Below are 64280 nucleotides of genomic sequence, written 5' to 3'. Positions count from 1 at the left end.
ATGCATAGGAGGCAAATTATCCTTAGATCTTAAGAGTCTGAAAATGCTCTTATTCCACCTTCAGACTTGTCTAACAGTTGGGGAATAAATTTTAGGCTGGGAATTGTCCATTGTCTTGCTCTTTACCATGTTACTATCGAGAAATTTGAAAACATTCTGATTTATGTCCTCAGCAAGTGGACAGAATCTTTTCTCTTTATTCCTAGTGTTTGGAAAGTTAGCAGTGGTTTTACTGGGTGTTTGGTGGACACTTTCAATCTGGAAACTCATTTTGAGTTCAGTTCTGGGAAAGTTCATTTAATAAATATTGAGTGCCCCATGCTAAGCACTCTTTTTGGGAACACATTAGTGAAGAAAGTCAAAATTCCATGTTCATCAAAATATGAAAAATGGCATTGTAAAATGTCACAATGATAAGGGCTATGGAGAAAATAGGGAACAGGTGGGAATAGGTGCTCATGGTTTTATTTGGAGTAGCCAAGGTAGACCTCATCAAGAAGGAAATGTTTGAGTCAAAAATGAGAGGAAGTGAGGGGCATCTGGGTGGCTCAGGTAAGTGTCTGACTTTAGCTCAGGTCGTGATCTCATGGGTTCAGGAGTTTGAGCCCCGTGTTGGGCTCTGTGCTGACAGCTCCAGGGCCTGGGGCCTGCTTTGAATTCTGTGTCTCCCTCTCTCTGCCTGTCCCCCCGCCCTCTCTCTCTCTCTCTCTGTCTCTGTCTCTCTCAAAATAAAAAATAGGGAGAGGAAGTGATTATGCCATTCATGTATGTGGGAGATCATTCCAGGCAAAGGGAACAGCAAGTACAATGGCCCTGAGGAAGAAAGATGTCTAGGAGGCTCAGTGCCAGTAAAAAGGTCAGTCTGATTAGAGGAGAGGAAAGGAAGTAGTTGAAGTTGAGAAAAGAAAGACGATGTGGGTTTGGACAGGTGGAACCTTTTTGGTCATGGGAAAGACTGGCTTTTACTCAAGGTTTCTAGCAAAGGAGTGTTACAATGGGACTTAAATTTTGTAAGGATCACCTCTGCTGCATTGATGAGGAAAGGCAGGGCAAAGCGAGGAGAGTGGAAATCAGAATTTGCAGTAATCTAGTGGAGATGATGGTGGATGATTGCTGGTGGTGAACATGGTAAGTGGTTTGATAAGGAATATATGTGAAGGGAGAGTCTGCATTTTTCTCATCTCCATTTTCTCTGGTGTGTCGGGAACTTCACCCTCTTGAACTGGTCCCTGTCTCTGTCTTCCCTCATTTCCCGTCCTTTTGTCTTTTTGCTCTACCTTCTGGGATATTCCTCTATTTTCATCCCTTCATTTTTACCATCATCATGTTTTAAATTTCCAAGAGCTCACTTTCAATGTTCCCTTTTTGTTTGGAGTAGCCTGTGTTTACTTGCTGACTCATTTGTTTGATGACTGCTTTCTCTCTAAAGGATATTAAATTTGTTTTTAATTTTCTCCCTATGTATTCTCTCCTTCCATTTTTTTTTTTTTTTTTTTCTGTTTGTTTTGGTCTCAATATTTCAGACTGGAAGCTCTGAGCCTGTGGTGGGAGTGGACTCTGATCCCTGCTGAGCCATGGAAATTCTGAAAGTCTGTGTACTTAAGCTCTTCTTGGACTGTTTAGGGCCCCTGAGAAACTCTTCTTTTCTCCTGCTGAGTATGTAAAGGTCTGGCTCCCCGTGTTCTCAGTGCCATGTAGGCAATCCTTGCACAGCAATCTGTGTGCCTATGTCCCCTTGATCTCTGAATATGAAACAGTAGCCAGGCCTCCAACTCAATCCGGGTCTAGTTCAGAATTCTCCAGTCGCCTGGAATAGGAGAGCATACCCACCACTGCCCAAGCCTTTGAGACACCTGCCACATAGATCAGGTGGGTTTTTGGCTTTCCCTACTGAGATCTGCCAAGTCAGTTACCACTTGCCTGCCGTCTTCCCAACCTCTAATGTTATGGCACCATTATCACTTGTTCTCTCCATATCAAGGGTTGATGGCTTTTAAAGATTCCTTTCCATGGTTCTTTGTGGGGTGAGGGTGCTTGAGAGAAAAAAATTAGGTGTGGGTTCAGTCCATCATCTTTATGGATATTTAGGATATTTAATTTAAAATTAATGAAAATACTTACAGCTCGCAGCCACAGGAAACAATTCCAACTCAAGACCTGAGGAGGCAAGGGAAGGGAGCTGAGAGGAAACCCTGAGACTGCCTTCTGATGAGGATTGTGACTGTAAATAGAAGTGGAAGAGCTCAGGAGCTACTGTACCTCTTGGCAGATACAGGGTAGCAAAGGGTCGCCTGGGTAGTTCAGTCAGTTAAGCATCCAACTTAACCTCAGGCCATGATCTCACAGTTTGCAGATTTGAGCCCAGCATCAAGCTCTGTGCTGACAGCTCGGAGCCTGGAACCTGCTTCAGATTTTGTGTCTCCCTCTTTCTCTGTCCCTCCCATGCTCACACACACACACTCTCTCTCTCTCAAAAATAAATAAACATTAAAAAAAATTTAAGGGGCGCCTGGGTGGCTCAGTTGGTGAAATGTCCGACTTTCGCTCAGGTCATGATCTCATGGTTCATGGTTTCAAGCCCTGCATCCGGCTCTGTGCTGACAGCTCAGAGCCTGGAGACTCCTTTGGATTCTGTGTCTCCCTCTCTCTGCCCCTTCCCTGCTCATGCTCTGTCTCTCTCTCAAAAATAAAATTTTTTAAAGAATTTTTTTAAAAATGAAATAGGAGAGCAAAATTTGGGGAAAGGAAATGAATAGCCTGACCTGTCTCCTGCCCTCTCTGATCTGTTGCTGTTGCCTCCCATTGGCAGAACCTACCCAAAGCTTCCCTGATTGAAAAGGAGCATAAGAAGGGTGGAAAGTGGATTTAAAGGAACAAGTGGTGAATACCTAGAATAGGTCTCTGAGGCAGAGGTACAACTACTGTATTTTAGAAGAAAATTCTGCATTACTGTATACCTTGAGAACCAGAGAGAATAGTCTGAAAAACTAATAGTCCAAGAAAATGGTTGGATGTTAATACATGAAAATTAATAGGTTCGGGACTACTAATTATAGACAGAAAATATACCAAGAAAAATATCCCATTCTCAGTAACAGCCGGGGAATAGACCATAGTCTCTGAGGAGCAGGACCAGTGTGAAGAAACTGCCATACTATCGTGACATAAAACTCCAACTAAAGGAAAGGCAAGTCATATTCCTTCACATAATTTTATTATAAACATAACTTGTAAACATTACTTAAACTTGTTTTTATATTCCCATCGTGCTTCATGTTTAGAATGTGATCAGTACATACTTGTTGAATAATAAAATGAGTGAATAAGTAAACTTCAACAAGCGATTTACATAGATGTCTTCAAACAGAAGTCTGTCTTTGATACTTCTGTCCACCAGGAGTCAGGCTTCAGCCGTGACCGATGAGGCAATGCTTAAGTATCTCATCAGAGAGCCCACCTGACACAGGTGGCCACACTCAGCCAAGACTGGGTTCACTATTTGAGATTAGCCTCATACAAGAATAAACAGTTTTTAAAAGAATTTACTTGATTACAAAAGCGTGTGATCATTGCCAAAAAACAGGAAAGGGTACGGCAAAGCAAACAAACATGCACACACAGAAAAATAATAAAAATCACCTTTGATATTTCTTCTCAATGATGTCTACTGTTAACATTTTAGTATATGTCCTTCGGGTATTTTTCCAATGGGTGTGCGCACACGAGCGTGTGTGTGTGTGTGTGTGTGTGTGTGTGTGTGTGTGAAAATTGGAAGCATATGTCATCTGCTTTATAGCTTGCTTTTTCTCACCTCACCACATGATTTTTCACATCCTGAAATTAGTCTGTTAGCAATATGACATTTAATAGCTGCATACAGAGCCACCAGGGGGCCACCCATTTTGTGTGTTGCACAACACCAGCTGGGCCATCCACATAAGGTATGACACGGTGGGCACTGAAGAACTGGATTTGGTAACCATCAGAGAAACAGAGAAGAAATATTCTATGGGTCTTGGGCCACTTCCTTCTCCTTTGCCTGCCGTCTGGACTTGCTGCCCTCTTTTCTTTCCTGACCTTGGCACACTCCTTCCCCCCGCCCTCCAGTCTGCACAGTACAGCCGGGGAGGAAGGAGACCTGTCTGATCTCCTACCATCAGCCCTTTCTACCTGCTGCTTAAAATCCTTACATGGTGTTTCTCTGCTCTCGGTATAAAAACAAGCCCACGATCTGACTCCTACCACCTCCCCAGCCTCACTTCACCCCACACTCCTGCCCTCTAGCACCTCAGCCCCTGGGTCTTTCAGCTCCTCCACCAATTTATGTAGAGTGAAGAGCATGGGCCCAGGGATCTGTCTGCTTGGGTTCAAATTCTATCTGTGCCACATCTGTACTATGTGACCTTGGTCAAGGTTATCACCTTTTTCACTTTCTTCATCTGTAGGATAGGGATCAAAATAGTGTCTAATCAGAACAGGGATTACCTGATTTAAAATACATATTGTTGAAAGTAATGCCAGGCACATAGTAAGGGTTCATCAAGAGTTAGGTATGACTGTCACTCATTCTGACCTCAGCTGAAACATCACTTTCTTAGGAAAGCCTTTTCAGACCCATCAGGCCAACGGTGCTTTTGCTCACAGCTCTGTGAGCACCTGTGGTTTTCCAGGGCTGCAGCGTGTTGGCTGGCTATTGCTCTGTTCCTCTGGACTGTGCAATATGAGAGGCTAGTGCCTGACCACATCCTCTTTCATTTCCTTCCCTGAGTGGCCACACTGAACCGGGGAGGCCAGCCGGGGGAGGTGGAGGGTTGCAGTCTTCCCAGGGACACTTGACACTTAATTTTGGCTGGTGTCAATAGTTGCAAACGTGTGTGTACTGACTGCTACGTGTTGGGCACTATTCAAAGTGTTTTACATTTCTGATCTCAATTTCCAAAATAACTATCTGAGCTAGTATTGTTATTACGTCTATTTTAAATATAGAAGGGGACTTTGGGTCTTAGGGAGGTTTAAGTGACTGCCCCAGGATGACAGAACCAGGCTTGAAACCCATGTGGTCTGGCCTGCCAGGCCATTTTCCCAGGGATTCTCAACTCTCATGTGCCTCAGAAGCACCTGAAGTTCTTGTATAAACCCCAGAATTTCTGTCAGTCTGTGATGGGCCCTAAGAATTTGTGTTTCTAGTAAGTTCCCAGGTGTTGCTGTTACTGCTGGTCCATGCAGATCACACTTTGAGAATCACTGCACTATGCTATGCTACCCGACATCAGTGCTCTAGAAAGAGGTTTCTCAGTGGCAAACAGACTCTTTTCAGACCAAGGGTAACATTGCTAACCCGTATACTCATTTATCTTTTCTTTATTGCTATAGTCAGGGACTTATGAAGCCATGAGGAGACCTGTCCAAAGTCTTCATGCCAAGTGGACCTGTCTCCCTTCTCTCCCCACTTTTCCCTCAGCCCCTTCAAATAGTTGCTGCTAGTTTTATCCGAGTGCAACTGGTTTAAGCCATCCGCACTTGAAATTGGTACGTGAGTGGGGACACAGAGCTGCCAAGCATGTACCAGCCAGGTGGGCCCAGGGGCAGGCCAGCTGAAACCCAGAGGAAAGGGCCTCTGTTTCCCATTCTCATGGAGGCACCGCATGGACTGGTGGGCCCTGAGGGAAGATAGATTTGGGGGCAAGATGATTTCGGTGTGTCTTGACTATCCTGATGAACTTTTAGCTTCTACTGAACACACAGCTTTTCCCTGACTTGGCTCCTTACTGAGGAATGAGATATATGGACCTTATCTTGCAGCCAGTGAATTCTCTGACTGGCCACCTCCTCACTATTACAATGAGAAGAAACAGGTATCGTGATCACAGTCTCTCTCAGTGGGCCGAGAGCATGGAGAAAGTCAGACCTGACCATGGATATGGGAAGCTTGAATCACAAGTGCACACACAAAGAAGGTTCCTTGTTCCTCAGGAGGAGCTGTGCCCCGGTTAAAACCAGCTTTGAGGAAGCCAGAGTCCACACAGCCATCTCCTTGGGCAATCTTCAGAATTATAGTTCTGGTATTTCTTTACCATGAGTGGGAGTTACATAACCGGCAGCCTTATGACACACACATATTTTCTGAAGCAGAAAGTATTTCTTCCATTATCAATTTTTTGAAATCTTGCCTCAAAATCCAACAAAAATGTGAAGTCTTCCCTAAACCAACCAGTTGGAATTAATTGCTTCCTTCCTCTGCTTACATCACACCGAGCAGCCAGCATTGAATACAATTGTGTCTTTTGGGATACGGATGATACCAATAATCCGAAGGCAGTGATAGCAATAATCATATTAACTTCACAAGGCCTGTCTCATACTAGGTTTTCAGCAAGCATGTGTTTAGTTGACATTACTTGCTAGAGAAGATAGTGATATTCAAGAGTAGATATCTTCCTTATCTCAGTTGGTGCAAGTGTGAGACTTCCCTGACTCAGGTCAATGGGCCAGTCACATCCTGAGCTGGTTTTCCCTGTCTGGCTTGCTGGACTCATGTAGAATGACTGAGAATAATAGTGTGGTTTAGAATAAGGCATGAATTTTCTACTTCTGCACTAAAATAAGTAAATAAATAAATAATCAATCAATCACAGGATCCACCTCCTTTTTGCGATATATATACTTAAGAAATAACCTGTATTGTAATGCCAGTGTTTCTTTACCTTTCCATGCTGTTTTAATGGAGTACAATAAAAACTATATAATTAACATGATTAAGGTGGTAAGTCATGAAACAGATTCAGACAACTTCTGGGATCACAGAATACTAATTAGTCTCCTCTAAACCTCTGCCTCCTTATCTCTTAAAGGAGGGTAGATTATAATCATCCCTAAAAACTCATGCAGTTTGAAGATGCATGCTTGTTATTCACATCATAAAACCTCTTAAAGGAAAGTCCCCCTTTCGATGATGAGTCATTCAATTAAAGTGCACATTGTAGATCCTTCTAGCATTCTTCAGTGTTGGGAAAATAAGATTTTGAGACAAAGCCATTATCCAATCTCTGGAAAGTCACATAAATTCCTTGGGCCTCAGTCCTCTCAGCTTTACAGCGAGGATAACAGTGGCTGTCGGGCTCACTTTCACTTTGGAAGTTTCTTACGAAAGTCAAGTAAGGTAACACAGGTAGCAGGTACTTTATCAACTGTCAGCATAATCTAAAAATAAGGGACTGTTAAATTTTTTTTTGGCCCTTTATAGGTGAGAGTGTTAAGAAATATTAGCAAGTATCAGAGGTCTAACACCATGGAAGTCAGATTTTTCTCATCAGGTTGCTTGATGGTCACACAGGGATGGAAGGCACTCCAGAACACTGCTAAATACGGCCTCCACTCCTGTCTCCCTGTCTCTGCATCACCCTGCGGTCTTAACCACTTCCTCCACTAATGGCCCTGAGCAGCCACAGACTGGAATGAATTTCTGCTCTTTGCCCTCCTTGGTGGTGTTAGCCGAAACTTTCATTGCCTATTTGCCTCCACCTTACCATTCTCAGAATAGGAACTTGGTGATGGTGTGGAAATCATGAAAGATCAAAGGAGAGGAGACCTCAGGCCAGTTCACATCAGGAACTTCTTTTCTAGTTTCTATTGTCATATGGGTGTCACAGCGGCACAGAGGACAGAACAGGGAAGACACCAGAGAAGATGTTACAACACTGAGGTTTAGGAAGTCTTTGCAAATGTTTTCCCAAGTCATGCTTGAACTGGGAGTGTCATTTGACTCCAGTGTGAACAATAAATCTTGTGGGATTCTGCAGCACAGCCAGCTCTGTCTTCTCAGTCAACATTACTCAAAGTGGGGCTGCCCACCCAGCAGTAGCCTTGAAGCCTGTGAGGAACGCAGGGTGTAAGGCTAAGAGACTTTTTAACAAAGTCTCAAGTGATTTCTGTGCCCGCTAAATTTTAAGAAACAATGTTCTAAGTTCTTCTAGGACATAGTGGTCCCATAATACTAGGGAAAGGGATTGTGGTTCCGTAACAGTCACATAATATCAAATAGCGAATCAGGTTCTCCAGATTCTTCTCGATCTTCTCAGGAGTCTCACTGGGACTTCCCTTTCCATCTACCTAGAATGCAGAGATCTTGCTCATCTTCCCACAGTCCCAGGAAGTTTGCAGGGAAGCTCTGGAGGTCCTAAAGTACAGGGAGGAGGAGAGAACAGACGGCTCCATCACCCACCCAATCACCCAACTCCAATCACCAGCTAGAAACCTGGTGCCCATCTCCTCTCTTCTTTTCCTCAACTCCAAATCTCCTCCTAGAAAGAAATGTCCAGGTCACACCAAGGCTGGACGTCCCTCAGTAGTGAAAACTCTTACTCAGATGTTGGTATGTCCACAGCCCACGCTATTACTTACTATAGTAACCCATTCCTTCTGGATTTGGGGGAAAGATACTAGGGGGCCCTGGGAATGAGAGGAACTATGCGGGACAGCCCCCATGCTGGGCCACACAGCACTGACACACAGCTGGTTGTGTCTGTAGGACCCAGCACACAGAGAGGGTGGAGTCTGAGCCATTAATGGTATTTGCAAATTGACAAAGCAGGCCCTCAGAGGAAAATAAAGGAGATGAAAGGAAGTGAGCCAAGTTTGACTCTGAGGTTCTAAGGCCTGGAAGCCCAAAGTTAAACCCATTCCTGCAGCTCTGCAGAATTCACCCTGGTTTCACCCTGGCCCCCTCATCCATGAGTTCAGACTCTAGGTGACAGAAGCCTCTGAGACTCTGCATGCTGATTAGGGTGGGAGAGAGGGAATGGCCCCCAGTGACAGGAATGAGCCAAAACGTGTCCCTGCAAGCTTATGCTAGGTCCAAAATGGAATGTGTCCTCGGTTCTTCCCTTCCATCCTCTGCACTCTGCCCACCCCACCCCAAGCAGCCCACAGGCTGGGGCAGAGCAGGGTTCCCAGGAGCAACCCCTCTGCCCTCAGTCCCCAGTGTGCATGGGAGGTCTCCAGGGGACAATACACCCACTGGAGGGAGCAAGGGTGGATTCACTCAGATTTATACAAAGAAGCCATCAACCTGAAGGCAGGGCACACGTTTCAGTCATCACCTGGATTCACCAAAGGTGGGGTGTTGTCTTCTAGTCCTTCCCCAAGTTGCTTGAGGCGATTCTGGGAGGAGACGCAGAGGGAGCCATTTTCCACTTTAAAATCAGATTCCACTGTGACTGCAAGCTTTGAGTTCCACTTTATTCAAATGCTTCCCTCCTCTGCATCCGAATTTGTTTAAAGGCCACAGTCAACTTCCTTCAGCATCAAAATACTTTTAAGTAAAATATTTATTAAGATTTAAAGATACATTTATGAGACAGTGAATAAGTAAATATTATTTTCAGCATAAAATTCATGTAAAATCCTCTGTTGGATTTTAATCCTTGAGTATAACGTGTCACAATATGGATAGCTACTGAATGAATTTCCATGTGTCCTCCTCTCTGGCAGTGGCCCAGAATGCACTTACAGAGATTTTCTTGGGCAGTGATGGTGGACACCTAGAATTTTGTGAACACAGACCAACCATTCCTCTCTTCAAGGACATTATGCTCCTCTGCTCTGAGCATGTAATTTGAAGGGAAATTGTGCCTTCTGTATGCCCAGCAAGCCCCGGCCCCAGCCCAGGGAGCCAAGTTCCATGCACTCGGCTTTGTTGGGTGCCTGATCTTCAGGCCCTGATCCCTTGGCCCCAGTTCTTCCCAGACCAGAGAGGCAAGGCCCAGATCTTCCTTGGTCATGATACTTGGATGCGAAAATGGGTTTCCTGCTTTATGAAGAAAGCTCATATGAGGAAATAAGGCTGACACAGGGAAAGACATAAGCAGAGAGAAGCCTGGGAGCATTGGAGGCTTCAGTGAAGATGCTCCGAGGGCAGGCACACCCCTGCCATTTCTGTGGTAGCTTTAAGTTTCCAGTAATCTCCCCCTTTGTTTTTAATCCAGTTCATCATATTGGGCTTCTGTAACCTGTTGACTAATGAACAGCATGAGCTCAAGAGCTGGGATGGGGAGGATGTAGCAAGAAGTGGAGGCCATTACTCAGCTGTGACTCAGGCACTGTCAGAATGCAGTGGATAACCGACAGGTCGAGGGCGGCTCTCAAAACCTCACACCCAGTTTTACTGGTAACTTGGTATTTCAAATTTCCTATTTAAAAAGCTCCAATTTTGTTTTGAAATGGAGACAAAAGAGAAGGTCTTTGTCTCCGAGAACTACAAAAGTCTAGTAGAAGCATCTTTCTCCCCTATAATTTTTTGAGTTCAAAAGCAGCCAGGGTCATCTGTTGCTCCTCTCTCCCTCTTACAGCTGTCCCTCTTCCCTCCAGGCCTATCCATCTGTCCCTAGCACATTCCCTGATACCACAGTTGCTCACCAAGAGGTGCAGAGGAGTGGTGAGGAGAGCATGGGGTTTGGAGTCAAATGTGGATCAATTCATGGCTCATTAGAGCTACACTCTGTACCTCGGTCTCTTCACTGGTGTAATTGAGCTAATGACACCTACTTACAGGGCCAGAGAGAAGTGGAAATAATGACTATAAAATGCTTAGCATATAGAAGGTGTTCTGTTATCAATCTTGAAAGACCCCTATGTAATAACCTTTTCTGAAAGTAAAGGTTTGTTTTCTGATTCTGGGTATTTTCAAAAGTGGGCAATATGGTTTCCGTGTGCTGGGACTGTCCAGATATGATTTTCCCTTCAACTTGTAAAGTCAGGTGTGCTAGACATTCCTTCTGTGATTTACTTCTGAGGATCCTTTCCCTTGTGTTGTTAAAACAAACAGAGCTGGCTGGTGGTCTCTGTTTTAGCCTTAAGAATAAATTCCTTATAGATAATCAATGCTGCCTCAAATAGCATCATAGGACTGTAAAGGAACTTCTGAGTCATTTAATCCAGGCCCTACAGTATCACCCACTGCCCATGTGACAGACATTTGACTATGGTAGTAAAAGAAAAGATCAAAATCACAGTTACTTTGACAGATCATTTGTTCAGTCATAACTTTTCCATTAGTAGACCTAGTGAACACCATTCCATAGTTAATCATCTTGATAACAGTCGTGCCTGCAAAGAAAATATAGCACATTAAAAAAATAATAAGAGTAGGCTTTTACTAGAGACCTTTTACTTGAGAGGGTTTTACTTGAGACCTGATTCCTCTCAGTGAGTATGTGATTAACAAGCAAAGTTAACTCCCCTACTGGCTCTGTGCACTTAAGCAAATGCCCATGACCTAATGTAGTTCATTCAGTGGCTGGGTGTGCTGTAGAATGGTCTAGAAAGGTTTCCTTTAAAATGAATGTAAAAGCAAGAAGTAGGAGATCAGCATGCCATTTCAGAATCATCTCCACCTGACATGACAGCACAGCATCTCAATTTATTTTATTTTATTTTTTGAGAGAGAGACGGAGCATGTGCATGTGAGCTGGGGAGAGGGACAGAGGTGGGGAGAGAGAGAGAAAGAGAGAGAGAGAGAATTCCAAGAAGGCTCTATGCTCATGTGGAGCTCAATGCTGGACTTGATCCCATGACCCTGGGATCACAACCTGAGTTGAAATCAAGTGTCAGACACTTAACCTACTGAGCCACCCAGGTGCCCCTCAATTTAAATCCCTATCTGGTCATTGGACATGGTTACCCAATTGTATTCATGCATTCATTCATTCATTCACTCATTCATTTCCTTCCTTGCTCCTTTGATGAAGATTCCATGTTGGGAATATAAAAATCAGCAAGAAAACTTCCAAGATAAGATGGCAGAATAAATATACACACAACTAAATTACTTTCAAATATCATTGTAAAAGAGTTGGAACTTTGTGTCAGATAGTAAATTTGCTAGTAACAGGCAGGTTTGGTTTGATGCCATCTCCTGAAAGCCTCTCAATCAGAATTCATTTTTCTCTTCTTTACACTCGAACAAGACTGGTACAGCATCTTTGATACAATAGTACTTTCCATGGTCTGTTTCCTCTTTTAAATTACTATGATATGAAGAAGTTATAAAAAATAAATAAGTAAGATGTGGGTCTTTGCTCTCAAGGAGTTTACAGTCTATTAGCAGCTTTAAGACGGACACCAGTGATCATTTAAAGAAGTATCTGGTAAGTGTTAAAGGAGGTCACACAAAGAGCAACAGAGGGCCAAGGATGCAAGCAAGAATACTGCCACACCAGGAAGAGATTCAGGTGGAAGAGGTGGAGGTGACAGGGGTCTTGAAGGTTAAGTAGTATTTTGACAGTTACAGAGGGTACAAATCAGCATCCCACAAAGAGGAAAGGGCACACCCAGTTCTGCTTTAGTGTAGAAAAGGATTTCTCAACCGCACTGCTATTGACATTTGGGATCAGATAACTCTTCATTGTGGGGAGAGTCCTGGGCATTATGGGATGTTTAGCAGCCTCCCTGGCCTCCACCTACTAGATGCCAGAAGCACCTCCCCCCAGTCACCACAACCAAGAATGTGTCCAGATATTACCACACATCCCTGGGATTGGGGGGCAAAATTGCCTCAGTTGAGAACCCTGGTATAGAATATATACACACACACAAATGCCTACATGCATACATACATACACACACAGTTTTTGTCCTGTGCTGCTGTTTGAACTAGGTCATGTCCTTCAACTTGTCTGAAAGTGGGAATGAAGGTAATAATGCTTAAAAGATTATAGTATACATTAAATAATGTATGTAAAGTCTTTGGCACATAGAGTTATTATTGTTCCTTTGGTTGGTGGATCTTGGGACTTCTTGAAGATTTTGGAGCAGGGATTGGTGTGTTCTTAGCTGGATTCTTTTTAATCTTTTGGCATCAAAGAATGGGTTGATTGGGGACTATTAAGCAGGGAAAACTCTAATGGTGTAAAGGTGTAACTGTAGAGCAGACAACATATAAAAAGGGCCTGAACATAGATGGTGTCAGTGGGGATGGAAAAGAAGGAATGGCTGTGGGAGAGGGATTTTAAGCAGCTTTATTGAGCTATATTGACATACAATAAACTGCACATGTTTAAAGCATATAATTTGCTGAGTTTGACATACATATAAACCCAGAAATCCCTATCACCATCCAGATAGTGAATGTATTCATTAGCCCCCCAAATTTCCTCATTCTCTTTTGCAATCTCTCTCTCCCTACCCCCAGTCCCATCTTTGTGTCCCCACACAACCACTGATCTGCTTCTTGTCACCTTAGATCAGTTTACAATTACTAGAATGCTATATAAATGGAATCATGCAGTATGTACTTTTATTTTGGTCTGGCTACTTTAATTAAATGTAATCATTTTGAGACTCATCCATGTTTTGAGTATATCAATAATTTGGTATTTTTTTGCTGAGTAATATTCCACCATACGCCACAACTTGTTTATTCCTTCACCTATTGATTTACATTTGGGCTGTTTTCAGTTATTACAAACAAAACTGTTATGAACTTTTGCATATAAGTCTTTGTGGGGACATGTGCTCTCTTTTCTGGTAAATACCTAGAAGTGGAGTGGCTGGGTCTTATGTTAGGTGCTTATTTAGCCATTAAAGAAATTTTTTTCCAAAATGGTGTTGTAGTTTACATAACCCTTCTAGTGAGCAAGCATCTCACTGTGGCTTTAATTTGCATTTCCCTAATGACCAATGATGTTGAGCATCTTTTCAGGTGCTTATTTACCATCCACAGATCTTCTTGGCACAGTAACTATATACATCTTTTGCTTATTTTTAAAAATTGAGTTTTTGTCTTGTTATTATATCTTAAGTATTCTTTTTTTTAATGTTTATTTAGTTATTTTTGAGAGAGAGAGAGAGAGAGCACGAGGGAGGGGCAGAGAGAGAGGGAGAGAGAGAGTCCCAAACACGCTCTGCCTTGTCAGTGCAGAGCCCAACATTGAGCTTGCTATCAAAAACTATGACGTCATGACCTGGACTGAAACCAGAGTTAGACGCTCAGCTGACTGAGCCACCCAGGTGCCCCGTAAGTATTCTTTATATATTCTATATAATGCCTTTTGTCAAGCATGTGTCTTACAAATATTTTCTCCTGATCTATGGTTTGCTTTTAAAAGGCAAAGTTTCCTGTTTTGTTTTGATTAGATCCAATATACCGTGTTTTTTTTATAGTTTGATCTTTTTACGTTTTTTTTTTTAAGGTACCTTTACCAAACCCAATGTCACTAAGATTTTCTTTTATGTTTTATTCTAAATGTTATGTTATTTTAAGTTCTTACATTTGGGTCTGTGTTTTTGTAGTTAATTTTTGCATATTAAAATTATATATGAGAAGAATGACATCAGCATCATGGCAGCATAGGCCAACCCTCATTTTGTCCCACTCTCAACAACAAAAAAGTCAGCATTTATACACAAATAAAAGTGGCTTTGGAATCCAGGGCCACACTCAAGGGACCCAGGAACAGTCCCACCCACCTGTTAGTTAAGTAACAGGCAGCAAGACCTTGGTTTCTATTGTGGACCCTGAAGTGGCCCATGAACCAGCTCCAGCCCCTCTTGGCCATGGTCCAGGAGCCCCTGGAAAACACTATCTTAGACAATCACCCACAGATGAGACCAGATGTTTTCACTGGTGAATTCTACCAAATATTTAAAAAATTAATGTCTATCCATCTCAAACTCTTCCAAAAAATTGAAGAGGAGGGAAACACTCCCAAACTGATTTTATGAAGCAAGTATTACCTTAATACCAAAGCCCAATAAGAACATTATAAAAAAAACTACAGACCAATATCTCTGGTGAACATAGATGTGAATATTCCCAACAAAATATTTAATAGCATATTTAAAGGATTTTACACTATGATCAAGAGGGTTTTATCTCTGGGATGAAAGGAGGGATCAATATATGCAAATCAATGAATATGATACACCACATTAATAGAATTAAAGGTAAAAGTCATATAATTATCTCAATAGATGCAGAAAAGCATTTGACAAACTACAACATCCTTTCAAGATAAGGACACTCAATAAATTGGGTATAGAAGAAACATACTTCAGCATAATAAAGACCACATATGACAAGCCCACAGCTAACATCACACTCAATGGTGAAAGGTGGAAATATCTTCCTCTAAGATCAGTAACAAGACAAGGGTGCCCACTCTCAGTATTCCTATTCAACATATTACTGGAAGTCCTAGACAGAGCAATCAGACAAGAAAAGAAAAGTCATCCATGTCAGAAAGGAAAAAGTAAAATTGCAAACAAAATGACTTTGTTTTCAAGTGATATGATCTTACACAAAAACTATTAGAACTAATCAATGAATTCAGTAAAGTTACAGGATAAAAAAATTAACATACAGAAACCAGTTATGTTTCTGTACATTAACAACAAAATATTGAAAAAGAAATAAAGAAAATAAAGTGATTCAATGAAACATAATAAATTAATGTAATAAGAAATAAAGAAATAAATATAATAAGAAATAAAGAAAATAAATAAATAAATGTAATAAGAAATATAGAAAACAATCCCATTCACAATAGTATCAAGAACAATAAAATACTTAGGAATAAATTTAACCAAGTAGGAGAAAGATCTATACACTGAAAACTATAGGACTTTGATGCAAAAAAACTGAAGAAGACAAAACCAAATGGAAAGATATCCATGTTCATGGGTAAGAAGAATTTATATTGGCAAATGGTCACACTAGCCAACGCCATTGATAGATCAATCAAAATTCAAAATTCCAACGGCATATTTCACAAAAATTGAAAAAACAAAAATTTGTATGGAACCACAAAAGACTCTGAATAGCAAAAGCAATCCTGGCAAATAAGAACAAAGCTGGAGACATCACACTTCCTGAGTTCAAAATATATTACAAAGCTGTAATAATCAAAACAGTGTGGTATTGGCATAAAAATAGAAACCCAGACCAAGCAGAATCAAGGGCCCAGAAACAAACTGTCACATATACAGTCAACTAAATTTGATAAAAATACTCAATAGGGAAAAGATCATCTCTTCAATAGAGGATATTGAGAAAACTGGATAACCACATGCAGAAGAATGGAATTGGACCATTATCTTAACACCACTCGCAAAAAGTAACTCAAAATGGATTAAACACTTAAACATAAAACCTGAAACCATAAAACTCCTAGAAGAAAACATAGGAGGAAACCTCCTTGACATTGGACTTTGCAGAAATTTCCTGAGTATAGTATCAAAAGCACAAGTAACAAAAAGAAAAATAAAAGTGGGACTACACTCAAGTAGAAAGCTTCTGCCCAGCAGAAGAAACAATAAATGAAAAGACAACCTAGAGAATGGGAGAAAATGTTTGAAAAATCATATATCTGATAAGCAGTTAATACCCAAAAATATAGAGGAGATCCAACATGCCAGAGAACTAGGGGGACCTGAAGTTCCCTCATCCCTCAAACACAGCAGTGTTGAGGCCAAAGGACTTTGAATTCCAAGAGTCCGGGCTGCAGAGTGACAAAGACATCTCCAGGGACCCACGGGGACAACCTGGCAAGCCATAGGTGCATGACTGCAAACTGGGAGAGATAAAATGGGCCATGTAGGCATGGAAGGGAGGGATCCCCTTCTGTGGAGAGACAAAGGGAAGAGAAAGAGAGGCTTGGAAAGCGTAGGACTGTATCTGGAGGAGAGAAAAACCACGGACTGGGATGGACAAAGATCCGATCTCTAACTGTGGGGCTTTCTCCAGACTGGACCCGGCTGCCAGGATTGCTCACCTGGCGAGGAGGGGAGCCAGCCCCAGGCTCGGTAACTACTTCAGAGGCACAGTCTGCAGTGGGAGAAGGCAATCCCCTCCCTGGAGTGCTGTGGGAAGAAGGTATATAGCCATTCAAAGGACAAAGACTGCTTATGCCTGCCAGCCAGAGGCCATATATCTGTGGCACAGAGTGGCACTTCCCTGGCACTGGGGCGCACAGAATGCACCTGTTAAGATATTGGGGTTTAAGTGCCAGCCAAGCACCAGGGAGGCTCGGGAGTCAGCAGAGCGGGACAAACCACCTTGTTCACACCTGCAGCACTGTGAGGATGGCCTGAACAGAGTGGTTTGGGACACCAAGTCCAGAGTGGAGAGACTGGGGTGTCGCCATTTTTCTCCCCATCACCAACAAGGTGGGGATTCATGGAACAGACAGGGGGGCCCACAGTGGAGGTGGGACCCGCCCACACCAAGCCACACCCTCTGTGCCTGGTAACTGCATTATCTACTGGAGCAGGATTGATGCTGCTGAACCTGAGGGCCCGTCCTCAAGACCAGCGTTGTTGCATTGCCTGGTTTAATTACTGGACAATTCTTATGATATGGATATATTCTTCCTTCCTTCTTTCCTTCTTATCTCTTCCTTCCTCTATTCTGGTTACTCTGGTTGTTGGTTTGTTTAAGCAGACATATTTAATCTATTCTCTTGATACATGTTCTATATCTCCTTCTTTATTCTCCCCCTCTCTCTCTCTCTGGATTAAGCCATGGAGTTTCTCGGCCTGGTCAATTTTCTTTTCTTTTCTTTTTACCCTGCCCTTGTCATATATCACCTTGTATGGGATAAGGCCTCTTCCATCAACAATGCCACCACCTCATTGTTTTGCTGTAGCTGGCATTTTTTTTTCTGTTTTCTTGTTTGTTTGTTTGTTTGTTTGCTTGCTTGCTTTCCCAGGACTGCTTCAGTGAACAAATCAAAGCACACCTGGTGGAGGATCCAAAACATCACCACAGGTAAGGAGATAAAGCAACCAGGGTCACAATAACAGAGAACAAGTAACACAACCCAAAAAAAACTCCTAAAGGGCCAGGCCCTGGACAGTGTATGACCCTCTTTAATAGTGCTCACAGGTACGGGACACATAACAACCTTTAAAACACATAAGGGACATAAAACTAGCCAAAATGATGAAACAGAAGAATTCTCCTCAAAAGGAATTCCAGGAAAAAATGATAGCTAAAGAATAGCTCAAAACAGATGTAAACAATATAACTGAACAAGAATTTATGATAATAAACATAATATTAATCACTGGCTTTGAAAAAAGCATAGAAGACAGCAGAGAATCAATTGCTGTAGAGATCAAGGAACTAAAAAATAGTCATGATGAATTTAAAAATTCCGTAAATGAGGTTAAAAATAAACTAGAGGCAATGACAGCCAGGATTGAAGAGGCAGAGGGGAGAATAGGTGAAACAGAAGATGAAATTATGAAGCTGAGAAAAAGAGAAATGAAAAAATCTGGACCACAAGGGGAGAATTAGAGAACTAAGTGATTCAATGAAATGTAAATAATATCCATACCATAGGAGTTCCAGAAGAAGAGAGAAAGGTACAGAAAGGTACTTGAACAAATCATAGCTGAGAACTTCCCCAGCCTGGGGAAGGAAACAGACATTGAAATCCAGGAGACACAGAGAGCTCCCTTCAGATGTAACAGGAATCAATCTTCTGCATGACATAGCACAATGAAACTGGCAAAATACAAGGATAAAGAGAGAATTCTGAAAGCAGCTAGGAATAAACGGGCCTTAACATACAAGGGTAGATACATAAGGATAGTAGCAGACCTATCTACTGAAACTTGGCAGGCCAGAAAGGAGTGTCAGGAAATTTTCAATGTGCAGAATAGGAAAAATATGCAGCCAGGAATCCTTTATCCAGCACGGCTGTCATTCAGAATAGAAGGAGAGATAAAGGTTTCCCCAGACAAACAGAAACTTAAGAAGTTCATCACCATTAAACCAGATCTACAAGAGATCCTAAGGGAGACTCTATGAGTGGAATGTTGCAAAGACCACAAAGGACCAAAGACATCACTATAAGTATGATACCTACAAAGAACACAATGACACTAAATCCATATCTTTCAATAATAACACTGAATGTAAATGGACTAAATGCTCCAATCAAAAGACATAGGGTATCAGAATGGATAAAAAGAAAAAAGAAAAACAAGACCCATCAAATTGTTGTCTACAAGAGACCCATTTAGAGGACACCTTCAGATTGAAAGTAGGGGATGGAGAACCATCTATCATGCCACTAGGAGTCAAAAGAAAGCTGGAGTAGCCATACTTATATAAGACAAACTAGATTTTAAACTAAAGGTTGTAACAAGAGATGAAGAAGAGCATTATATCATAATTATGGGGCCTATCTATCAAGAAGAGCTAATAATTATAAATGTTTATGCACCAAATTCAGAGGAACTCAAATATATAAAACAATTAATCACAAACATAAGCAATCTTATTGGTAAGAATGTGGTAATTGCAGGGGGCTTTAACACTCCACTTACAACAATGGACAGATCATCCAGACAGAAAATTAATAAAGAAACAATGGCCCTGAATATGATACACTGGACCAGATGGACTTGACAGATATATTCAGATCTTTTCATCCTAAAGCAGCAGAATACACATTCTTTTTGAATGCACATGGAACATTCTCCAAGATAGACATACTGTGTCACAAAACAGCCCTCGATAAATATAAAAGAATTGAGATCATTCCATGCACACTTTCAGATCACAATGCTATGAAACTTGAAATTAACTATGGGAAAAATTCTACCAGACATTTAAAACAGAGTTAATACCTATCATTCTCAAGGTGTTCCAAAAGATAGAAATGGAAGGAAGGCTTCTGGACTCATTCTATGAAGCCAGCATTACCTTGATTCAGACAGAGATCTCACAAAAAAGGAGAATTACAGATAAATATCCCTGATATTGATCCCTTGATCATGGATGCAAAAATTCTCAACAAGATACTAAAAAGAATTATTCACCATGATCAAATGGGATTCTTTCCTGAGCTGCAGGGCTGGTTCAATATTCGCAAATCAATGTGATACATCACATTAATAAAAGAAAAGATAAGAACCATATGATCCTGTCAAAAGATGCAGAAAAAGCATTTGACAAAATACGGCATCCTTACTTAATAAAAACCCTCAAGAAAGTCAGGATAGAAGAAGTATACCTAAACATCATAAGCCAAATATGAAAAGACCACAGCTAATATCATTCTCAATGGGGAAAAACTGAGACCTTTCCCCCTGAGATCAGGAACACAACAGGGATGTCCACTCTTACTACTGTTGTTTAACATAGTGTTGGAAGTCCTAGCCTCAACAATCAGACAACAAAATGAAATAAAAGACATCCAAATTGGCAAAGAAGAAGTCAAACTTTCACTGTTTGCAGACAACATGACACTCTACATGGAAACTTGAAAGACTCCACCAAAAGTCTGCTAGAACTGATACATGAATTCAGCAAGGTCACAGGGTACAGAATCAATGTACATAAATTGGTTGCATTTCTATACACCAATAATGAAGCAACAGAAAGAGAAATCAAGAAACTTATCCCATTTACAATTGCACTGAGAACCATAAAATACCTAGCAATAAACCTAACCAAAGATATAAAAGATCTATATGTTAAAAAAATATAGAAAACTTATGAAGGAAATTGAAGAAGACACAAAGAAATGGAAAAACATTCCATGCTCATGGATTGGAAGAACAAATATTGTTAAAATGTCCATATTATCCAAAGCAATCTACACATTCAGTGCAATCCCAATCAAAATTGCACCGGCATTCTTTTCAAAGCTAGAACAAACAATCCTAAAATTTGTATGGAACCACAAAAGACCCTGAATAGCCAAAGTAATATTGAAAAAGAAAGCCAAAGCTGGAGGCATCACAATGCAAGACTTTAGCCTCTACTACAAAGCTGTAATCATCAAGACAGCATGGTTGGCACAAAAACAGACACATAGACCAATGGAATATAATAAAGAACCCAGAATTGGACCCATAAATGTATGGCCAACTAATCTTTGACAAAGCAGGAAAGAGTATCCAATGGAAAAAAGACAGTCTCTTTAGCAAATGGTGCTGTGATAGAGGGACAGCAACATGCAGAAGAATGAAAATAGACCACTTTGTTACATCATATACATAAATAAATTCAAAATGGATAAAAGACCTAAATGTGAGACAGGAAACCATCAAAACCCTAGAGGAGAAAGCAGTCAACAACCTCTTTGACCTCAGCCACAGAAATTTCTTGCTCGACACATTTCCAAAAGCAAGGGAATTAAAAGCAAAAATGAACTATTGGGACCTCATCAAGATAAAAAGCTTCTGTACTTCAAAAGAAACAATCAACAAAACTAAAAGGCAACCACGAATGTGAAAAGATATTTGCAAATGACATATTAGATAAAGGGTTAGTATCCAAAATCTATAAAGAACTTAACAAACTCAACACCTGAAAAACAAATAATCCAGTGAAGAAATGGACAGAAGACATGAATACACACTTTTCCAAAGAAGATATCCAGAAGGCTAACAGACACATGAAAAGATGGTCAACATCACTCATCATCAGGGAAATACAAATCAAAACCACACTGAGATATCACCTCACACTGGTCAGAATGGCTAAAATTAACAACTCGGGAAACAAGAGATGCTGGCAAGGATGTGGCGAAATGGGAACCCTCTTGCACTGTTGATGGGAATACAAATTGGTGCAGCCACTCTGGAAAGCAGTGTGGCGGTTCCTCAAAAAAATTAAAAATAGATCTACCCTATGACCCAGCAATATCACTACTAGGAAGTTATCAAAGGATACAGGAGTGCTGATTCATAGGAGCATGTACCCCAATGTTTATAGCAGCACTTTCAACAATAGCCAAATTATGGAAAGAGCCTAAATGTCCATCAACTGATGAATGGATAAAGAAGATGCAGTTTATATATAAATGGAATACTACTTGGCAATTAGAAAGAATATAATCATGCCACTTGCGGCAACATGGATGGAACTGGAAGGTTTTATGCTGCATGAAATAAGTCAGTCAGAGAAAGACAGATATCGTATGTTTTCAGTCATATGTTGATCTTGAGAGACTTAACAGAAGACCATGGGGGAAGGAAAGGGGGAAAAAGAGTTACAGAGAGGGAGGGAGGCAAACCATAAGAGACTCTTAAATACAGAGAACAATCTGAGGGTTGATGGGTGGGGGAAGAGGGGAATATGGGTGATGGGCATTGAGGACAGCACTTATTGGGATGAGCACTGGGTGTTGTATGTAAGCGATGAACTACAGGAATCTACCCTCAAAACCAAGAGCACACTTTACACCTGTATGTTAGCCAATTTGACAATAAATTATATTTTTTAAAAAATAAAAAAATAAAGAGATGATGACCCCATTTAAGATCATTCTAACAGAGTAAAGAAAGATGGCGGCGTAGGAGGACGCTGGGCTCACCGCGCGTCCTGCTGATCACTTAGATTCCACCTACACCTGCCTAAAGAACCCAGAAAACCGCCAGAGGATTAGCAGAACGAGTCTCCGGAGCCAAGCGCAGACGAGAGGCCCACGGAAGACGGTAGGAAGGGCGGCGAGGCGGTGCACGCTCCACGGACTGGCGGGAGGGAGCCGGGGCGGAGGGGCGGCTCGCTGGCCAAGCAGAGCCACTGAGTCTGGCTTGCAAAAGCGGAGGGGCCGGACGGACTGTGTTCCGACAGCAAGTGCGACTTAGCGTCTGGGAGGTCATAAGTTAACAGCTCTGCTCAGAAAGCGGGAAGGCTGGAGGACAAAGGGAGGGAGAGCTGCTGAGCCCCCAGATGGCAGAGCTCAGCTTGGCGGGGAACAAAGGCGCTCGCCAGCGCCATCTTCCCCGCCCATCCCCCAGCCAAAATCCCAAAGAGAACCAGTTCCTGCCAGGGAACTTGCTTGCCCCGCGCAAACACCCAACTCTGTGCTTCTGCGGAGCCAAACCTCCCGCAGCGGATCTGACTCCCTCCCGCTGCCACAGGGCCCCTCCTGAAGTGGATCACCTAAGGAGAAGCGAGCTAAGCCTGCCCCTCCTGCCCCCGTGCACCTTGCCTACCCACCCCAGCTAATACACCAGATCCCCAGCACCACAAGCCTGGCAGTGTGCAAGAAGCCCAGACGGGCCACGCCACCCCACAGTGAATCCCACCCCTAGGAGAGGGGAAGAGAAGGCACACACCAGTCTGACTGGGGCCCCAGTGGTGGGCTGGGGGCAGACATCAGGTCGGACTGCAGCCCCGCCCACCAACTCCAGTTATACACCACAGCACAGGGGAAGTGCCCTGCAGGTCCTCACCACTCCAGGGACTATCCAAAATGACCAAACGGAAGAATTCCCCTCAGAAGAATCTCCAGGAAATAACAACAGCTAATGAACTGATCAAAAAGGATTTAAATAATAAAACGGAAAGTGAGTTTAGAATAATAGTCATAAAATTAATCGCTGGGCTTGAAAACAGTATACAGGACAGCAGAGAATCTCTTGCCACAGAGATCAAGGGACTAAGGAACAGTCATGAGGAGCTGAAAAGCGCTTTAAACGAAATGCAAAACAAAATGGAAACGACAACAGCTCGGATTGAAGAGGCAGAGGAGAGAATAGGTGAACTAGAAGATAAAGTTATGGAAAAAGAGGAAGCTGAGAGAAAGAGAGATAAAAAAATCCAGGAGTATGAGGGGAAAATTAGAGAACTAAGTGATACACTAAAAAGAAAAAATATACGCATAATTGGTATCCCAGAGGAGGAAGAGAGAGGGAAAGGTGCTGAAGGGGTACTTGAAGAAATTATAGCTGAGAACTTCCCTGACCTGGGGAAGGAAAAAGGCATTGAAATCCAAGAGGCACAGAGAACTCCCTTCAGACGTAACTTGAATCGATCTTCTGCACGACATATCATAGTGAAACTGGCAAAATACAAGGATAAAGAGAAAATTCTGAAAGCAGCAAGGGATAAACGTGCCCTCACATATAAAGGGAGACCTATAAGACTCGTGACTGATCTCTCCTTTGAAACTTGGCAGGCCAGAAAGGCTTGGCACGGTATCTTCAGTGTGCTAAACAGAAAAAATATGCAGCCGAGAATCCTTTATCCAGGAAGTCTGTCATTTAGAATAGAAGGAGAGATAAAGGTCTTCCCAAACAAACAAAAACTGAAGGAATTTGTCACCACAAAACCAGCCCTACAAGAGATCCTAAGGGGGATCCTGTGAGACAAAGTACCAGAGACATCACTACAAGCATAAAACATACAGACATCACAATGACTCCAAACCCACATCTTTCTATAATAACACTGAATGTAAATGGATTAAATGCGCCAACCAAAAGACATAGGGTATCAGAATGGATAAAAAAACAAGACCCATCTATTTGCTGTCTACAAGAGACTCATTTTAGATCTGAGGACACCTTTAGATTGAGAGTGAGGGGATGGAGAACTATTTATCATGCTCCTGGAAGCCAAAAGAAAGCTGGAGTAGCCATACTTCTATCAGACAAACTAGACTTTAAATTAAAGGCTGTAACAAGAGATGAAGAAGGGCATTATATAATAATTACAGGGTCTATCCATCAGGAAGAGCTAACAATTATAAATGTCTATGTGCCGAATACCGGAGCCCCCAGATATATAAAACAATTACTCATAAACATAAGCAACCTTATTGATAAGAATGTGGTCATTGCAGGGGACTTTAACACCCCACTTACAGAAATGGATAGATCATCTAGACACACAGTCAATAAAGAAACAAGGGCCCTGAAGGATACATTGGATCAGATGGACTTGACAGATATATTTAGAACTCTGCATCCCAAAGCCACAGAATATACTTTCTTCTCGAGTGCACATGGAACATTCTCCAAGATAGATCATATACTGGGTCACAAAACAGCCCTTCATAAGTTTACAAGAATTGAAATTATACCATGCATACTTTCAGACCACAATGCTATGAAGCTTGAAATCAACCACAGGAAAAAGTCTGGAAAACCTCCAAAAGCTTGGAGGTTAAAGAACACCCTACTAACGAATGAGTGGGTCAACCAGGAAATTAGAGAAGAAATTAAAAAATATATGGAAACAAACGAAAATGAAAATACAACAATCCAAATGCTTTGGGAAGCAGCGAAGGCAGTCCTGAGAGGAAAATACATAGCAATCCAGGCCTATCTCAAGAAACAAGAAAAATCCCAAATACAAAATCTAACAGCACACCTAAAGGAAATAGAAGCAGAACAGCAAAGGAGCCTAAACCCAGCAGAAGAAGAGAAATAATAAAGATCAGAGCAGAAATAAACAATATAGAATCTAAAAAAACTGTAGAGCAGATCAACGAAACCAAGAGTTGGTTTTTTGAAAAAATAAACAAAATTGACAAACCTCTAGCCAGGCTTCTCAAAAAGAAAAGGGAGATGACCCAAATAGATAAAATCATGAATGAAAATGGAATTATTACAACCAATCCCTCAGAGATACAAACAATTATCAGGGAATACTATGAAAAATTATATGCCAACAAATTGGACAACCTGGAAGAAATGGACAAATTCCTAAACACCCACACTCTTCCAAAACTCAATCAGGAGGAAATAGAAAGCTTGAACAGCCCCATAACCAGCAAAGAAATTGAATCGGTTATCAAAAATCTCCCAACAAATAAGAGTCCAGGACCAGATGGCTTCCCAGGGGAGTTCTACCAGACGTTTAAAGCAGAGATAATACCTATCCTTCTCAAGCTATTCCAAGAAATCGAAAGGGAAGGAAAACTTCCAGACTCATTCTATGAAGCCAGTATTACTCTGATTCCTAAACCAGACAGAGACCCAGTAAAAAAAGAGAACTACAGGCCAATATCCCTGATGAATATAGATGCAAAAATTCTCAATAAGATACTAGCAAATCGAATTCAACGGCATATAAAAAGAATTATTCACCATGATCAAGTGGGATTCATTCCTGGGATGCAGGGCTGGTTCAACATTCGCAAATCAATCAACGTGATACATCACATTAACAAAAAAAAAAAAGAGAAGAACCATATGATCCTGTCAATCGATGCAGAAAAGGCCTTTGACAAAATCCAGCACCCTTTCTTAATAAAAACCCTTGAGAAAGTCGGGATAGAAGGAACATACTTAAAGATCATAAAAGCTATTTATGAAAAGCCCACAGCTAACATCATCCTCAACGGGGAAAAACTGAGAGCTTTTTCCCTGAGATCAGGAACACGACAGGGATGCCCACTCTCACCGCTGTTGTTTAACATAGTGCTGGAAGTTCTAGCATCAGCAATCAGACAACAAAAGGAAATCAAAGGCATCAAAATTGGCAAAGATGAAGTCAAGCTTTCGCTTTTTGCAGATGACATGATATTATACATGGAAAACCCGATAGACTCCACCAAAAGTCTGCTAGAACTGATACATGAATTCAGCAAAGTTGCAGGATACAAAATCAATGTACAGAAATCAGTTGCATTCTTATACACTAACAATGAAGCAACAGAAAGACAAATAAAGAAACTGATCCCATTCACAATTGCACCAAGAAGCATAAAATACCTAGGAATAAATCTAACCAAAGATGTAAAAGATCTGTATGCTGAAAACTATAGAAAGCTTATGCAGGTAATTGAAGAAGATATAAAGAAATGGAAAGACATTCCCTGCTCATGGATTGGAAGAATAAATATTGTCAAAATGTCAATACTACCCAAAGCTATCTACACATTCAATGCAATCCCAATCAAAATTGCACCAGCATTCTTCTTGAAACTAGAACAAGCAACCCTAAAATTCATATGGAACCACAAAAGGCCCCGAATAGCCAAAGTAATTTTGAAGAAGAAGACCAAAGCAGGAGGCATCACAATCCCAGACTTTAGCCTCTACTACAAAGCTGTCATCATCAAGACAGCATGGTATTGGCATAAAAACAGACACATAGACCAATGGAATAGAATAGAAACCCCAGAACTAGACCCACAAACGTATGGCCAACTCATCTTTGACAAAGCAGGAAAGAACATCCAATGGAAAAAAGACAGTCTCTTTAACAAATGGTGCTGGGAGAACTGGACAGCAACATGCAGAAGGTTGAAACTAGACCACTTTCTCACACCATTCACAAAAATAAACTCAAAATGGATAAAGGACCTGAATGTGAGACAGGAAACCATCAAAACCCTAGAGGAGAAAGCAGGAAAAGACCTCTCTGACATCAGCCGTAGCAATCTCTTACTCGGCACATCCCCAAAGGCAAGGGAATTAAAAGCAAAAGTGAATTACTGGGACCTTATGAAGATAAAAAGCTTCTGCACAGCAAAGGAAACAACCAATAAAACTAAAAGGCAACCAACGGAATGGGAAAAGATATTTGCAAATGACATATCGGACAAAGGGCTAGTATCCAAAATCTATAAAGAGCTCATCAAACTCCACACCCGAAAAACAAATAACCCAGTGAAGAAATGGGCAGAAAACATGAATAGACACTTCTCTAAAGAAGACATCCGGATGGCCAACAGCCACATGAAAAGATGTTCAACGTCGCTCCTTATCAGGGAAATACAAATCAAAACCACACTCAGATATCACCTCACGCCAGTCAGAGTGGCCAAAATGAAGAAATCAGGAAACTATAGATGCTGGAGAGGATGTGGAGAAACGGGAACCCTCTTGCACTGTTGGCGGGAATGCAAATTGGTGCAGCCGCTCTGGAAAGCAGTGTGGAGGTTCCTCAGAAAATTAAAAATAGACCTACCCTATGACCCAGCAATAGCACTGCTAGGAATTTACCCAAGGGATACAGGAGTACTGATGCATAGGGGCACTTGTACCCCAATGTTTATAGCAGCACTCTCAACAATAGCCAAATTATGGAAAGAGCCTAAATGTCCATCAACTGATGAATGGATAAAGAAATTGTGGTTTATATACACAATGGAATACTACGTGGTAATGAGAAAAAATGAAATATGGCCTTTTGTAGCAACGTGGATGGAACTGGAGAGTGTGATGCTAAGTGAAATAAGCTATACAGAGAAAGACAGATACCATATGGTTTCACTCTTACGTGGATCCTGAGAAACGTAACAGAAACCCATGGGGGAGGGGAAGGAAAAAAAAAAAAAGAGGTTAGAGTGGGAGAGAGCCAAAGCATAAGAGACTGTTAAAAACTGAGAACAAACTGAGGGTTGATGGGGGGTGGGAAGGAGGGCGGGGTGGGTGATGGGTATTGAGGAGGGCACCTTTTGGGATGAGCACTGGGTGTTGTATGGAAACCAATTTGACAGTAAATTTCATATATTAAAAAATAAATAAATAAAATTAAAAAAAAAAAGATCATTCTAACAAAAAAAAAATCCAAAAATTAAAAAAAAATTCAATAGCAAAAAACAATCGGATTTAAAAATTGGGCAAAGGAACTAAATAGACATTTTTACAAAGAAGACATATAAATGGCCAATAGATACATGAAAAGATACTCTACATCACTTAATCATCAGAGAAACGCAAATCAAAACCACAATGAGATAATCACCTCACACCTGTTAGAGTGGCTGTCATCAAAAAGACAAAAGATAACAAGTGTTGGCAAGGAGATGGAGAAAAAGGAACCCTTGTGCATAGTTAGTGGGAATGTAAACTGGTGCCACTCTGAAAAACAGAATGGAGTTTCCTTTAAAAAGTTAAAAATAGAACTGCCTTACAATCCAGCAATCCCACTTCCGGTTATATATCCAAAGGAAGTGAAAGGAGGATCTCAAAGAGATATCTGCACTCCAATGTTTTTTTAGATTATTCATGAAAGCTAAGATAAGGAAACAACCTAAGTGTCAGTCAAAAGATGAGTGGATAAAGAAAATGTGATGTGTGTGTGTGTGTGTGTGTGTGTGTGCGCGCACACACGTGTGTATACACACACATACAATGGGATATTACTCAGCCATGAGAAAGAAGGCCTCCTGCCATTTGAGACAACATGGTTTGAACTTGAAGGCATTAGGCTAAGTGAAATAAGTCAAACAGACAAATACTGTATATCACTTGTATGTAGAATCTAAAAAAGCTCAACTCATAGAAACAGAGAGTAGAGTGGTTGTTACCAGGGCCTGGGAGAGGGGGGCAGGATGGAAGATGTTGGTTAAAGGGTACACACTTCTAGTTATAAATAATTTCTGGGGATCAAATGAACAGCATGGTGAATACAGTTAAAATACCGTATGAAATACTTGAAAATCGCTAAGACAGTAGAGCTTAAATGTTTTCACCTCAAAAAAGAAATGTAAATTATGTGATGTGATGGAGATGGTAACTAACCCTCCTATGGTAATCATTTTACAATATGATCATCTCAATAGATCCTAAGTGTATCAGATCAACACACTATACTTTAAACTTACACAATGTTATGTTCAATTACATCTTAATAAAGCTGAAAGAATATATATAAGAAATAAGTGTTGAAATTAATATTTTTGAATATGGCTCTCAAATTGTTCCAGCACAATTTGTTGAAGAGATTGTACTTTTCCCATGGCCTGTCTTGGCACATCCATTGAAAATCAGTTGATCATATATGTATGTGTGTCTATTTTTGGACTCTATTCTATTTCATATGTTCCTATGATATAGAGATACGATATAGCATATATCATCAGATATTTATTTAGATGTATTATATATATACATACATACATGAATGAATGATATATGTGATGTATCATATATATATATATATATATATATATATATATATATATATTTTTTTTTTTTTTTTTTTTTTTTTTTTTTTTTTTCCTCCTTGACCTTAATACCATACTCTCTGGAACTTATAACATGCCTTAAAATAAGGTAGTTTAAATTCTCCAACTTTGTACTTCCTTTTCAAAGTTGTTTTGGCTATTTTAGGTCCTTTGAATCTCAACATAAATTTTTGCTAGCTTTTCAATTTCTACCAAGTAACCTGCTGGGTTGTGTTGAATCAATAGATCAATATGGGGAGATTGACATGTTAACAACATTGAATCTTCCAATCTATAAGTGTGGTAGGTCTCCCCATTTATTTTGGTTTTCTTTAATTTCCTTGAACCATGTTTTATAGTTTTCAGGGCTTACACATATTTTGTCAAATTTATCCATAAGTAATTTATATTGGTTATTATAAGTGGTATCCAAAAATATTTTCAACTTCAGATTGTTTAGTGTGAGTATACAGAAATACAATTGGGGTGTCTGGGTGGCTCAGTCAGTTGAGCATCCTACTCTTGATTTTCACTCAGGTCATGATCCCAGGGAGTCTACGCTTAGCATGGAGCCTGCTTAAGGTTCTTTCTCTCTCCCTCTGCCCCTCTCCACCACTCACACTCTCTCTCTCTAAAAGAAAAAAAAAAGATATAGCATTGATTTTTCCATATTGCCCTGTACCCTAAAACTTTGCTAAGTATTAGTTCCAAGTAGCTTTTGCATACTCCTTTGGATTTTCTACATAGATGGCTATATTGTCTATATAGACAATTTTAATCCTTTATGCCCAATTTGGATGACTTTATTTCTTTTTCTTGTTTTATCAAATAGGATAAAACCTTCAGTAAAATGATGAATAAAAGTGATTAAAATTAGGCATCCTTGTCTTATTCCCAATGTTAGTGTGAAAGAATTCAGTTTTTCACCATTAAGTATATTAGATGTACAGTTTTGTTTTTATCAGATTGAAATTTTCTTCTATGTCTAGGTTTCTGAGAGTTGCAAGTTATTAAGAATAAATGCTTCATTTTTTAATGCTTTTTCTGTATATATTGAGATGATCATATGGAGATGATCATGAACATAACATTTTGTTTTTAATCTGATAATATGGTGAATTACATTGACTTTTTTTATTGTGCATTGATCAATTTTTGAATGTTAAACCAACCTTACATTTTTGGGACAAACACTATTTGATTATGATGTATTATCTTTTTTTTTAATGGTCATTTATTTATTTTGAGAGAGCGTGCATGCAACAAGGGAGAGTCAGAGAGAGAAAGTGAGAGAGAGAATCCCATACAGGCTCCACACTGCCAGTACAGAACCAGACGCAGAGTTTGAAGTCATGAACCATGACACCATGATCTGAGTCAAAACCAAGAGTCAGACATACAGCCAACTGAGCCACCCAGGTGCCCCATGATGTATTATATTTTTAATATATTGCTAGATTTGGTTTGCTAAAATTTGATGAATAATTTTGCATCTATTCCATGAGGGATCTTTTTATCTAGTTTTCTTTTCTTGCAATGTTTTTTTCTAGTTTTGGTATCAGGGTAATTCTGGTCCCATATAATTAGTGGGAAATGTTTTATTCTTTTTAATTTTCTGAGAGAGTTTGTATAGAATTACTATTATTTATTCTATAAATGTTTGATGGAATTCAACAATGAAAGCCATCTGGGGCTAGAGATTTCTTAGTGAGAAGGTATTTAACTACAAATTCCTTTCATCAGCAAAGTGTAGACAAGTTGTCAGTTTTTGGTGAGCTTTGATAGTTTTAAAATGAATTCTTCATCTCCTCAAATTTTTTGAACCTTTTAATATAATATTTTTCATATTTATTTATTGCTTGTAAAGTTTGTGATGTCTTCTGCTTATTATTGTTATTTATAATTTGCATCTTTTCTTTTTTTTTCTGATCAGCCTGGCTAAAGGTTTGCCAATTTTATTTATATTCTCAGAGAATTAGTTTTTGGCTGTATTGATTTTCTCTATTTTTATTTCTATTTTCTGTTTGATTGATTTCAGTTCTTAGATTTCTTTTCTTCTACTTACTTTGGGCTTATTTTGTTTTTCCTTTCCTTGTTTCTTAGGATAAAAGCTTAGGTCATCAATTTGATATCTTTCTTTTCTAATATAGGCATTTGATGTTATTAATTTCCCTCTATGTACCACGTTAGTTGCATATTGTAAATTTTAAAAATCGTTTTTTCATTTTGAAAATGAAACTCAGTTCAACATATTTTTTGATTTCTCTTTTAATTTCTGCTCTAACCCATGGATTACTTTCAAGTGCATTGTTTAGTTTCTAAATATTTAGATATTTTTCCACATATCTTTTTGTTATTGATTTCTAATTTAATTCTATTGTGGTCAGGAAAAAAAACTTTGTAAAATTTATATCATCTTAAACATACTGAGCCTTGTTTCATGGTCCCAAATATAGCCTGTCTTGATCAATGTTTCCTGTGTCTTGAAAAGAATGTATATTCTGCTGTTGCTGAATTGAGTGTTCTATAAATGTCAACTAGGTCAATCTGGTTCATAGTGCTATTCAAGTCTTCTATATCTTTACTGATTCTCTGTGTACTTGTTCTATCATTTATGGAACAATATATGTTACAACCTCTATAATAGTTTGCTATTGCTCAATGTATTTTGATACTCTGTTATGTGCACAAACAGAAATGGGTTTTGAGGGGAAATCTATAATTCTTTACAACTCTGTGGCTATTCAGGATAGGAATGCTGCTGAGTAGAAGGAAGAATCCAAATAAGCCAGTATACTTTGTCTGGTATCTCTACATACAGGTGTTTATGTATGTTGCTGGACAAGGGCACGCTAGTCAGGACCAACCCCAGGCCAATGTTTTTTGACTGTGATCCAGTCCTATTACCTTTTCATTTTACTCAGAGCCCAGTTTTCCCATGATTTCTCTCCAACTCCTATCTTGTTTTCAGTTCCTCAGTCCAACAAAGATGTAAGTGACTGATCTTCACTAAGATGTAAATGGTAGCTAAAGACTATTATTTCTGTAGTAAGCATTTTTATTTTAAAGAGGGCTTAAATTTTCAAGGCAGCAGGATGTAGCTTAGTCGTGGAATTTCAGGCATAAATCAGAGGATAAGCAAAATCTCTGGAGGCAGAGCAGCTGGAAGCCTCAAGGAACAGCTGTAGACTATTGCATTTCTACTTGGCTTACACCAGCCTGTTTCAGGTACAGCAAGTGCTTAGTGTTTTCCAAGTTTGAATTACAGCTCTTCCACCATTCTTACCACTAAAAAAAGGAAACATGCCTTGTTGCTTTGTGTTCAAAGTATCACACTTTTCCTGCTCTCTAGGAAAATCCAGTTCTGACCAAATTCTGTACAGCATATGAACCTGAATCTGAAGTTTTTCACCTTTGCTTTCTCCCAATGTAACTGTATGGTCTGCCACAGGCCTCACAGGTTGTATTTTTAAAATTCAACAGGAATTTGCCCCATAAAGCTTAAAATGTAAACCAAAGTTGAGATGCAGTGATAACAATGAAACATCCAGCCTCTTATAATAAACCCTGATGGATCTATCACTCTGTTTTTGCTGTCTGGTAATTCAGGAACATAAAGAGACTTTATTCTGTGTTGGAGGGAACAAAATAGGGATAGATTTGCTGAAGTTATAGAAACAATGATAAGAGGGGGGGGGAAAGGAAAGAATGATAAGAGGATAAGAAATCAACAAGGAAATTGTTGCCAGGCAACATGCTTGGTTGTCAAAGAGATAGAGCATTCTTCAATAATAACCCATGAGCAATCTTCGGTAATAGCTCATAAATCTCTGAGCTAGAAAATGTCTGTGTCGTAAGTGGGTGAAGACAAATCCTTTTCCAAAGAACCAAAGCATCAAGCTATCCCGTTCCATTCCATAGTATGAAGCGTGCTGTAAATACAAGGCCCTGGGGTTCTGCCCATTTGAGGAGTATAGTGTACTTGCTAGTGGAGCTTTTTGTGGCTTTTTCCTATGGTTGTATTCACAGCTGCATATAATGTTTTTACTTAGCACATTTAACCGAGGTCACAGGATGCACACAAATTGTGCCCAATATCTTGTTTTGCAAGCCTGGCAAAGTCTTTGCTGGTTTGATCACCAACATGTGGCCACTGAGTCCCACTGATTAAAAAGACCATGCATGACCACGCATGAGGACTGCAGGATGTTAGGGTTTAAAGGAAACTTATAAGACATTGGGCCCACACTCTTCATTTTTCCCAGATGAGGAATGCGGCTTCTAAGACTAATATACTGATGCCCATCTCCTTTTGCTTTTTGAGTCTACCATTCCAAATAGAACCTGCTCTTTATGTTTGGAGTCCTCTGTAGCTGAGTTTATCCTGTCATTCTCCTCCATTAAAGGACTCCATGACAGAGGACTCTGCTATACTCTTTCCTGGTCACTGGCACTGGCATTGCACATTAGCACACCATTTCACAGGGGTATTAATACATCAACCTGAACAATGATCTTCAAGACAAGGAGTTAATCATTGTCAGCCAGAGGGCTTCTTGAACACATGCCCATCCCTATATTCTACTGAATGCAATACTGTGGCTAACAGCACAGACTCTGGAGCTAGTCTGTCTAGGTTGAACCTCGGCTCTTTGTGACCCTTGACAACTTGCCTAGTATCTCTGTGTCTCAGTTTGGCCATCTGTTAGACAAGGTATTGGTTATACCTAAACTCATCAGATTGTTGAGAGGATTAAACAAGCTATAGTAAGCTTAGAAAAGTTCCTGTCACATAAGCATTATGTAGTATAAGATATTATCTTCCTTTTAGAGTTGCATTTATGTCAATATCATCGTTGACCATTGCAAAGCAAATTTTCCCAGGGTGATGGATTGGAACTCAGAAGGGCTGTGCTCAAAACCATTGCCAATGGGCAGGGTACAGGGCTGAGAGAGGTGGTGGTGGGAAGGCAAGCACCTTTTCTTTTCTTTGGGTTTTTAGTTTTTCACATGAGCCATTTGATTGCTGGGTTGGTGATTCTTAGCAATACACGTTGAGCAATCATCTGGCTTTTTCTTGCTGGATTTTCCATGTCAGTACTGATTTTTATTTACTTTTATTTCTTCTAAACAATAACCAGCAAAGATGTTTACCAAGACTTTTATTCATTGTTGCAACAGAACTGGTTGAACTGCTCCGAAAGAGAAAGATTTCCTACTTCACTGGTGACAAGATTGCTCATGCTTAGAAGGCTTTCTTAACATCTAGGAGAAAAGAGCAGACTAGAGAAAGAAAACCCAAATAGGTTGAGAATTCTTTATCACATAGACACATAAAGCCAGACGCAGGGCTTTGGTCCTAAGGGATGTTTTTTTCTTCCCAAGATAAGTTGGTCATTCAAAATAGATTTATCCACACATACATACATGCAAACTATAACATTAATAAAGTTCAGACAATATATAGATAAAACTCCTCTAAGAAAGCAGAGGACAGGTTACCTGGAGGGGGTATTGAGGGCACTATATAAAATACTAGTTAGTTCTTAGCAAATGTCATTTATCAAAATATAGACTTTTCAAAGAGTTTTATAAGTTTTATAAAGTCAAATAAAGGTGATCCCTAGGTAGGAAATTTGATGGTTGCAATGATTACACATACAAAAAAATGTTATCAAAAAGAGAACTGAATGGTAATGTATGCATAAGTCACCCAGTTCCAGGATTAACTGGCCTCCCCTCACCCTCTCACCACTGCCCTGGGGCAAAATGAGTCACTTCTTTCTTTGAAAATGCCATGCCCCTCCCTCTCTCTCCTGCACCTCTCATGCTTTACTGTGGTAATTGGGTTCTGGTACTTGTCCTCTGAAATAGACAGTCACCTTCCAAAAGAAGCATTTTGTCTTACTTATCTTTTTATCTTACATATCTAATAAAAGGCACATACTTGGTGCTCATTTTTCACCTGCTGAATGGTCATGAGGACAGAGGACTTTCCATTTGAGTCCTGGTCAGGGAGCTTTCTAGTCCCTATAGAATCATAAGACAACAGGGCCAATGGTACCTGACAGGTCATCCACCCAGCCTCTGTCCCTGATGCCCGAACACAGTAACTACCTCTCATGGTACACATCTTAGAGATATTATGCCTTTGTTACATATGTTGCAAATATTTTCTACAGGAAGAAAAAAAATTATGAAATCAAATTTGTAAATTCCTATTTTATGGCTTCTGGATCTTTTGTCTTAAGAAGTCTTTTCTCACTCAAGGATTTTAAATATGCTCTCTCATGTTTTATTCCAGCACTTCTATAACTTTGTCTTCTTATTTTATAGCTTTATTTTTTAATTTTAGCCCTTAAATCTGTCTTAAATTCATTCAGCCTGTGAAGTGGAGATGTATTTTTTCCCAAAGGTCAGCCAATTGCCCCAACACCCATTTAGTTCATCCTTTCTCTTGATTCTCTGTTCTCTGTTAATCATAGAACAAACTCCCACATATTCTCACAGATTTATTATTAGACACTGTTTCATTCTGTTGGTTTATTTGTCTATTTCTGAACCAGAGCCTCACTGTTTTCATTACTGTAGGTCTGGTTTTTTTCTTGCTTTTCCCTCTTTTCAAAAATATTTTTCTTGTTTTACTCATTTACTCCTCCAGGTAACACTTAAAATTAGTTCACCAAATTGGGGTTTTGATTGGAATTACCTAAGAATTATGGATTAATTGGGGGGAATTAGTGCATTTCCCATATTGATTCTGTCTCATAATATAGTTGCTATAAGTCATCATTTTCCCATCTTTCACTCAAGTTTCCTTTCTACTCTTGCACCTCTATGAATTTCTAGATATTTTGTAATTTTGTTGATATGGTAAATAAGATTTTTATTACAATTTCTAACGTGCTATTGTGGTTAAAAAGAAATGTATTAATTTTTGTAAATTTACCCAGAATCTTGCTACCCTGTCGGCCTCATTATAACTAATAAGTTATAATGGTTTGCTAACTGAGTCTCTAGTTTTCTAGATATTTTTTTCTCTTTTTCTACTATTCATATTTTAATTCTCCTTCTTGACCCATTGCACCATCTGGAATATTTAGGAAAATGGGTGATAACGTTGGTAATGATAGGTATCCTTGCTTTGGTCTTGAATTTAATGGAACTCCTTATAATATTTTACCACTATGCATGACGTTGTAGGTTTCTGGTATAAATTTCTTATCAAGTTAGGATGTTAAATGTTACTAAATGCTTTTTTGCTATTTACAAAATAAGTATATATTTTTTCTTCTTGGTATTCTTGTAGGTTTTCTCATATTGTTTATTCTTATTTTCATTTCATTTTTCATTATATTGTTTTTCTTCTTGTGATAAATAGTTGAGTCATTATGACATGTATTACTGGGTTATCTGATGCTGAATTGTTCTTGTTTTCAGGGCATAGATGCAACTTAGTTATGTCCATTAAGAAAAAATGGGTGGCAATTAAATTGTGGTATATCTATACAATGAAATACTGGTTGGCATTAAAAGGGAATGAAGTGATACATGTAACAACATGGCTAAATCCCAAAATCATGCCAGGTGGAAAGTCAAACACACAAAACACCTCCTGTATGATTCCATTTATATTAAATTCTAGAACAGACAAAAGTAATCTATAGTGACATAAAAAAAAAATCAGTGGATGCCTGGGGTGACAGAGTGTTCTATCTATTCATAGGGATGGTGGTTTCATGTGTATATACAGTTGTCAAAATTCCTTGAATCTTATGCTTTAATGGGTAATTGTATATAAATTATGCTTCAGTAAGATTGATTAATAAGAAAAAAATCTATGTTGTAGCCACTGTCTTGCAGCCAAAATTGTGCTGCTTAGTCCTTGACCCACTTCCATTTGACTTCCATTGTCACCACTGTGTAAGGTCATCCCATGCTAAGGTCCCCGGTGACTTCCATGTTGCTAATCAAAAGGGCAGTTGAGTCCTTACCTCACCTGACCTACCCTGAATTTGATGCCGTTTGCCCACTTCCGCCTCCTTGAAACTCTCCCATCCTGTGGGTCTGCTGACCACTCCCTCTCCTGTTCTTTCCAATCTCGTAAGCTCCTTCTCTTAAGGCATCTTTTGTTAGTCTTCACTTGCTGGCTGGACCTGAACGTCAGTATCTCTGGATTTTTCCCCCTGGACCCTCTCCTCTCCGTTCACTTCACACCAGGCAGCCTCATCTATGGCAACTGTGGATTGGACATCCATGACTAGTCTCCCAGCTTTCTCACCAGACCTCCTCTTCCTCTGTCTTCTCACCTCTGTTCGTTCACCCAGTTGCTAGAAAGCTGGGTGAAAACTTTAATAATTCATTTTCTTTCACCCTCCACAATTTACCTCCAGCTAAGTGCTGCTTCCGATTTGATTCCTCAAATCCATCTCTTGATATCCATCCTCTCTGGCCCCTGGTTGAAGCCACTCTCATCCCTCACTACTGGAAGAGACCCTAAGTAACTCTCAGACTCCCACTCCTGGCTACCTCCCAATGTGTCCTCAACATGCCAGACAGAGAAAATGTTTTTCGTGGCCTATCTGCTTTAAAATACCTCAATGACAAGGATGCCTGGGTGGCTCAGTTGGTTAAGCATCCAACTCTTGGTTTCAGCTCAGGTCATGATCTCACAGCTTCGTGAGTTCAAGCCCCACACTAGGGTCTGCACTTCAGGGCCTAAAACAGGGTATGTGACATAGTAGGGAGAATGGAGTAAGTGTCCTTAAGATAAAAATCCCCAGGGGTCACCTGGGTGACTCAGTCGGTTAAGCATCCAACTTCAGTTCAGATCATGATCTCACGGTTCACTTGGTGAGTTCAAGCCCTGCATCAGGCTCTGTGCTGACAGCTCAGAGCCTGGAGCCTGCTTCAGATTCTGTGTCTCCCTCTTTCTCTGTCCCTCCCCCATTTGTGCTCTGTCTCTGTCTCTGTCTCTCTCTCTCAAAAAAATAAATAAATAAACATTTTTTAATAAAACGAAAGACAAAAATCCCCAGGTCCCCTTGCCTTCAGTGCTTTGCATGACCCAGGTCCTCCACTCTCTAGCCACAACCTCCCTGCTCTTCCTTTTATTGATTAATCTCCAATCACACCATCCTTATTTTGCTTTCTTACACTTATGCCTTTGTTCATATTCTTCCCTTTGCAAGGGAAACACCTAATCCTGCTTCTGGATTAGCTGTGCCCTGGGGACTCCCAACTCAACAGTACACCCAGGGGTGAGTATATCCAGAAGGGGGAGTAGATACCAGAATGCACACACTGATAACAAGATAAGCACAGGCCAGCTAATTGCCAGTTTACTAAATAATGTAGAAGAAAAAGCTTCCCAAAATGTTGGCACTCGATACTGAAGACAACCCCTTGCGTTACAATAAAGGGAAAGATATGAACAAAAGCACAGGATTAAGGTGCCAGCAACCAATTTGGTACCATTGCTATCCAATGGGTCAGTTAACCAAATTAGTTACTGGAGAACGATTTTATGAACTAGACATAAACTACCTTAGGGCGGGGATCACTGTCCATTGTTGCATCCTTAGAGCCGAGTCCAGAGCTTAGCACATAATATAGGGAGAAAGCAACTTAATTAGAAAAATAAGTGAATTTGAAATTGAATAAAGAGAATTGATTTGAACACTCTTAAGAGATATTTCATGCTATTGTCATGGTTCAGTGGAAGAGTGTGAGCCTTGAATATGAAGAACCTTACCTGTTCTAGACTAACAATTTTTCTAGAATTAATATATTTTTACTTAAAAAAAAACCACAATGATCAAAAAACATGAATTTTTTTCAAAGCAGTTCAGCAAGTAATGTAGGACATGACTTACAGCAAGAAATTAATGAGTTTTAAAAACACAGAAGTCCTTACCATAATATATTATGCCATGTGAAAGCAACTGAAAATTTTAAATATCTCTTATTTTGCCTTGATAGAAAATATCTGGGATGGGGTACCTGGGTGGCTCAGTCGACTGAGCGTCCAACTCTTGATTTGGGCTCAAGTCATGATCCCAGGGTCATGGGATTGAGCCCTGTGTCAGGCTCTGCACTGAGTGTGGAGCTTAAGATTCTCTCTCTCTCTCTCTCTCTCTCTCTCTCTCTCTCTCTTTCTGTCCCTCCCACCTCTTAAAAGGAAAAGAAAAGAAAGGAAAGGAAAGGAAAGGGAAGGAAAGGGAAGGAAAGGAAAGGAAAGGAAAGGAAAGGAAAGGAAAGGAAAGGAAAGGAAAGGAAAGGAAAGGAAAGGAAAAGGTTTCTGGATTAACCAGAAAACCAGGTGAAAAATCTTATCAATTTCCTAAATATTTCAGCTAATGTACCAAATTTTGCATAGAATCTATGCAGTGCATGTTCAGTCTTTGAAACTGACGTTTTAAAATATTTTACAATGATAACACATTTAAATTGTTAATTTACAGGGAAACCTTACTTATCTGCAGGAAGCAAAATGTCTTATCAAGATTTGTTACAACATGGTTACAAAATGAAGGAAGAACTGGTGCAAGAACTCTTTGAAAACCTCTTTCAGTAACATCCTCTCGTTCTTGCTAGTCATTGCTTTTTTTTTTTTTTTTTTTTAATTGTCCCTCCAGTGTACTAGAAAATCACCTTTGTTCCGGGGCACACGTGTGCTTTCGCACTACAAATTATTCTTCGGCTGTATAATTTTGAACTGATTCATTCATTCCACACCACTCTACTCACACTCTATGGATGGGGCCCCTGTCACAGCAGCCACTGAGTGTCTGGTGTCGAATTCTCTATATGTAATTAGAAGCCTGAGCATTTGGATGAAGGAATGCTTTTATACTTTATCATCTGTGCATGTTTCTGAACCATCCACCTCTCCAAGGTTGAAATGTAACAGATCCTTCTTTAGTCCTCTCAAATTCTTCCTCCAGTGTATTTCTTATCCCCAAACTGATGTATCATTTTCTGCAGCGATCTCAGCTCTTGGCGGTGACATTGGAGGGGAACAGGGAGCTGAATTTGCGCAACTCTTCAGGAAAAATGGCAACTCTTCAGGACCTACTGAAATGCTCTTTACCTCCTATTTCCAAGCAATTCTGGGTTATATTCTGCCTTTTCCAGGGCAAGTTTATGTGATATTGTAAAATTATTGAAGATTTCATTTTCAGTGGCTGAGATTGGCAGCTGAGAGTGGAAGTGTAACATTAATATTGAAGGGCAGAGTCTCTAAGACTCACTTACAATGCATTTGTCATTCCTCTGGATGGGACTCAGTGGTGACGCTCAGGGACTTTTCAGCTCATGATGAATCAGGGTGATCTCTGCACTGCAGAGCTTTGAGCCATGATAACTATTCCTCTTCTTTTCTGTAGAATAAAGACAGTAACATCCTCCTCACGAGGTTGGTGTTAGTACAAATGTCATGTATGAAGCACCAGGGTGTCCCGGCGTCATTTCTCATGAACTTTGAGTGAGTCTCTCCTTGATCTAAACTGGAAGAATAATTACGGTCAGAGAATTCTAGGTTACAATCTTATGATTTATTTCTGAGTGAGCAAGTATTTAGCATGGCAAGAACATGGCAGTATTCTTTTTAAAGAAACAGACCAATGCAGAAATAAAATAAGCAATTTGACTTTTGATGATGTTAAAACCCCTCTTGATTTTGTAATGCCCAACAAATTCCCCTTCTTTTTCTCTTTGGGATGGGCTGCCACTTTCTTTGGATAATCTCAGACAGGGTTTCTGATACATAAAAGCTCTGAAGAGGGGCGCCTGAGTGGCTCAGTAGGTTAAGCATCTGAATTCACCTCAGGTCATGATCTCATGGCTCTTGAGTTCCAGCCACACGTCGGGTTCTGTGTTGACAGCTTGGAGCCTGGACCCTGCTTTGGATTCTGTGTCTCCCTCTCTCTGTGTCCCTCCCCTCCTCACACACACACACTCTCTCTCTCTCTCAAAAATAAACAACAAAAATTAAAAAAAAAAAAAACTCTGAAGATATTTGGGAGCCAGTTCTCCAAAGCTGTACCTTCACAGAGTGTGGCTGCCCTAATCATATATAATTTTTTTTAGTTCTAGCCTGGGAGATAAGGAGGAAAGCCTTCAGAGTTGGAAACCCTGCCTTTGGGGACATTCTCTCAGACCAATACTCAAATGTTACCCTCCTAGGGCACTGGCCTATATTGACTATCCCGAGGCTTACATTCTCTTTCTCTTAATGGTGTGTGTTACAGAACTAAAGTTCTTAATTTTCACTTGGCTCAATTTATCATTAAAAAAAAAAATGTCCAAATGCCTAGAAATAAATTTAACAAAAAAGTGTGTGTGTCCTATAAAGAAATCACAAGTTCATGAAAATATATTTGTATATTACTTTCTAAAAGCTTTATTGTTGGGGTGCCTGGGTGGCTCAGTCAGTTGAGCGTCCGACTTCAGCTCAAGTTATGATCTCACAGTTTGTGGGTTTAAGCCCCACATCGGGCTCTGTGCTGTTAGCTCAGAGCCTGGAGCCTGCTTTGGATTCTGTGTCTCCCTCTCTCTCTTCCCATCACCTGCTTGCACTCTCTCTCTCTCTCAAAAATAAATAAGACATTTTTAAAAATTAAAAGCTTTATTATTTTGCTTTCATAGTGAAGTCCCACTGGTGTTAATTTTTGAATCAATTTGAATTGTTTTCCATTTTTTCCTACTATTCCGGAACAATTTTTTGAAAATTTTCTCCCTTCACTCCCAACTTTGAGGTGCTACATTTGTCATAAATGTAATGACCATATGACTTAGTATCCAAATTGATTAAATTTTGAGAATAAAAGAGGGAATTGATAGTGATTAGAATAAGTCATGATTCAATTAAGTATATCCTCTCTCCTGGTTTTCAAGAATGTGTTGGATATTCTTGGCCTCTTACATTGTCAGGTAAATATGAGAACCACTCACCATATTTCACCAAAAATATTTATAGCTATATCTACTTCTATGGTATTTGCACCGTATATATCTTTTCCATTCATTTTCTTTCAAACTCAATTTTTTTGAGAGCGAGAGCATGATGGGGGGTGGGGAGAGAAAGAGAGAAAGAGAGAGAGAGAGAGAGAGAGAGAGAGAGAGAGAGAGAGAGAATATTAAGCAGGCTCCATGCCCAGCACAGGGCTTGATACCATGACTGTCACATCATGACCTGAGACAAAATCAAGAGTCAGATGCTTAAATGACTGAGCCACCCAGGTGCCCCAAACTCTATTTTTATGTTATAAACATATTTTCTGTAAACACCATATGGTATTTTTCCAGTCTAGCCTGACCACCTTTGTCTTGTAACTGGAACATTTTTAGCCAATTTTGCATTTTAAGTCATTACTTAAATACTTGGGAGTTTAATATACCATCTTGGTATCTGTCATGTGTGCTTTGCATTCCTCTCTTCTTTCTTTCCTCTTTTTTGGATTGATCATTTTTTGTTATTCCCTTTTTCTCTTTGGTTTATTTTGAAAGTTATAAACCCTTTTACTATTCTTCCAGTGGTCACTTCAGACTGTACAACATGCACCCTAAACTCATTAAAATAGACTGTAGCTGTAACTGTACGTTTATTCTCTTCCCAGACAATGCACAGACTTTAGAGTTTTTACCTTATTTCCTTCTGTAAGAAGAAATGAAGGAGGGAAAGCTTGCTGACAACAGATTTGCTAAGATGTTGTTTTTATTCTGTGTTCTCACTTCTTGCCATCACGGACATCAGTACTGTCAGGCCAAGAATTCTGTTTTATTCTTGGCTTGTCTAAGATCAGAGTGAACAAGCGAACTGAGATCAGTCTGGCTTGCAGAATCTTAGGAAAGTTTATTAACCAGCCCACTGGTTTCGCGGGAGCAAGAAAATGTATCATTTCAAGCCTTATCCCAAGGAGTACATGTATATTGATCAGACCCTCTCCAAACTCCACACCACAGCATTGCATAAAGGCACCCCATTGCCATAAAAACATGTATCACATGATGGAAACCAAGGACTTTTATCAGAAAACATGCAAGAAGATGGTTAACAAGTGAGATCTTTGTACCCCCTCTTTGCTTAACAGTCTCTGCCACTACATTATTCTTTTTTGTCATTTCTTGGAATCTTTTATGAGAAGACACCCACTCCTTGACTCCATGTGATCCCACACAAACACCATATTAGGGAGGAGAAAGGGCAACAAAAAAAGGGAAGGCAGGCTATCACCAGTGACTCTTTAATAGTTTGAAAGAATAAGAACAATTAAAAAATACTAATCTTATAGAACAAGGGATTAGAAATATTGGCCAAGGCAAGTTTGTCTTTATAACCCAGACTCTTAATTGAGATGCCCTCCTATATTTCAATTGAATATCTGTTTTTTAGCCTCCCTTCTACAATCAATGTCTATTTCGGCTTCCAAAATTCTGTCTGTAAACTAAATTATAGTATTATCATGTTTCCTTTGGCCATCAGGAGAGCATAGCAAGTTCATAGACTACTATGTTGTCAAGAATCTACACATTTCATGGGTGTATGTAAACAGCCAACAGGGCTGAACTTACAAAGGAAATTAAAGATCTTTTTTCAGATGGTAGTTTTATTGGTAAAGATATATGAAAATTGTCACCATTGAAAGTGCAGGTAATAAAGCTCTAAGCATGACCTTGTATTTCCAGTTTCTAAGGGGAAGACAATCTGCCCAAGAACAGGATGTTAGCAGAGGGATTATGCTTAATAAAGAAAATGAATGGATGGTCGGCAACAAATTCCTCCTCGGGCATCAGCATGGCAAAGGTGGCAACGCCTGCTGTGGCAGCCGCCGCCTCTGTGCCCTCCTCATTGACTTCCACAAAGGACTTATGGACAATTTTTGATATGAAAAGATCTCTAGCTCCTGACATGCCGGACAGATCAGCCTTGCTGCTACTAAAAAGATCCTTTACACCCAGGCGGGATAGGTGGGAGTTAAGGTCGTAGCTCTCTTCCAGCTTGAACCTGGGCAAGTAGACTTTGACTTCAATGCGATCCAGATTCTCAGCTTTGGTCCACCCACGCAGTTTTTCCGAAGTCAATTGTTCCTCAATCTGGAATGAGAACAGTAAAAAGAAGAGGTGAAAACGGTTTTAGATAAGTAAACTAATAAAGCATTATTAGAATGAATGGACCCATTTTATCAGTTGCTCATCAGTCTCCTCCATGTCTTGTGCTGAAACAGATTCCATTTGAAAGATTTCATTTCTTTCAGTGGTTAGTGATAATATAACAGAGCTGTGTTCCAGGCCATCAAGCGCCCAAGTACAGGAACTATGGACATTGGGTCCATCAAGTATCCATCTATCTACCTACCCATACACTTACCTTCCCACCCATCCATCCACCCAGGAATTACTAAGCTCCTACCACACCAGCTTACTGTTATAGGCCATGATGGCTGTGTTACCCTAATCAGTCACGTGGTATAAGGGAAGATTTTAAAGCTTTCTTCTACTTATTCTGAATCCCATTGATCACAGAGGTTATCTGTGAACCTCACAGAGTTGAAGTAATCTCTAATAGATTTCGTTCCTAAGTAAAAATAGAAAAAGATCTAGTTCCTCATTTAAAAAGGAGTAACAATAGTACCTACCTACAGCACTGTGTGAGTATTAAATTAGTTAATATACATAAAGTGCTTGGCACATAGTATAAAAGACAGCTATTTTCATTACTGTTATAATTACTACTATTGGGCTAGAACAGAACCATTACCCACTTGTTCTAATGATGCTGATTATTTCTTTCATGAGGCTAGAGACTCTTTTTTATATAATCAGAGAAAGAGACGAATATGGAGATACAACTGAAAAAAAGAACACGTTGATTCTAATACATACTCTATACTTGGAAATGGCTAATATTACATCTCTTCCTGAAAACAAGTTTGATCAGGGATAGGGTAGAGAAAAACCACACAGCAGCCTAGAGACGCTGAAGAAAACCATACTCTTAACAGTTTTGCCTATTCTGAGTCCTGACATAAGATGGCATAGCCTTTAAATGACACAGAATAGGAATCACATACAAAGTTCATATTAGAACACAGGCTTAGCGCTCAAGCCAACATGTCACATGAGTTTTTTTCTGCTGTGTAGCTATTGGAAATTTAATTCACAATCTATACGGATTGCAGCAAGAATGAGCAGTGTAATAGGGTTTTATAGCACATGATGAAACTATGTAGTATAATGTTTTGGGGTTTTCAAATTAAAAAAAAAAATTAACATTTATTTATTTTTTGAGAGACAGAGACAGAGCATGAGCAGGGGAAGGGAAGAAAGAGAGAGGGAGTCACAGAATCCTAAGCTGACTCCAGGCTCTGAGCTGTCAGCACAGAGCCCATCGCAGGGCTCGAACTCAGGAACTGCGAGATCGTGACCTGAGCCAAAGTCAGATACTTACCCAACTAAGCCGCCCCAGGCACCCCTGGGATTTTTAATTTTCAAAAATTTGTTTCAAAAAACAACTTTCATTACATTGCCCTTTCCCCTAAAGTTATTTTAGGAGAGTTGCCATGAGTTGCCACTGGCCCATGTTACATTTAATATAAATCTTTAGATGTTCTTCACCACACCTGTTCACTGACAGTAGCTGAAAATTGAAACTTAGGGCTCGAGTAGTAACGTCCATAAGCTACTTTACAAAGGAATGACAGAGCATTGGAAAGAAAAGTCACATCAGTAAACACATAACAAGCACCTACTGCCAGCGTGAGCACCCACGACCACACAAGGCAGAATCGATACATCAGGACACGTGAAGCATGAAGCTGGGGATGGTTACCTTCTTGAGACCTGTGGACTCATCCTCAATGTCATCTGGCAGCAGGATAATCATGCTGAGTTCCTTGCCTCGGTAAGGCAGTTCTAGCACGCGGCACTTAAGGTCCTCAATGTAGCCATATGGAAATCTCTTCTTTTGATACATCATTTTCACCATTTTTGTCTCTTTCTGGACAGTTGAAAAAAAAAATCACTCACTTTTTATCTGCATATCCTTAGAGCAAAGAGGAATTTGAGCCAGTTACATCACTTTACCTTATTCAAGCGGAAGGGCTTATTGTCAGTGGCTTCCTTAATGAACTCCTCCTCCCAGTTCCCTTTGAAATAGATGGCATTCACTAGCACAAGCTTAGTCATGCTGTCAACCACACCTGGAGCCAATAGTTCCAGGATTTTCCCTAAAATGATAAAGTTAACTTTTAAAAAAGATCCACATATCCGAATTCCAAATTGGAACTGACATTTGATCCTCCCTGAAATGCAATTCAAAAGCATATTCTGTACTTAATTTTCCTTTAACATGGTATTAAGTTAGGAAAATCCTACTAACATGTTTGCACTTTAAATATGCCAAATAAAGGGGTAAAGGGCCAAAACAAGAAAATTCTCATTTTCTGGAGTTTGTGGTAAACAATGAGGCTGATTTTGTGAATGGCCATTCTTTTTCAGGAAAAAAAAAATCCTTGATGAAAATATTTTGAGTCACTAGTAAATCACTTTTTCAAATCCACTAAGCAGAAGCCTTCTCTCTCTCTCTCTCTCTCTCTCTCTCTCTCTCTCTCACACACACACACACACACACACACACACAAAACAAAACGAAAGATTTTAATAAATATCCAAAAGGTAGGACAGCTACTCCACTGAAACACAGGATCCACCTTGACCACCGCATGGCCATGAACAGTTCTTCGTATGGAAGACAAGTGTTCGGTGCCCTGACTCCTTCCATGACTAGACTAGAGAGAGTTGTACCAGACAGTCCCAGCTACCATCCCTGATTCTAAGTTCACAAAAACTAACAAGAAGTTCACAAAAATTATTTATGACCACAGCAGCTTGTGAATATTCATTCACAAGTATTAGGATATTTCTTTCCATATATATATTAAATAATTGGGGCCAGGCTGGATTTTCCTCAAATTTTTTTATTCCTTTTATTCTACAATGTGAGTTTTAATTTTAAAATGTAGCTTTGGGAACATATGGGGGGAAATGTATTTAGCTATTTCAGTTAAATCATGTTGAAGTTTCCTCTTGGAAGAATTTCTACACCCAAACGCTGTCCAACTGGGCAGTGCAGAGCTCATTCCCAGGATGAACTCCTAGATTCCCAGAGTCAGGATGAGGGAACAGGAAAAAAGAAGGGGGAATCAGATGCAGGTGGGGAAGCTGGCAGGAGGAGAATGATTAGGTTCTGCCCGGTCTCTCACCTTCTGTCTGCCCTTTGACCCACTCATTAATCACCTTCCTTGCTTCTTCAGAGGCTTGCTGAAAATCTACACTGGCCAATTCAGCACCATACATTTTCTGAGTCGAAGCTAAGAATTCCTGTTTAAAAAAACAAAAACAGAAAATGTTTGTTTCCTAAAATTTCATTGTAACAAAAAAAGGTATAAATTTCATTGTAACAAAAAAATTCTAACTTTATATTTTTTCACTATGGTAAAAAAACACATAACATTAAGTTTACCATCTTAACTATTTTTAAGTACCATAGTTTTTAAGTACTGTAGTACTGCTGTTCAGTAGTTTCGGTATTGTATAAAATTTACCAATTCTTTTCCAACCTTGGCTAACATTTTCATAAATAAGAACATACTGATTGTACTTGGAAATGAATTGTGGAATTCATGGTTTAGTAAAACAGCCAGGATCAATCTTTTCACTGTGAAGACTATAAAATGAAACCACATGGATTAATAAGAATTCTGACTGTCATATATTTTCATTCTGTACCATTTTTCTGGATTTTTATAACAATTAAAACTGATTTCTATGAACTTGGTTATGCTAGAAAAAAATCTGCATTGTCTAGTGAGTGTTTTATTGTTTTTTTGTGTTTTTTTTTTTTTTTATTTTAGAGATGGGGGGCACCTAGGTGGCTCAGTCAGTTAAGCATCCAACTTCAACTTAAGTCCTGATCTCACGGCTTGTGAGTTCCACTCCCACAATGGGCTCTGTGCTGACAGCTCAGTGCCTGGAGCCTGCTTTGGACTCTGTGTCTCCTTTTCTCTGCCGCTCCCCTGCTCGAGCTGTCTCTCTCTCTCTCTCTCTAAAAAAATTTTTTTTTTAATTTTAGAGAGAGAGAGAGCATGCATGAGCAAGGGAGAGTGGGGGAGAAGGGCAGAGATAGAGGTGGGGGCAGGGGGAAATCTTAAGCAGGTTCCAAGCTCAACACAGAGCTGGGCATGGGGCTTGATCCCACAACCCTGGGATCATGACCTGAGCTGAAATCAAGAGTTGGACACTCAACCAACTGAGCCACCCAGGTGCCCCTGTCTAGTAAGCTTTTGAACATGAAGTGCAAAGTACTCACAGGGAGGAAATTATAGTTCTTGTCTCCATACAACCTATTAGCAAGTTTCAGAATATAGGAGGCTCCGCGTTTGTTGATATCGGCATTCAGACTCTGAAATCTTGAATGAATCTCCTCAACTGTATCAAAATGAAGAGCCTAAAATAAAGAAAACATTCTTTCTATAACCATTTGATTTGAAATTATAAAGTGATTCCTTGGCATTTGCTTCCATCATATTAAATTAATGGGTTTTTATTACTGATTATTCATGATCCCCAGCCCAATATTTTATTAATTTCTCATTGGAGAACAAATAATAGAGAATCCAAAATGTACAGCTTTGTGAGACACAATAATTACAACACTAGAAACTGCTTTTACATCACTTTTTGTTAAAATTATAGCTCTGCAATATGAGGGGTTAATAACCTAAATATTTATACAAATCTGCTTTTTTATCCAAAGAAAATTCTAAATGGTATGTTTATGTCTTATTCTGAATCTAATATAATTTCACTGAAATTTCTCAGAAATAAACAGTAAAAATAAGAATCATTACCTATGCAGGAACACAAAGATATTGCAGATAGAGGGATTTTTTTTTCTTATACCATTAGCATCAGTAACTCACTTATTTAAAAATAACTTCTTTAAACTTAACATTTGGCAAAAGTTTAATCCCCCATGTATCAGTTACAGATCAAAAGTCCCTTTATTGTTTTATGAGGCCTGGGCTGGCTCCTTGCTCTTAAGACACAAAGAACAAACCTATACGGTGTACAAAGTGCATTCACTCACCAAGATATGGAATGTTTGCATAGTTGCTATGCTCAATCTGCTTCAATTGAAATGGGGGGGGTGGCGCTTAAAACTATTATTTACTGAAGTCATAAAATCCCTGGAAAGCCTCAAAATGAAGCTGATATTACCCTGCGAGAGCAACTAACAATTAGTACCAGGGGGTAAAAAAAAAAAGTGGATTTTTGAAAATTTTTAAATGCTGTCATATCTGCACTGATAAAGACGACTGGTTCTCCATAAAGTACAGCAATAGAAGCTTTGTAGCTGGAACAGGTCCGTCAGCTTGAATCCAGGGCTGGACTGTCCCTAGCTGCAGGTGCTGTGCACTTTGTGACTGGTATGTTAGAAAGACCACTTTCAGTACTCCTTTTCCCTAGGTTCCGAACAAAGCCAGAGTTCCCCTCTCAGAATTAAAAACTATCTAGTACAGAAGTGCCCTCCCCACCCACTAAGGACAGGAGGAGGGCGAGTCACTGCAGCTGCTTCTCCTGCTGTGCTAGTGACCTGCCCTTAACAGCTGCTACGCTTCACTTCTCTCTCCCTGCAGGGCCCTCCCGCTCACACAGCCACGTCACAGCCCAGTGAGCCACACTTGGTGCCAGGCACGGAGCTAGGCAGAGGGAATACAGAATCACACAGTTGCCTTGTCCCCTCAAAAGCTGACCACTGCCAACTTCACTATGTGTGTTTCCCATGTGTCATTATGCTGGAAAGTAATGTTACATAATAGACATTACTTATGAGGAGCAGGGCATCACATGCGAGGCAGAAACTGGTAAATCCTAGTTCAGGAAGAGATGCGATGGCTTACAGGAAAGCCCACTGGACTACAAGGGGCACACTGCAGGGGCTTTGTCGGCTTTCTTCGCTGCTGTTCCCTCAGCCAAACAAAAACCGGTAGCTGGCATATAGCAGGTGCTCTGTAAGGACCCGATTGTGAATGAAAGCCTGCATACAAATGGATTGTTCTTGGGGATTCTTCTGATATTCTGACCTCACAATGTATAGTTGTGGAACACAGAAGTACAGTTTTAAAAACACACTGTAAGAACTCAAAGGCACTTTTCAGTAGAGACTAGCCATCAGCAGGGAGATGGAAGGAAAAGCAGGTTGTCTTTGGGTGTTTCTGCTGACCTTGGACACCTGTACTGCAGTAGCACCTTGAGTCCCCAGAAAGATCATGGCCAATGCTGATGAGATGCTTAAGGGAGAGAAGAATATATTCCCAGTAGGACTGTCCTCATTCATAGCGTGAAACATGTCCACCGCGAACTGGGTGTTTGCTGTGCTCAGCTGCTCCATGGTGAAGACTGCAACACAAAACAGAGGCCCCAAGTTGCCCACTGCCCACACCAGCAAATTAGGCAACCGCATTTCCCCATGTCCTCCTCAGCTTGTGCCAACCGCCATGAAACTTGCATTTTCTCTATCTCTCTCTCTATTTTCAGGAGAGCATGTGCACAAATGCAGGACTAGGGATGACTGGCCAGGGACTCAGCAGGGACACAGGATGGGGACCCAGGCTACCCTAAAAGGCTCTGAGCTTGCAGACTGGTGAGCCTGAGGAGGGGCCCACTCTGGGCCTTTCCTAAGTTTAGGAGCACACACATTTCCATGCTCCTTTGGTTCAAGCCTCTCATTCCTTTGGGTAATGAATCCACCGCCCATATTTACCTGAAATAAGAATGTTTCTAATTAGAAAATCATAACTACCTACCTATGCACTATAGCAAATTCCACTAAAGGAGATATAATTGTCCTCATTATTGAGGTTCAGTCTAACGTTTCCAGAGGTTAAGAATCCCAAGTCTCATAGCTAGTGTAGGATGTGGGAGTTGAAAACCCCCAAGTTAGGTCCAAGTTAGGCAAGGCAGCCCGACAGGGACAAGGTGACAGGCTACTCCTGCGAGGCAGCGCACAAGTAGGTGCACCTGACCTCTGGGACCAGCCACCCACTTAACCATCGTGACTTCTATCAGAGCCTCAATGTCCCCGCATATAGGCAGGGAAGACTACTAGCTGTGCCGGCTGCTTAGCGTGTAAGTCATTAACTACATTTTTGTTGTTGATAATCTCTAGGATCGCACTGGTCTCCTTTCCCCTCCTCCATCCGCAGAAAGGAGAAGCCAGAAACGAGCACCAGCCCGGGCCGCCTGGAAACTGTCACAAACAGATCAGGGAAAAAGAGAGAACAGGAAGGAAAACATTCTGATCTCAGGCTACGGTTCTGCCGACAAGCCCGACCTCAGTCTCCAGCTGGCCCGCCTGGCCTGGAAGCCCGGCCGCGGTGGAGGGTGATCGGGGGCGCCCGGGGGCGGAGCGCACGGCTGGGGGCGGTGGCGACTGTGGCGCAGGAATGCCGCGCCGGCAGCGGTCGGCGCGGACGGGCGGAGCCTGCGGAGATCACCAGCCATCCAGAGCTCCGGGCCCTTCGGAGCCCCGGGCTGGCCTGTCCCGCCCGGCCACCTCCCCATTGCGCGTGCCCCTGGCCCTGGTCTTACCGGCTCCGCACTGGACGGGCTCCGGGAAGTGGGGCGCGAGGTGTAGGAAGAAGCGCCGCGGCCAAAGGCCTTTATAGTTGCGGAAGGGGAGTGCCGCCGGGGTGGGCAGGGCGTTGGCTCTTACCCCAGATGACGTCCTAGGAGTCTGTGTGCTTCCATACAGGCTGAGGTGAGTGTGGTCTCCGCGCCAGGAGCAGTGTCCTCCCCAGGGAATCAGCATCTCTCTGAGTTCTAGGCAATCTCAGATCCCTGGCAAGGATCTGATGGGCCATTTCTTACTAAAATATGAATGACTGAGATGATTATAATGTGTCACCTCTTAGAGGGCAAATTTTTGAGTCCCATCTATGTATGATATACTCCAAACTCTGAGGTTATTTGTTTGTATTTATTTTTTGGTGTGGAGAACAAATTTGGGAACTCTTGCCTAAGGGAAAAGGGGGGCCTCCGGGATAAGAGAAAACAGAAACAGCTCCAAACAACATCCTTGATGTCACTGTCTTTCTAGTACCAAAGTGAAAACTCAGCCCCAATACTTCCTCACAGGTGATGACTACACCAACTGAGTCAGCTCACATATCACACATAATGACAACTCACATCTGTTTGAATGAAGTATTTCTTAGCCACTATGCTAAAGCGTAGACTCATCAATTTTTCTTCCTGGACTGTTAAAACAGAATGGATGGCTATGGTTGAATAGTAAAGGCAATAACTATTTCTGTGGGGCTTTTGTTTCTCCCTTTAAAGATCTGGGTATGTAGTTTCACCAAAATTTATAGTATTGAGGGTATGAAATAATTCTGCATCATGGAACTTCTCCCCTGTTTTTTTGTTTGTTTGTTTGTTTTTTGTTTGTTTGTTTTTTGTGTTCTTTTTTTTGGCAAATCTCAACATGAAAAGGGGGCAGAGGAAAAATCCTATTGTTTTATTTAGTATGGATAATATAGTGTGAATGGATTTATAGATTTTTTTCAACTGTGAGAACTTATTTATAATGAAAAGGAACAAAGAAATCACTGTATTACAGTAATGAGTAATAAAAATACTCTCCCTAGTAATAAAAAAGCAGCGAGAATTTAATAACTAAGATTGTAGAGTGCTTTATAGTTTATTAGAATAAAGAAACCAACATTTATTGAAACCAGCCACAATTAAGTTGAAATGATTTGATCACATCTGGTAACCTGTCCATCATTTCATACAGATTTAAAGAACCGCTTATTAGCTTCTGCTAAGAGGTCAATGTGAGATAGTCAAGAGTGCAAAACTTCACTGAAAATGTGTTAAATGACAATCAGAGACACATAAACAAACAAAAAAAAGTGTTCTGAATTTTTTTTTTCTCCTGGTATTTTGCATTTGTACTTACCTGGAGTTAGTAATCTGGGTCAAATATAAAAGGAAACCATTCCTAAATCAATACATTTACTATCTAAGATCAAGACAAAGTAACTATTCTGTTGAATAACACTGGAGTGTTCTACTTGTGACTTTAAACTGTATGGCCACTACCAAAGTTCATGCAGAGATACTCTCATACACTCTGATGGTATAGCCAGTTTGGACAATATTTGCCATTTCTACTAAACCTCAAACACGTTTACCCTAACTGTGATCCAGCAATTTCACCCCCAGGAATATACCCAGTGAAAATGTGCTGTGAGCACGTGCACCCGGAAATATGTACAAGAATGTTTATAGCAACATTATTTATGTTAGACCCAAACTGGAAACCACCTAAATGCCCATCAACAGAAGAAGAGGTAATTTTTTTAAGCTTATTTATTTCTTTTTGAGAGAGAGAAAGCACGAGTGGGGAAGGGGCAGAAAGAGAGAGAGAGAGAGAGAGAGAGAGAGAGAGAGAGAATCCCAAGCAAGCTCTGCATTGTCAGCACAGAGCCTGATGTGGGGCTCGATGCAGGACTCAAACTCATGAACCCTTGAGATCATGACCTGAGCCAAAGTTGACCTGCAACCGACTGAGCCACCCAGGTGCCCCAGAAAACTAGATTAATTAACACGACAGAATAATATACTACATGTATACACTACATGTGGAAATGAATACACTACAGCAATACACAACATGACTGAATCTCCCCCATACACTGTTGAACAAAGGAGTATAAGCTATATGGTTCCAGTTATGAAAAATTCAAAAACAGGCAGAACTAACTCATGGTGTTTGAAGTCAGGAAAGATGCTCTCTCTGGGGAGGAAGGAGTATTATATTGACTATATTTTTCTTATTTTCTGTATTCTTGGTGCTCTGGCATTTGAGGCCCTGATCCTGGAAAGACTGCCCCCACCAAGGCTAGCTAATTTCTAGAGATTGGGAATGATTACCCTGAGAGTGAAACTTTGGCATACAAACCAACCAGTTGGGTGACCATACTCTCATCTATCTTTTTTTATCAAACTCCCACACCCCAAGCCAGGGCTCCCCCTGCCCTAAATCACCCTGCCCTAAATCACCCCAGGGCCAGGTACCAGATAGCTAGAAACCACCTAAATAGCCCAGAGCCCAGCAAAATGATTTAAATTACCCAATCCTTAAGTTTACTTAGAGTACCTACCTTGCCTTGCCCGTTCCTTCCCGTGAGAACCCCTATAAAGGCTCTGGGCCATGCTCTGCCCTCTCGCCTTCTGCCTCCTGGCCCAGGTCCTACAAGGTCTGGCGTGGTGTAGCCTGGTTTGCCTTTTATTTCTAGGGATCTGTGAGTATAAATTTCCTTCATGATTATCATTTCCATACCAGTGGTCTTACCATAACTGACAAAAACAAATCCCAGTTTCATGTTTAACACAAGGGTGGTGAGTGGGAGCAGCACAAGGTGGGGAGGGTTCTGGGGTGCTGATAATGTGGCATTTCTTGACATGGGTAGTGGTTACACAGATGTATTCATTTTGTGATAATACATTGAGTTGTACACATAATTTTTGTGCTTTTCTGCATGTATGTTATACTTGAATAAAAATTAAAAAGTAGTAATGAAAAATGTTGGATGTTAGTGATTATCTTATTTCCTGTCTCCCCTTTCTCCCCTGCCACAGGATCAATCAGCTTGACGCTGGCTGCCATGTCATCCAGCGTGTCCACCCCCTAACTGTGATCAGTGGCTTGTGCCCAAGGGATGAGCTGTAAGCCGCATGCCCTTCCTGTTCTCCCACATCCAGCAACCACACAACTCTCCAAATCCAGGTAAAAAGCCCTTCCCGTCTATGCTGTCATGTGGGAACACATCAACCACTGGTTCAAGGTGCACAATAAACGAGATGCAGTATAAATTTTTCAAAGATCCACAGCCACGTTCATAAAACCCATGAGAAAATCTCAAAGCAGCACCAGTAGATGTTTGAGAACTAATTGTCTATGTTATTGACTCCTAGGTTAATTGTAGTGTGATTAGAGAACATGATCTCTGTATTATTTTAATCTTCAGAAGTGTTTTGAGACTTGCTTCATAGTCCAGGATATGGCCAATTTTTGTAAATATTCCTGTGGATTATAAGAAAAGATATCCTAAATCCTTTAGGGGCAGTGTTTTATATATGGCCATTCTGATAAGTGCACTAGTCATTTTATTCAGCTGTATACTTAGATTTACCAAGCATGTTTAGCAAGACAATGACTAAAATATCAGTATTTCTATTGACTAGCAACAGACAGGAAATGAAACTAAAAGAAAAATACCACTTAAAGCACCATCAAAAAATCAAGCAAAGGGGTGCCTGGGTGGCTAGGTTGGTTAAGCGTCCAACTTCAGCTCAGGTCATGATCTCACAGTTTGTGAGTTCGAGCCCCGCATTGGGCTCCGTGCTGACACCTCAGAGCCTGGAGCCTGCTTCAGATTCTGTGTCTCCCTCTCTCTCTCATCCTCCCTCACTCATTCTCTTTTTCTCTCTGTCTCAAAAATAAATAAAACATTAAAAAAATATTTTTAAATCAAGCAAAGACTGTTGTCTGTGTGTGTGTGCATGTGTATAACTTATACAGATCACAATAAAAACTTTTAAAAAGGCAAATAATTTGAATAAACCCTTTCAAAGAGAAAAATCCAAATGGTTTATAATGCATAAAAAGGTGTTAAATACAAATTTTAGTGAAATACCTTATATTGACAAAAATTTTTAATTCTAACAATTCCAAGTATGGGCAAGTATATAGAGCCACTGGAATCCTCTCACTCCTTGGGGGATTATGAACTGATAAAAGTACTTTGGAAAATAGTTCAATGTTATTTAAGAATGTTGACCTGGCAATTCTTCCTTCTCCTAGGGAAATTTGTTCACATTTACATCAAAGACATGTACAGGAGTGTTCAAGTAGCTTTACTGGTGAGCTACAAAGATCATAGTACAAGAATAGATACAAGAACTGATATGTCCATCCAGTGGGATGTGAAATTATTACTGGGTTCACAACAGGGATAAAATTCCAAAACATAAGTTGAGCAAAAGAAGATCAATTCAAAAAGACTACATTTCAAGGGGCACCTGGGTGAGACTCAGTCAATTAATCATCCAACTTCGATTCAGGTCACAATCTTATGGTTTGTGAGTTTGAGCCCCAAGCCAGGCTCTGTGCTGACAGCTCAGAGCCTGGAGCCTGCTTCAGATTCTGTGTCTCCCTCTCTCTCTCTGCCTCTTCCCTGCTTGAGCTCTATCTCTCTCTCTGCCTTAAAAATATATAAACATTAAAAAATGTTTCAAAAGATTACATTTCAACATTATTTCACTTATATAAATCTCAAAATCAAGCTTAAAGCAAATTGTACTGCTTTAGAGAAAAGCAAGGAAAATGATTTCAAAAGTCAGAAGAGTTGTTACCTATTAGGGGAAGTGGGGGCTGTTATCTGGAGGGGCCACTTGGAGGGAAGAGTATTTGATTTTTTGACCTGGGTTACTTGGGTACATGCCTTATAATTAACTTTTCAATTATCCTTATGATCCGTGCATTATATTTTACTATAGACAAAATAATGTCAGGTGATCTAACAGACTAATGTACCTCCAAATGCCTGACAAGTCACTGGATTTATAATTACAGAGTTATATTGAGAAAGGAGTAGAACGTATGAGCAAAAGATAAAGGAGTCCTGGGCAGGGACAGGCGCAGGTGAGGTTGTTTTCATGCCGACTCTTCTCCCATGAGATTTGTCCCTTGTGCTATGTGACAAGTGGTCCCGTGCTGGAGCACTCTCTGATAGACACAGCCCCAGCAACGACTGTAAGGAGTCAGTCCCCAGCGGGCTGGAGGAGACATTGAGGCTAGTCCTGTAGGGGCTTTGCCAGGCTGTGGTGGGGTTGCCTGAAGGCGAGGCCAGCCCCTGTGCTCTGAGCTGTCTGCCCAAGTTGGTAGTACCATGCAGTAGTAGCTGAAATTTTTACAGTCTTTTTCATTTTGTGCAGAAGTTTCCGGTCAGATAAAAGCCGGGCTTGAGTGGGGAAACACGTGCTGCATTCATTGGAATAAGTATAAACGAATCCACAAATTTGGCATTCATATGAAAGAGTATGAAGACTCACCTGTAAAGACCACCAGACTTGAGTAAAGTCATCTGAAATGCCAAGTCACTGTATGAAAAGCTCAGTGCTCCCAAATCTATGCTCCAAAGCAAAGTAGACTTTTTAGAAAAGGAACTGAAAAAAGTGAAAATCAGATGCTCAAAACAAGATGGACTGATAGAAGGCATTATAAGAAGAACACTGTCATTGAAAGTCAATCAAAGTCCATCAGACTACAAGTGCCCTCTCCACGTAGAATGCAAGGGACTCCTTCCTCGGTTTGTGTTTGAAAGGAGAACTTCCCCGAGTGTTCACACAGATTTCTCCAATGCTGTGTGCACGCTTCTTTCTCCCAATCTGAGGTCTCAATGCTGGTGGGCGAAAGGGAGCTCTTCCTAACAAGAAGACGTCTTCATGCCTCTCATCTTGGGTGCTGCCAGCATTACTTCCCACCGAGTCTTCCTGCCCCAGCTTGACCTACAACAGTAAGAAGCATCAGTCCTCCATGGGGTTTTCCTCATGACCCTTCACCTGCACTTGAATTATTCCTCCTGCCCCACATCCTGAAAGTAGAAGGGAGTTACTCTTACACTTGACCTTCAAACAAGCTGATCATTGATCATCCAGCACTCCCACAAAAATCTTGATTTTCCCCCCTCCCTCTTTTCAAAAAGCTAATTTTGAATTAGCTTGTTTGGCCATTCAATTTAAAAAACTGTGGGGTGACTGGGTGACTCAGTTGGTTAAGCATCCGACTCTTGATTTCCACTCAGGTCATGATCTTACAGTTGGTGAGATTGAGCCCCATGTAGGGCTCTTTGCTAACAGTGAGGAGCCTGCTTGGGGTTCTCTCTCTCTCCCTCTCCCTCTCCCTCTCCCTCTCCCGCTCTCTCTCTCTCTCTCTCTCCCTCTTCTCCCTTTGCCCCTTCCCCAAGTGTGTGCTCTCTCTGTCTCTCAAAAATAAATAAACATTACAAAAAATAAAAAGAAATTGTAATTAGAGCAAACTGTTATACTTTTAATCAACATGAAGCTTGATGGAGTTATAAGTCTCACAACAGTGTTTTGTGAATATGTTAAATGTGGTTCTTACAAGTAAATTATTTCCATGTTATTGTGCTCTCTGGATATTTTGTTTTAGATAATCAACCTTTAAAGACATCAACAAAATTTACAGTATTCCATGAGCATGGAAACATTTTAAACTTAAAAAGTTAATTTTTGCATACCAAGAGCTGTATTTATTTTAAAAGAGAAATGTGAGAATTACTATCTACCTAAGGAATTATTAAACTTATTTCAATAACTTATTTTTAACTTGTTAAAACAAGCAAAATGACTCAAAATCACTCTGCAAATAATGTTTTCCTATAAATGGTGTGACAGCTTTAGGTGAGACACAGCAATTTCATGACAATGAATAATTTTGGCCCCTGGGCTGTGGCTGCAGGTGTCTAGATGCTCCTGAGAAATTCTGCATTAGCTACATTTTCATCTCTTGGGCAGCTTAACGATTGAGATTAGAGACACAGATACAATAACCTATGAAAATTTCTTCTAGTCCTTTTATTTTCTGACAAATAATGGCACAAACCTAGTGTTAAAATGTCAGCTGTGTAACATAACTTTATCCACTAGAGGGCCAAATGTCATCATTATTTAAAAAACCAGTCATCTGCTAAGATGTTTAATGCCAGGAACACTCCAGTAGTTCTCCTTCTTCATGTAAGTTCAGTTCCCCTTACCAGGATAGCAGAAATATTCATAAAATTAATTTTCTCTTAGAAGTATACCTGTCAGGGCGCCTGGGTGGCTCAGTTGGTTGAACATCCAATTCTTGATTTCTGCTCAGGTCATGATCCTGGGGTCCTGGGATCAACCCCTGTGTCAAGCTCTGCGCTGAGTGTGGAGCCTGCTTAAGATTCTCTTTCTCTGGAGCGGCTGGGTGGCTCAGTCGGTTAAGCGCCCAACTTCGACTCAGGTCATGATCTCTCAGTTCATGGGTTCGAGCACTGTGCCAGGCTCTGTGCTGACAGCTCAGAGCCTAGAACCTACTTTGGATTCTCTGTCTCCCTTTCTCTCTGCCTTTCCCCCACTAATGTCCTGTCTCTCTCTGTCTCTCAAAGGTATGAATAAATGTTAAAACATTTTTTATTTTTTTTTATTTTTTTTATCTTTATTTTTGAGAGACAGAGTGCAAGCGGGGGAGGAACAGAGAGAGAGGGAGACTCAGAATCTGAAGCAGGCTCCAGTCTCCAAGCCATCAGCACAGAGCCCAACATGGGGCTCGAACTCTCAAACCGTGAGATCATGACCTGAGCAAAAGTTGGACACTTAACCGACTCAGCCACCCAGGTGCCCCCCGAAAAAAAATTTTTTTAAAAAAGATCATCTCTCTGTCCCTCTGCCCTTCCCCCTGCTTGCGCCTGCTCTCTCTCTCTAAATTAATTAATTAATTAATTAATTAATTAATTTTGAAAAGCAAATATACCTGTCAATCAGTGTTTTTTTGACCTCACCACCCCCCCACCCCCCATTTCCTGGGTCTGTTTTCAATATCTCAAAGATATTGAAAGATGTCCCACTTTCTTCCAGATCTTTGTTGCTGCTACTACCTCTTCCTGGAATGGCTGACTTCTTGTAAGTCTGGTCTTTGCTCAGTGCCACCTCTTTGTTGGGACCTAACCTGGCTCCTAGGCCTCTGCCCTTGTTCCAAGTTACTTTCTGTTGGCTTTCCAGCCCCCATTGCCATCACAAGTCATCATGTTTATGAATGCATTGTGCCTTTTTCACAAATTGTCACGTGGAAACAGGGCTTTGACCCTGTTTTTCACTGCCCTATCCCCAGTATACAGAAAAACAAAACATATAGTAGATGTTTAACGAATATGGTGGAAAAAAGCCTGGATAGATGACTGAAGGTTATAGTCCAGAATAAATCAAGCTGTGTGGACAGATGACATGATATTCAGTAAAATTTCTTGATGAAAGGTGAGTGGAAAAAAACCTTTTCAAAGCAAAAGTTAGGCTAACTCCAATTTAAATGGAAATGGAGCCCAAACAAGAGGGGTATAAGTCCCAGGACAATCAACTGGAGCACAGAGAGGAAACGATATACATGGCAGAAGATGGTGTAAAGAAATTGGCCCTGGGAACTTAGAACTGAGAAAGAGGCATTTACCAAAGCCTGTGATTGTCATGTACAGCAAAGGAGTGTTAGATGTTTATGGAAATGACCTAAAAGCTGGCTCACTTGAGGACTGAGGTCTCTGGAGGTGTGCTGCAGGGCTCTGCCTTTGGTATGGTCCTGTCTTACTCCCTCATAAACAACTTCAGTAGTCATAAAGGAGCCAAAGAATACATTCACAAAAAGCACAAATCTAATGTTTATTCAAAGGAACTCCCATGACTGAAATGTCGTCCCAAACCAATATGAAAAAGTGTAACAAAGAGAATATAGATGTTTTACATTTAGATTTTAAGAAATTAATTTTTCACAAATACCAGAGATAGGAGGCCTGTTGTAGTAGCAGTTCACATGAAAAAAAAAATCTGAAATTTTAACTGACTGCAAACTCAGTGTTCACCAGTGAAGGTCCCAGTAGACGCATAGTCCTCATCCAGTGACAGGGAGTCCCACTGTCCTATGCTCTGACCTGATCTATTTAGAGAATGGCTTTAGATGTGCATGCCACAGATATCCAGAGGAAGATGAGGGTAACACTCCGCTAAGAATTTTGGAAGGAATTGTGGCACAAGAACAGACACACAGATCAATGGAACAGAATAGAGAACCCAGAAACGGACCCACAAACGTATGGCCAACTAATCTTTGACAAAGCAGGAAAGAATATCCAGTGGAATAAAGATAGTCTTTTCAGCAAGTGGTGCTGGGAAAACTGGACAGCAACATGCAGAAGAATGAACCTGGACCACTTTCTTACACCATACACAAAAATAAACTCAAAATGGATGAAAGACCTAAATGTAAGACAGGAAGCCCTCAAAATCCTTAAGGAGAAAGCAGGCAAAAACCTCTTTGATCTTGGCCGCAGCAACTTCTTACTCAATACATCTCTGATGGCAAGGGAAACAAAAACAAAAGTGAACTATTGGGACCTCATCAAAATAAAAAGTTTCTGCACAGAGAAAGAAACAATCGGCAAAACTAAAAGGCAACCAACAGAATGGGAGAAGATATTTGTAAACGACATATCAGATAAAGGGTTAGTATCCAAAATCTATAAAGAACTTATCAAACTCAACACCCAAAAAACAAAGAATCCAGTGAAGAAATGGCCAAAAGACATGACATCCAGATGGCCAACTGACACATGAAAAAATGCTCAACATCACTCATCATCAGGAAAATACAAATCAAAACCACAATGAGATACCACCTCACACCTGTCAGAATGGCTAAAATTAACAACTCAGGCAACAACAGATGTTGGCAATGATGTGGAGAAAGAAGATCTCTTTTGCATTGATGGTGGGAATGCAAACTGGTGCAGCCACTCTGGAAAACAGTATGGAGGTTCCTCAAAAAATTAAAAATAGAACTACCCTACGACCCAGCAATTGCACTACTAGGTATTTATCCAAGGGATACAGGTGTGCTGTTTCAAAGGGGCACATGCACCCCAATGTTTATAGCAACACTATCAACAATAGCCAAAGTATGGAAAGAACCCAAATGTCCATCAATGGATGAATAGGTAAAGAAGAGGTGGGATATATATACAATGGAGTATTACTTGGCAATCAAAAAGAATGAAATCTTGCCATTTGCAACTACGTGGATGAAACTAGAGGATATTATGCTAAGCAAAATTAGAGAAAGACAAATATCATATGACTTTACTCATATGAGGACTTTAAGGTACAGAACAGATGAACATAAGGGAAGGGAAGCAAAAATAATATAAAAACAAGGAGGGGGACAAAACATAAGAAACTCTTAAATATGGAGAACAAACAGAGGGTTACTGGAGGGGTTGTGGGAGGGGGGATGGGCTAAATGGGTAAGGGGCATTAAGGAATCTACTCCTGAAATCATTGTTGCACTAAATGCAAACTAATTTGGATGTAAATTAAAAAATAAAATTTAAAAAAAAGAAAAAAAAAGAATTTTGGAAGGAATTGGATTTGTTCAATTCAAAGAGAAAATGGGCAAGAAGGAAACTTGAGGGTGATATAGGCAGTTCAATATGACATCTTTGAAAGAAGCCTGGTGGTAAGAGGACCAGTGCTGCCTCTTCCTGGCTGAGTCCTTGAGGCAAACATCTCATACCTTCAGGGGCCCCAGCTACATTATCTGTAAAAGAAGAATCATCATTGCAACCTCCTAGGGTTTTTGCGTGGATTTATTGAAATGTCTCTAAATGTTAGAATAGATTCAGATAAGGCAGAGAGGTGGCCACAGCAGGGCCACCTGTATGCACACAATAACTGGATATTACAGTTAAGAATTAGGACATCTAAGGGGGAACCTGGGTGGCTCAGTTGGTTAGACGTATGACTCCTGGCTCAGGTCATGGTCTCATGGTTCGTGAGTTTGAGCCCCACGTAGGGCTAGGTGCTGCTGGTGTGGAGCCTGCTTGGGATTCTCTATCTCTTCCTCTCTCTCTGCGTCTACCCTGCTCGCTCTCTCTCTCTCTCTCTCTCTCAAAATAAATAAGCTTAAAAAATTTTTGTTTTTAACGTTAGGACATCTAAGGCTGCGCAGGTGTGTTTAGGGTATGGTGAGAGGAAGCTTAACATAGATGAGAGCCTGTCCCAGGAACCACAACCTCTAATTTCACCCATAATGACAGTACAATTAATGAAAGACATTCACCAGTCAGACCAATGAGCCTCTGGGATCCTGGGTGAGAAAGACTGGAAGTGCTCACTCCAGCTCTGCCAGGTGGGAGTGTGGGGATGGGGACACCCAGCCAGCCTTCCACAGTGTGAGTGCTGTCCCAGCAAGCATGATCTCAGGGAAGACAGGCTCGTTCTCAGCTCTGAAACTAGTGGACTGGGTGTTACAGAAAAGTAACTGTCAGTGCAACATCAGGGACTTTCTCCTCCACAAATGTAAAGCCCTCATGGAAAAGTGATGCACATTTTGTCACTGCAGCCAATGTGGTCATCTACTCAGGGATAATGAAGAGGAAATTTCTACTTTGAACAGAGTTTGATGAGTTAACATCAGAGTTCTGATTTTTGTTCTGAGTCTAAGTGTCTGAGAAATCAGCAATTCGGGCTGCATTTTTTGTCAAGAACCCAGGGACTACTCACCACTCTGGGCTCTGACAGAAGTAGAGGTAAGGAGCAAAGTAGAGATGGAAGCATCTGCTTCTCAGAGTGGACAGGGCCCAGTAGTGACCGCATGGCGTGCTGTGTAAGAGCTGCCTTGGAGGGGTGGCTTCCCCCTGAGCTCAACACCAGAGCTCCCGCCAGGTGACACCCTTGGCACCCTTCCCCCAC

The 64280-nt window shown here is 40.5% G+C and overlaps 1 protein-coding gene and 1 long non-coding RNA gene across 2 annotated transcripts; one reads left to right on the top strand and one right to left on the bottom strand.

Annotated features, from left to right (window-relative positions):
• Positions 1 to 44234: 44234 nt before the first annotated feature.
• SERPINB1 (serpin family B member 1) lies at positions 44235 to 52386 on the bottom strand. Its single transcript, XM_042938084.1, has 7 exons — positions 52299 to 52386; positions 50932 to 51107; positions 49015 to 49152; positions 47909 to 48026; positions 46731 to 46873; positions 46477 to 46644; positions 44235 to 44741 (listed from the first exon to the last, which is right to left on the bottom strand). The coding sequence occupies exons 2-7, from the start codon at positions 51097 to 51099 to the stop codon at positions 44337 to 44339; spliced, it is 1140 nt and encodes a 379-aa protein (XP_042794018.1). The 5' UTR covers positions 51100 to 51107; positions 52299 to 52386; the 3' UTR covers positions 44235 to 44336.
• Positions 52380 to 58568, top strand: LOC122219630. Its single transcript, XR_006202499.1, has 3 exons — positions 52380 to 52467; positions 55356 to 55503; positions 57714 to 58568. It is a non-coding gene; the product is annotated as an uncharacterized LOC122219630 (long non-coding RNA).
• Positions 58569 to 64280: the final 5712 nt, after the last annotated feature.

Source organism: Panthera leo, chromosome B2 (assembly GCF_018350215.1).
Source record: "Panthera leo isolate Ple1 chromosome B2, P.leo_Ple1_pat1.1, whole genome shotgun sequence".
NCBI classification, from domain to species: domain Eukaryota; kingdom Metazoa; phylum Chordata; class Mammalia; order Carnivora; family Felidae; genus Panthera; species Panthera leo.
This window is presented reverse-complemented; position numbering and strand designations above follow the sequence as displayed.

Excerpts from the sequence above, each read along its gene's own strand:
- SERPINB1 (XM_042938084.1), bottom strand. The coding sequence starts at position 51,099 with ATGGAGCAGCTGAGCACAGCAAACACCCAGTTCGCGGTGGACATGTTT. Across the intron at positions 46,645-46,730 it reads AGCCCTTCCGCTTGAATAAG|AAAGAGACAAAAATGGTGAA; the intron begins GTAAAGTGATGT and ends TCAACTGTCCAG. Across the intron at positions 44,742-46,476 it reads AGTCCACAGGTCTCAAGAAG|ATTGAGGAACAATTGACTTC; the intron begins GTAACCATCCCC and ends TTCTCATTCCAG.